The sequence below is a fragment of the Tursiops truncatus genome, chromosome 16 (genome assembly GCF_011762595.2).
Source record: "Tursiops truncatus isolate mTurTru1 chromosome 16, mTurTru1.mat.Y, whole genome shotgun sequence".
NCBI lineage: Eukaryota > Metazoa > Chordata > Mammalia > Artiodactyla > Delphinidae > Tursiops > Tursiops truncatus.
The window spans coordinates 46,966,401-47,038,489 of NC_047049.1; the positions used below are offsets into that span (position 1 = coordinate 46,966,401).

At 44.8% G+C, this 72,089-nt stretch overlaps 1 protein-coding gene across 1 annotated transcript; it reads right to left on the reverse strand.

Moving 5' to 3' along the window:
- Positions 1-27,060: 27,060 nt before the first annotated feature.
- On the reverse strand, positions 27,061-35,531 carry LOC141276652 (endogenous retrovirus group K member 5 Gag polyprotein). The gene has a single exon (XM_073793361.1). The coding sequence runs from the start codon at positions 33,446-33,448 to the stop codon at positions 31,403-31,405; it is 2,046 nt and encodes a 681-aa protein (XP_073649462.1). The 5' UTR covers positions 33,449-35,531; the 3' UTR covers positions 27,061-31,402.
- Between the last annotated feature and the right edge of the window lie 36,558 nt (positions 35,532-72,089).

Below are 72,089 nucleotides of genomic sequence, written 5' to 3' on the forward strand. Positions count from 1 at the left end.
GTCAGCCTGGTGCCCTCACCTGCATCTGTCCCTTTGGTTCCTGAGTCCAGAGCCCCCTGCTTCTCTCTCACCAGAGAGTAGAGCCCTGTCTTCTGCCAGGATGATGGGGAGGTGGTTTCTTACCTGTACAAATTGGGGCAAGGGACCATGGGCCAAAACATTCTCATACTAATTTTTAACTCTCCCTCTGTTTTCAGCTCCACCCACATCGCCACTTGCAGACATACCTGTCACTTGTAATCCCAACTCCTTTCTGGCAGACTCTGCTTTGCTTCCAGACTTCCCCCACCACCTGGGTAGGTTTCAGGCTTCTCAGATCTGCTCCAGCATGACTACTCATGCAGCTGCTTTCCAGGTTCCAAGATTTCATCCCTGTTACTTCCTCTCCATTTTCTTTGTCTGTAGAAGGTTTTGCCTTATTTTCCCTTCTTATTGTCATTTAGTGAACTTTCAGGAGACACTAGATTAACACGCTGGGGAGCCCATGGACCTTTCTTTGCTTGCTCTGTCCTGGAAACTCCTCCCATCCCGTCATGGACTGCCCCTGCCAGTCCAGGACCAGCTGCCCTGTCTCTCTCTGCCTCTCACATGGGTGGGAGGTGAATGATTAGAAAATCCTTTCAGGAGGGCTTGAATCCAGCTTTCAGACCCTGGGGACTCGTTGGCATCTACCATATTGTGCTCGACCTTTGGAGTCTGTGCGCAAACCGAGCCTGAAAGGGCCCCACTGGAGCATCCAACGTTCATTGCCTTCATCTTAACGGTCTCTTCCAAGCCTTTACCCACTTTTCCATTGGACTGTTTTCTTTTTGTGATTTGTAAGCACTATTTTTGGCTGTGAATCCTTTGCTTGTTAGAAAATTCCAAACGCTCCTTGTTTTTTTAACTTTATGATGTGTTTTGAGCTATGGAAGTTTTTAATTTTTGTAAGATTAATCAGTCAGTTGTTTCCTTTATGGCTTCTGGGTGTTGAATCTTCCTTCCTGGGGAAGGAACCCCCATCCTAAAGTTGTAAAAAAAAAACCCTCTTTTTTCCCCCTAAAACTTTTGTTGTTTCTTTCATTTAGCTTTTTTAAAAATATTTACTTTTCATGACAAAAAAAAATGTACCCTAATGGAGCAAAATAGTCAACACAGAGATATGTCACAGGGAGTTAACAATCTCTTCTCTTTTTACTTCCAGGCCAGCTTTCTCAGGTCACCAGCCTTAGCAGTTTGAAGTCTACAACACCCTTCTTTATGGTCATTCAAATGTGTGTTCAGATTTATGGGATTTAGTTTTGCTTTGTTTTATCAAAATGGGAAGATGGTATTTAAACACCTCTGAAACTAATTTTTTTACACTTTATTATAGATTTTGTTGTTCCACTTTAAAAATGGTTTTAATTAAAATTTCTATTGAGGTAACTATAGATTCACGTGTACTTGTAAACAATACCGTGTATCTTTTACCCAATTTCCTCCAATGGTAACATCTTGCAAAACTGTAGTCCAATGTCACAACCAGGAGGGTGAAATTAAGATGATCCAGGGATCTTTTTTGTTTGTTTGTTTTGTTCTACCATCTCTTTTTATTTTTATTTTTTCCACAACTTTATTGGAGTATAAATGCTTTACAATGTTGTGTTAGTTTCTGCTGTACAACAAAGTGAATCAGCTATACGTACACATATATCTCCTATCCCCTTCCTCTTGAACCTCCCTCCCACCCTCCCTATCTCACCCCTCTAGGTGGTCACAAAGCACAGAGCTGATCTCCCTGTGCTATGCAGCTGCTTCCCACTAGCTAGCTATTTTACATTTGGTAGTGTATATATGTCCATGCCACTCTCTCACTTCGTCCCAGCTTACCCTTCCCGCTCCCTGTGTCCTCAAGTCTGTTCTCTACATCTGCATCTTTATTCCTGTCCTTTCCCTAGGTTCATCAGTACTGCTTTTTAAAATTCCATATATATGTGTTAGCATATGGTATTTGTTTTTCTCTTTTTGACTTACTTCACTCTGTATGACAGGTTCTAGGTCCATCCGCCTCACTACAAATAACTCAATTTCATTCCTTTTTATGGGTGAGTAATATTCCCTTGTATACATGTGCCACATCTTCTTTATCCAATCATCTGTGGATGCACACTTAGGTTGCTTCCATGTCCTAGCTATTGTAAATAGGGCTGCAATGAACATTGTGGTACATGTCTCTTTTTGAATTCTGGTTTTCTCATGGTATATGTCCAGTAGTGGGATTGCTGTGTCATATGGTAGTTCTATTTTTAGTTTTTTAAGGAACCTCCACACTGTTTTCCATAGTAGCTGTATCAATGTACATTCCCACCAACAGTGCAGGAGGGTTCCCTTTTCTCCACACCCTCTCCAGCATTTATTGTTTGTAGATTTTTTGATGATGGCCATTCTGACCGGTGTGAGATGATATCTCATTGTAGTTTTGATTTGCATTTCTCTAATGATTAGTGATGTTGAGCATCCTTTCATGTGTTTGTTGGCAGTCTGTATATCTTCTTTGGAGAAATGTCTGTTTAGATCTTCTGCCCATGTTTGGATTAGGTTGTTTGTTTTTCTGATATTGAGCTGCATGAGCTGCTTGTATATTTTGGAGATTAATCCTTTGTCAGTTGCTTCATTTGCAAATATTTTCTCCCATTCTGAGGGTTATCTTTTCCTCTTGTTTATGGTTTCCTTTGCTGTGCAAAAGTTTTTAAGTTTCATTAGGTCCCATTTGTTTATTTTTGTTTTTATTTCCCTTACTCTAGGAGGTGGATCAAAAAGGATCTTGCTGTGATTTATGTCATAGAGTGTTCTGCCTATGTTTTCCTCTAAGAGTTTTATAGTGTCTGCCCTTACATTTAGGTCTTTAATCCATTTTGAGTTTATTTTTGTGTAAGGTGTTAGGGTGTGTTATAATTTCATTCTTTTACATGAAGCTGTCCAGTTTTCCCAGCACCACCTATTGAAGAGGCTGTCATTTCTCCATTGTATATTCATGCCTCCTTTGAAGATGATCCAGGGATCTTATCCCTAGTTTTATTTGTACTCCTTTGTGTGCGTGTGTGTGTGTGTGTGTGTGTGTGTGTGTGTGTACGATTTTATCATGGGGGTAGGTTCATGTATCCACCACCACAATCAAGATACAGAACAGTCCATCACCATCAGGATCTTTCTTGTCTCCCTTTTATAACCACACCCACTTCCCCCCTACACGCTCCCAACATACAACCCCTCACCCCCCTTCCTCCCATCCCTAACCTGTGGCAACACTAATCTGTTCCCTATTCCTATAATTTTGTCATTTCAAAATGTTATATTAGTGGAACCTGCAGTGTCGTATCTTTTGGGATTGGCTTTACTCACTCAGCATAATCCTCTGGATCTTTATCTGGGTTACCGGGTCTCTCAGTAGCTCCTTCCTCTTTGTTGCTGAGTAGGTGCACAGTATGGATGGACCACAGTTTGTTTAACATTCACCTGTAAAAGGATATCTAGTCTGATTTTAGTTTTGGGCTACTATGGATAAAGCTACGATGAACTTTGAGTACAAGCTTCTGTGTGAACACAAGTTTCACTTCTCTGGAAAAATGCCCAGGAATGAAAATTTCTGGGTCGTATGGTAATTGCATGTTTCGTTTTTTTGTTTTTTTTTTTTTTGCGATACACGGACCTCTCTCACTGTTGTGGCCTCTCCCGTGGCGGAGCAGAGGCTCCGGACGCGCAGGCTCAGCGGCCATGGCTCACGGGCCCAGCTGCTCCGCGGCATGTGGGCTCTTCCCAGACCGGGGCATGAACCCCACTGCGCCACCAGGGAAGCCCGCATGTTTAGTTTTATAAAAAATTGCCAAACCATTTTCAAGACTGTGAAACTATTTGTTTAAATATTGTTTGAGACCCCTTGGGGTTCATAAACACAGAGCTAGCCTTTTTGTTTTTCATAGCTCCATACATGCTATAGTGTGGATATCATGCAACTGATTTCACCATTCAGGCTGTCTCAGTGTTTTACCACTGCCAGTGATGCTGAGATAGACATCCTTTTACAGAGAGTCTTACATACTGGTGACTTGACTTCCATAGGCTAGATTTTCAGAATTGAAAACTTTAGTAGATATTGCATATTACTTTCCAAAAAATTATAGGAATTCATACTCTCACAAGCAATATATGAAACTAGTCGTTTCCCTACCTCCTTGCTAGCAATGTAAATTGTCAGTCTTAGTTTTATTCTAATATTCTATTTTTTTAAGGTTATTTAAATTCCTGTGGAACTTACTTTGGAGTACATTGTAGAATGGGGTCTAACTTTATTCCTCCCACGCCAAGTTCTTCTAGTTAGCTATTACTGCATGGCAAGCTATCCCAAAACTTAGTGACCAAAACCAATAATTTATTATTATTACATCTTGTGATTATGGGATTAGGAATTGGGTCAGGGCATAGCAGCAACGACTCCTTCTTGGTCCATGATGTCTGGGAACTCAGCTAGGGTGCCTTACACAGCTGGGGGCAGAAACAGTTGAGGGCTGACCCAGCATCTTCCTCCATCTCTCTTTTCCCCTGGCGTGTCCATGTGGTGAGCATGGATTTCCTCACAGCATGTCTGTCTTAGGGTATCAAACTTCTCACATGGAAGCTCAGGGCTCCAAGAGAGAAGGAGCAGCTTCAGCCGTCCCTTAAACGCTAGGACTGGAGCTGACATAGTGTCACTCCCACCACCCTCTATTGGTTAAAGCAGTTAACCTCCAGCCCAGATTCACGGGAGGGAATTAGACTCCACCTCTCAATGGGAAGAGTATCAAGGACTTTATAACTATCTTTGATCTGTTACACAGGTGTTGATACCTAATTCCGCTAGTGTTATTTATTTAATTATTCTTTATTCGTTGAATTGAAATACTCCTTTTTTCCCCCTGGCCTCTCTATTCTGTTTCGCTGATTCATTTGTTTTTTCATCAACTAAAGCCATTATGTTCTGATTCTTACGGCATTACAGTATATTTTGATAGCTAGTAAGGTTTGTACCCCATTATTGGCTCCCCTGTCCCAGAATTTGCTACCAATTCTGGCTTGTTTACACATTCAGGTGATACTTTTCCTGCCTTGGGATTTGGGGATGCCTGTTTTTCCCTTTGAGGGATGGCTGGTACTGTCCAGTCCGTTTGGGTTACCTGTGTGGGGGTTCCCTGGACCCAGATCTTGGCATCAACTCCAAAGTGTGAACCAAGGCTGGGGAAGAAAAGAAGGTTGCTCATCCCAGTGAGAGGAACTACAGGGTCTCCTGCCTCGGGAGCTTTAAACAAGCAGCACTCACACAAGCGTAGTAAGTGCTCTGAGCTCCCAGGCGGCTGCCCTCCCTTCATTGTGGTCTATGCACACATTGAAGCCTGTTTTGGAAATGCTGAGGGAAGGGATAATTTGGGGCAAATGTTTCAGCCCTGCAAGAAGACTCTGAGCCCTGTCATCTGAGTCAGAACATCCATTGCAAGAAACATGCCAGGCCCAGTTACAGCCACCTCCAGGCACGGTGAAGAGAGACCCAGATCAAAGTAACATTCCATGCCTGGGACATGTGTTGTAGTGTCCATTTCCTAGATGTAGAAATGAAAGGGAAGTTTAAGGGAAGAGGTGTTATACCTTTGCATGGAAAGCTGCAAACTCAAACTGTGAACCAGTGTTTCTTTCTTTCAAAGGACTGAGTAATCAGTGTTGCTTTGGTTTTGATTTTCCATGTGAAAGAAAAGGGCAGAAACATTGTTTCTTCTGAGAGCTACCATCCACAGCTAGGAAGCCTGGGGGAGATTAGAGGGAAGATTAATGTGTGACATTTGTACATGGGGTTTGGGAAGGATTGTTGCTTTTTATAAATTCATTTCTGTTGCCCGTGGTCTCAGTAGATATGAATTGGTCACTGGTGATTGCTTAACCATGAGATAACCTAAGGCAAATTCCCATCTGCCTCTAATGAGCAGCCTCTCAACAGGCCATAATAAAATCTGCATGTGTAAGTTTTCCTAGACGATGGAAGGACTCACTTTACCCATTTCCATGAGATTTGGGGGACATGTTATGACTGCTAAGATGGAAAGTAAGCTTCAGCTGCCATCTATCTGGATCTATAGAGTGATAGTCACAACAGGCCTGTGCCAACTTCTAAGGGGACCAATAGATGTAAAGGTCTGCTATGCGTTAAAGCAGGCTGCCGTTCCAGGGCATGGGATAAGGAGGTCCTGTGTGGTTGTACACTCTGGGCACTGAACAAGGGTAAAGGCGTCCCTGCTTTCAGCTTTTATGCATTGGAGAAAACAATATTTATCAAGGGATAGAGCAGAGAGGTAAGTTAAAGGAAATGGCTCCATTTGATACGATGGAAACATTTCAGACTTGATACAATACAGTATGTCAGAGCAACCACGAAACAGGCTCTAGTAGGGGGACAAGGAACACAAACCTTTATCCCAGGTGGCTGTAGGCTGTAGTGCCTTCATGTAGCGCATTTGCTTGCGTGTGGCCATATTAGCTGGGAAGGGCCAGCTTCTGTGCTGACTGGGCAGAGCCTGCGCTGAGCCCATTACTATAGGATGAAGGGGAAAAGGACATGGGAAGATCCTGTCCTATTAGATCTATCAGACCACCCTCCCCCACTTACTTCTGTAGCCTCCATTGTTTAGTCTCTTATTTGCCATCGGCCTCTAGCCAAACTCTTAAATTCCCAGTTCCTCCCTGTATCCTGCTGCGTCTTTATTTAGAACACACACACACACACACACACACACACACAATTCCCTCTGCCTACAGTGATTTTCCATGATATTTAACCTGGTGAACTCTTCCCTTTGTGTTTTCCAACATCTACGACCTGTGCAACGTTCAAAACTCCAACAGGACACAAACACATGCACTGCTTGGTCTGTCTCCCCTCTGCCCTCGTGCCCGCGCTCCCCCAGATCTCAGCACAACGGCGCTGCCTCAGGAGCTTACCTGCTTCCCGTAACCCAGCTACACTCTCCTGGGAGGTTAATCTTAGTTCTTAGGAAAACTTTTCAGTATCTATTTGTGGTTATTTGTTTAGTGTCTGTCTTCCCCATGGAGTTGTAGGCATCAGGAGAGAAACACTATGTATTTTGTTGTTGTTGTTGTTTTTTGCGGTATGCGGGCCCCACTGCTGTGGCCTCTCCCGTTGCAGAGCACAGGCTCCGGACGCACAGGCTCAGCAGCCATGACTCACGGGCCCAGCCGCTCCACGGCACGTGGGATCCTCCCGGACCGGGGCGCGAACCCGCGTCCCCTGCATTGGCAGGCGGACTCCCAACAACTGCGCCACCAGGGAAGCCCCCAACACTATGTATTTTGTTCACTGCTTTTCTCAGCATGCAACCCAGAGCTTGATGCTTGGATGTTTCATCAAAGCTGGTTGTCTATGCTAATCTTGCTGCTTCAAGAATAAAGACTGATGCATTCGTTTTCTCAGGATGCTGAAACAATCATAACTGGGGGCTTAAAACAACAGAAACTTGTTCTCTCCCAGTTCTGGAGGCCGGAAGTCTGCCGTCAAGGTGTTGGCAGGACCGTGTTCCCTCTCAAGGCTTTAGAGGAGGATCCTGCCCTGCCTTTCTCTTAGTTTCTGAGGTTACTGGCGACCTTTGCTGTTGCCTGGTTTGTAGGTGCATTCCAGTCTTTGCTTCCATTGTCACCTGACGTTCTTCCCATGTGTCTATTTGCATATCTTCCTCTTCTTATAAAGACACAGTCATATTGGATTAAGGGCTCACTCTACACCAGTATGACCTCATCCTAACTTAACTAACTATACCTGCAATGGGCATATTTCCAAATAAGGTCACGTTCAGAAATTCCAGGAGGGACACGAATTTGAGGGCATACGATCCAACCCTGCACAACTAAGGTATCTCCCTTTCTGCCTTCAGCTATTGCTGAGATGATGCTCCTGTGCCCTCTGCACTGATGGATGTGTCCACACTCCCACAGGCTCCATGAGAACAGCGGGTGCTTCTGGTTGGTGCCTCCTGATCTGTGATAGAAAGTTGTGGAGGAACAAGGGAAGGCTGAGGACTCCTGAGAGAGGAGACCCCATCTTGCACTCACAATCCAGAGGGAAGGATTCAAACCCAGGTTTCCGGGAAGTCAGCAAATACTTGTTTCTTCTGCACACCTGCAAGCTGCTGACACAACTGCAGGATGGGAGGGCGTGGCTCCTGAGTATTGAGAATGACCTTGAATTCTTCCCTGGTAATGACAGAGCACCTTTATCACAGGGCCTTGGCACTGCTCCTCTGGGTTCTTCCTAAATCATGAGGTTTGAATTACAACTTGCTAAGGGAGTGGGATGCAAATTAATCCCAGCTTTGTTAGCTAAAGGGCCTGAGTATGTGACTTTGGGCATGGACATCTTTGAAGTCCAGAACACATGGGTTGGAGGAGTGGAAAGTGGGCCTCAGACAGGCTCCCCTCACACCTTGGAGTCAGACGTGTCCGTGGGCAACTGGCAAGCCCTGGCCTCTAAAAAGACTCACACTCCATCACATTCTGCCATTGCCAATGTAGGGGGTGGGTGGGCTTGGTTTGGTTTCCAGGAAGGAAAGAGAATAAATACAAGAGCAATTGTATTAGAGAAGACTGGGTGGGGTGGAGAGACATGGGGAAGTCAGAGCATTTTATCCAGTTGGCTCTCAAGTACATAAAATCTGTGGCAGGACTGCTGGAGGGATAAAAGTAATGACCTTGTCAAGGAAAACCATGGACATCTTTATTGAGCTATAATTTACATTCCACACAATTCACGCATTTCAAGTGTACAATTTGATGATTTTGATATATTCACAAGTTGTGGAATTTCAACAGTCAATTTTAGAACATTTTCATCACCCCAAAAAGAAACCCTGCATCTCCTAGCTCCAATTCCCCCACTCCCCAAGCTATAGCAAGCCACTAAGCTACTTTCTGTCTCTATAGATTTGCCTGTTCTGCACATTTCATATAAATGAAAACATACAACATGTAGACTTTTGTGACTGGGTTCTTTCACTTAGCATCATGTTTTTAAGGTTCATCCATGTTGTAGCACGTATCAGTACTGCATTCCTTTTATGGCTGGATAATAGTCCATTGTATGAATATACTAAATTTTGTTTATCCAATCATCTTTTGTTGGACATTTGGGTTTCACACCTTTTGCCTATCGTGAATAATGCTTTTATACATTCATATGCAAATTTTTGCGCAGACATATGTTTTCATTTCTCTTGAGTATATACTTAGGAGTGAAATTGTTAGGTTGTATGGTAACTCTATTTTTAACATTTTGAGGAACGGCCAGACTGTTTTCATAACAGCTGCACAGTTTGCATTCCTATCAGCAATGTATGAGGGTTCTAATTTTGCCAATATTTGTTATTATCTGACTTTTTGATTGCAGCCATCCTAGTAGGTATGAAGTGGTATCTTATTATGGTTTTGATGTACATTCCTCTGATGGCTAATGTTGAGTATCTTTTCATATGCTTATTGGCCATTTGTATATCTTTTTGGAGAAATGACTAGTCAGAGCCTTTGCCCATTTTTTAACTGGGTTATTTGTCTTTTTATTATGCAGTTGCAATAGTTCTTTATATATTCTAGATACAAGTTCCTTATAAAATATTTGCAGAAAGTTTCTGCCACTCTGTGTGTTGATATTTCAGTTTAATAATGGTGTCCTTTGAAGCACAAAAGTTTTTAATTTTGATGAATTCGAATTTATCTGTTGTTTTTCTTTTGTTGCTCATGCTTTTGGTGTCGTGTCTAAGACTCCTTTGCCAAATGCCAGGTTGTGAAGATTTATGCCTATGTTTTCTTCTAAGACTTTAGTAGTTTTAGCTTACATTAGGTCTTTGATGCATTTTGATTTAAAAACCACAGACTTGTTTTACAATAATGAGATATTTGGAAAGAGTGTGCAGGACAACTTACCAATGACCGAACTGTGGTCTTCAACAAATTTATCTACTTAACATATTCTTTTCTGTGTGCTCATTTATTTACACACACATATAATAATAGCAATACAACAATAATAGCTTTTGTGGCCACATGTTAAGTAGTGACTAATGCGGGGCAGAACAATAACGAAACATTGCATGTACCCAACAGTGGATTTTGCCAGAGATGCTGGTGCTTGGCAACCAGGAAATATAAGGCTCAAGTCACTCCCATGGTCCCTCACCCCCATTTTCCATGGCACCTGAGAGAAGTAGAGAGATTCAAAGTTGACCAGAGGACCAGCTCCATTATCTGGGGGCAAAATGAAAATTCACAGAAACCTCTTGTTCAAAAAGCCGAAGAAGGGTCACTAAAGGTACAAAAATAAAGATTTTTTTCTTTCTTTTGCACTCTCTCTCTCTCTCTCTCGTCCCGTCTTGGTGTTTTTAGTTTGTTACTTATTGTCCTGCTCCATTAGGTGTGGGGAGACTCACGGCCCGAGTGCAGACCTCACAGGTCAGTTCCCCCACCTGCTGGGTGGACACACTATGTCCCATACAGGGTTGGGGACATGAAGCCCAACATTTTTCTTCTCCATGGGCTGGCCGCCTCAACCCAGAGAGCATGGGAGACCCAGAGCATCAGTCCACACCGGTACCTGGACTGGGGTAAGAGAGAGGCTTTCCCTTCCCAGTCGCCTACTGACACACCGTGGTGCTGCCAGCCTGGGGTGTGGGCAGCCAGTGCCACGCCTCACCCCAAGATGCCATGGGCACATGCACCTGACCCCAACCCTCCCCACACCTGTGCCCAGGTCTCCACTGGGGGCAGAGTGCAGCAGCAGCTGTCACCTGGTGGAAGTGGGAAAGATGCTGGGAGCAGGGGGCTGGACGGCCAAAAACCCACCCTTGGAGATGGGACCTTATGTGCGCTGAGGTGTCAAGCCCAGTACATGCTCTGCTGCCCAGAGGGCTTCACTTATAAAACACATTCAGGGATACAATTATGAAGATTCCTGGAGGCCAATCAGCAACGGCAGAGCATTAAACCCCAAGTGCGGGGCCCCTCCGAGGGCAGGGTCCCGTGGACTGCATTGGTTGCCCACCTAAAGGCCAGTCTGGGTGTCCTGTGAGATTAGCTGGGAGACAGGGCTGAGGGACCAGTTCAGAGGCCACCTGATGGGGCACGGGGACACACTCCAGCCCTGTCAGTGGCGAGGAAGGTCACTACTAGATTCTCCTGAGATGGCTCGTTTCAGGGAGCTGCGTGGCCAATAGCCAACCCCACAGATACCAAGAAAGCATCTTAGGATGAGGAAGGAGATGGGATCAAGGCATGTCTCACCCCACCAGAGACGGGCAGCGGGCCTGGAAAGCGATCCCTCGATGCTCCTGCCCTCCACCGGAAGTCAGAGAGGACGGATGAGGACTCAGTGCTATTATATATATTGATTTCAAATGCAATTGAAAAGCTTTGCTCTAAGTAAATTTCATTATAGAGAGTAAAACGGCTCCATTTAATTTTACAGTTGACACCTGTATACTGTTGCAACCGCAGTGCTGTACCCTCCCCACCGGCACTTTCCAGAGCTCACCCCAGGCCAGGAAGGTGCTAAGCCTCTTGCACGGTCACACTGAATTGCCATAACAACCGCACGCGGCAAGTACGGCTTCATCACCACTTTCTGGAAGAGGAAATCAAGACTCAGGGAGGTGGAAGAGCTTGGCTGAGGTCATGAGGTGTGCAATGAAAACCTGGTAGAGCTAGAATCAGACTTTGATTGCTCTCACCCTACTCCCACTCCCACCCTCAACGTGTACCCTAAGCCTCTTTTTAGTCCTAACAGTTTTTGTATGTTGCATCCACTTCTGTAGGTAAACATTTTGAGAATGTACCGAAAGAAGAGGAAATTGGTAGGGTGATAGCTCAGAGATGTGTCTGAGGGGCAGCTGGGGAAAGGGGACCCTGATGAAGGGACCCTGATGAATGGAAGGACAGAGACAAGGAAGGCTGTGATGTCCAAGAAAGGAGTCATGCCCCTCTTGTGTAAGAAGTGAATCATGAAGAACCTCCTGACCTGTGTTCAAGGATTTGTCAGGAGATGGGGGTAAACTCTCGGGGGCACGGGTGGGGTTCCTGGCCATCACGTCAGCAGCCGGCAGAGAACTCTCCTCTAAACATCTATGGGTCACAGGCCTTCAAAAATCTGATAAAAGCAATTAACACACTCTTTCTGAAAAGGAGTACTATTATAATTTTGCACATAATTCAAGAGGTTCACACACACCTTATATAAACCAATCTCAGATTTTTCTGCACATCTGGAGGAACGGAGGGAGCACAGATGCACCTGCACCAGCTAACATGAGAGCAAAGAGACCCACAGGCAGCAAGTCTTCCAGCTGGGACAGTACCATCTGAGAAGCATATTTCTTGCTAGGGTGACAGAGGGGTGGAGGGGACTTTGCAGAGCCAAGAGCCTGCACAGGGGACATGGGGCTTTTGACTTCCCCGTAGAGCTGGGTGAGGCCTCCCCTGTGGCCCCAGACACTGACTTTTCTCGAGACATCAGCACCTACAGAGAAAGAATTGTATATAGTGGCCAAAGTAACACTAGAGGATTTTTCTCTTCTCTTCTAAATAGGTTTGTTTTTAAATGATAAGAGACCTGACTCCCCTCCCTGCGTGACAAAACCTTGCACGCCGCTCTGATCTAGCTTCTTCCCATATGTGTCTGGGACGGCCTGCCATGGGTAAAACTCTCTGGGAAGCAGGCTCTGAGTCTGAGATTTGTCTAGAGGAAATATTTTGGGAGTGCTGTCCAGAATGACACGTGTGAAGAGTTATGGAAGCAGGCTTGGGCAGAGAGAGAAGTTGGGCCACGAGGCAGTTCTAACATGTGCCTCAGTCATGCACGGGAAACATGGCACAGCCAACATGACCCTGTGGAAGAGCCCTGAGGTGGCTGAGGGGACCGGGCCTTCGCACCCCTGCACTGACCAGCCATTGAATACGGGCCGGCCCTAGGAGCAGGGGTGGCCACCGCCTGAGTTTCCGGCTGTCGGTAGGGGGAATAGGGACTTGGTCGTGAAGGGGTGGGGGGCTCTGGGTGCACCACAGCCTTTGCTACAAAACCGCTCCAATGTGGCACTCTGACCTGGAAAAGTAACCATTTAATTCAGCCTGTGAGGACCAATATACAAAGGCTATGCTCATGTTTTCACTCCTCTTAGTGACCAAGAAGCTGCCACTACTGACTGATGCTATTGTAGAACTTTCTAGAACTTCTGTTGTAATTCCACCCGCCCCCGGACAGGGGCAATCCAGAATAAAGGGAAGACAGTGCCAGAGTCATGTCAGCGGGATTGTTCTCACTCTGGATTCACTATGGGAATAAGAGTCCCCCATGCTGTTCCGCTCAGGCCATTGGGAGCTGGAAAAAGCAGACGGAAGCGAGGCCAGGTCCCCTGTAGACGATCAGCAAGCAGCAGCCTTTTGAGGCTTAGCCAGTGAGCGGGAGCCAGACAGGGGGCCGGCTAATGTCTGGGCTTAGTCTGTCTGGAGGAAGGACCAGGAAGGCCAGACACAGCCAGGCTCTTCTTGGCAGCGATGCAGGTACAGAAATCTGACTTCTCAGGGTACCTGGAACTGTCTGAGCACAAGGGATTGAATCAAAATAAACAAGCTCTTAAGATACTGATGATAATAACGATAATGGTGGTGATGACGATGATGATGACATAGCTAACATGTATTTTGGAGCTGCTTTGTGCCAGGGTCTAGGCTAAGTAGTTTGCATGAACTATCTCCACAAATCCTTTTCATGAACCTCTAAGGTAAGTACTATTTTTATCCCTTGTACAGATGAGAAAACTTACCATGAGAAGGTTGGGTAAGTTGCTCAAGTTACATTGCTAGTAGGTGGTGAACCATTATTTAAACCTGGCCAGTCTTACACTAGACCCCACACTCGTCCCCAAGCCTTCTGTTTCTCATTAAATGGTGCCCTCCTTCACCCAGTTGCTCAGGCCACAACCCCTAGGAGTCATCCTTTAGTTCTTTTATTTGTAAATGTCCTGTAACTAAATGAAATTTTAATGGTCTCATAAATATCACCTTGAAAATTTCTCCTCAGCCTGGCCACTTAGGCTTTATTTCCCAACTTACTGCTGTATCAGTGAGAATGAGCTAGGTTATGCCTCCGTGACAAACAGATCCTAACTCTCGGTGTTAAATAACAACAGTTCCCTTGCTCTTGCTCCACATGCATTGCTGGTCAATGGGGCTCTGCTCCATATTAGCCTCACTCAGGGAGTCAGATCGACAGAGTTTCTAGAATTTGGAACGTTATCAAGGTATGGCAAAGAAAGGGCAAGGTGTGTGCAAGCTCTTAGAGGTGTCTACTTCTCCCATTTTATTGGTTGAAGCAAACCACATGTCCGTGCCTAATTTCACAGGGGTGGGGAGTGCCATTCTACCATAGACCCGGGGGGAGCCCTAGAGATACAGGAGAGCAGCAGCATCACTGCCGCAGTCCCTGTAGATCCGATCTCCACGCTCTCTTGCACAGAGAACTTTAACAGCCTCAAACCAGTCCCCTACTTCTGCTCTTGCCCTCCAAACCCTTCTCTGTGTGATGGAGAGAATGATCTAAAATATAAATCAGATCACTTTCCTCTCAAGTTTAAAGTCCTAAATAGCTTCCACCACATTAATAATAAAAGTCAAAGTCCTCAACCTGGCCCACAAGGCTCCAAAACAAGGGTCAGCAAACTACAGTCCTCTGGCCACTGCCTGTCTTTGTCAATAAAGTTTTATTGGCACACAGCCACACCTATTCATTTACATATTGCCTGTGGCTGCTTTCATGATACAACAGCAGAGTTGAGTAGACATGACAGAGATTGTATGGCCACAAAGCTTCAATATCTAACTGGCCCGGTACAGAGACAGCTTGTTGACTCCTGCCCTGAAAGACCTGGATTTTGCCTCTTCCCAAGACCTCATCTCCTGTCACTCCCTGTTACTGGCTTCCTCCAGCCATACTGGACTGCCTATTGTTCCCCAAACTGCCCAGCTCCCTCCCACCTCAGGACCACTGCACATTCCATCCTCCTGCCCAGAAGCCGCTTCCCTCACTTTTTAACACGGCTCATTCTGGGAAAGAATGTCTGGTTTCTTCTCTACAGACTCCCCTACAATAGCAACCCCTCAACCTTGTCACTCTTCAACCCGTTCTTTGTTGCATTCCTCTCCACTTGACATCGCGCTGCAGATTTTATTCATTTATTTATTTCCCATCTTCTTGCATATTCAGGTCTGTGAGGTCCTGAAGTTTTGGGTTGAGAGGGCTGGAGTTGTCTCAGTACCTGGATAATCTTCTCTCACCATCTGTGCCTTCTGAGTCTCTAATTCTAAGTTGACCAGTACCCTCCTGGGGAGGGGATTTTTAATTTTTGGCCTCCACTCTAAAGAGAGTATAGTTCCATGAGATTTTCAAGATCGTTTTATGTCTGAAGATTTTAATTTTTGCATTTGAGAATCAAGGACAATGGTGGTATTATGATGCCTTTTTAAAAACACATCAAGCAAATTCCGGTCATCTCTGGGAGGCAAACTTTGAACATCTCTGCAGTCCCCAGGGAGAACAATCTTCTGTAACTTTGAAGCCAAATATGATTTCTGAAAAGGAAGTTACAGTCAATTGAAAACTCTCAGTGGAGCGTGAAGAGCAGAGGGTTCCCCGTGGTGGAGCCGCAGCTGGTTCTGCCCAGGCTAGACGTGCCCTTCCCGGCTGGAGGGAGACCGCACAGGCGGCACGGTGGACAGGCTGGAGCAGGACGGGCCTCGGACCCAAGCGTGTGCTCAGAGACCAGCTCAGAACACGGAAATATTCCTTCCTCATCCTTGTTGTAGGCTTGGCCATTTTCAAATGAATTTAGGTGATTAAGGCAGAGAAAACAGACAGAATAAAACAAAGTGAGACTGCCTCACCTTCTTCTTTGCAGAGATGATCTGGAATATATGAGAATCAGCTGAGGCTACCGATGGTTGGATGAGTGTCTGTGGGGCAAGGTGGTCCACAAAGAACCCCTGGCCCAGTCTTCCTGGTCGGAGCTCCCTGACTCCACCGTTTCCTGCTTGGCTGCATGCAAGGAGATGCAGGGGTGCCCAGAGGTCCAGTTGCTTCCCTGGGCTTCCTGCTACATTCACACGACCTTCTGCCACCCACACCCGTGGCTGCTTGCTCAGGTGCTCCAGACCATTCCCTGGAGTACCCTGTGCTCTGCCCTGCCTCATCCCAAGTGGGCCCCCTCTCCTCCTATTGGTCAATAAAGTCCAAGCTTAGCTGAGCATTCCAGGCCATTTACAGTCTGTGTCCAAGATCATCTCCCCTTTTTCTCTGATGTCAACGTACCCTGTGTTTATCCAATTTGACATCCAGCTATTTCTCTAAGAGTCTGGTACTGTCCTGCTCCCTGCTTTGGTTCATGCTCTTCCAAATTCCCTGGTGTCTCCTACTTCTGCCTATAGGGGTGTATTTATCCTCCAAGGCCCTTATTCCAAGTCACCTCCCCCATGCATTCTGTCTGCTCCCCTGGAGCCCCACCATGGGTATCTACGCCTCTACCACGACTCATGTCTGGCTGAAGCTACGTGAACCTTCTCCCTTCCATGGGGCTCCACAGGCACAGAGCATGGCTTGTTCATCTTCATTCCGTTTCCCTTTGCCACCCCCTGACCACGGGGCCTGGTGCAGATGGTGGGTTAGAGGGTATTTATCAAATGAATAAATGCTCTAAGAACAGGGACTGGTGATTTAATTTACACTGGTTTTGTGTGTGGCTTTCCCAGAAAGCTTGGCATCTCTAAGGTAGGGGGTGAAGATGGCATAGAACAAGGTGCAGTGGAAGGGTAGGAAACCTAAGCCAGAGAAGGCACATGGGCCATGGCTCCTTTGTAAGCCTGGCTGATGGACTGGGGTGAGTGACTGGGGTAACTGATGATTGGGGTTGTCCCTGAGCCCTGTGCAGGGAGACTGAGAAGTTTTACCTGGCCTGCTCCGGGGCTGATTGAGGCGTGAGGTCTGCTGTAATCCCAGTGGAACACACATGAGTATTCACACCTCTGCCAAAGGTGTGAGTCTCAGAGAAAAGGGAGAAAGGCGAATGTCAGCTTCAGGGATCAGATGAGCTAGGCCTTTGGAGGAGGTAGGAGCACCTGTCCAGGCCTTGACGGTTCTCCTTTGGTGCCCTCTGATGCCCTAAGGTGTCCCTCCAGGTGGGCTGAGCAACTCTCACCATGGCTGTGTATGGGGAGCCCATCCTTGCACCCGTGCGATCGTGAAGCAAAGCCCTCACCCCATACAGCCTCCTTTCTGTGTCCTGTTGACCCTCGGCCATGCCCACTGTGCTTTCAGCCACACACAAACCTCAGACCTAGACACACTCAGGGATCCTCCCCTCTCTACAGCCCTCTCTCTTAAAGGTCTAGAAACCTCCGCAGGCACCATGCTACAGTCAGTCATCTGTGAACCCCTGGAAAGTTCACTTGGACGCGGTTCTGACAAGGGCTGGGGTTGGCAGGTGGCCTGGTCCCTGTCCCAGGTGCCGGCTAACACTTCACCAATCATCTTGCCCACCCATGTTCTACAGAAAGGCCCAGCAGGTCCCTGGATGTACTCAAGGGCTGTTCCCCTCCAGTGGCTGAGCAGAAAAACAGCTCCATCCTAGAGGTCCTTCTGGACTCCAGGAGCTGCTGTGCAGAGGGAAGAAAAGCACTGTCACTGAAATCATGATGGAGACGGGGAGCATAGAAACCAAGGGGTTGAAGAATCAGATGAAGGGGAGAGGCCACAACAACGAGGTGTGGAGGGGAGCAGACCAGGGCAGGTGGGCCCACTGCCCCCACTGGATGGGTTTAAAATCATCTACCTCCCAGCAGTGGAAGGCCCAGAGGCCAGTGCTACCCCCAGGCCACGTCCATAATGCGGAAGGAAGGCAAGGAGAAGAAAGGGGCCTGAGAGAGCCAGGTGTAGGTGAGAGGGGACAGAAAATCTCTGCGTGAAGCGTCACAACATGAAAGTTCAGGCACTCCCCTTTTCTATTAGCAAAGTCACATTTGTTCCTGTGTACTTGGGGGAAGGTCAGGATGGGGGCAGGTATAATGCAGCCATGGTGGGAGAGTCCTCATGGTTCCCATAGATACAGAGTGGAACCCAGCCTTTGTCTCCAAGCCCACCTCATGGCCACATCCTACAATAGCCCAGGGTCCTCCTAGGTCTACCACAGCCCACACGGATGCCATCCTGGTGAGTGCCTCTCTTTGGCTGCCGGTCCCAGCTCTGCTCAGCTCACATCCTTATCACTTTTCTCACCACCTTTCATAAGAACTTCCTCTGCCATCTTTCTCCACCAATGTACCTTCCACATGGCTGCCTGAAAAGTCTCTCAAAGTGGAAATCTGCCCACACATCTCCTCCTGTGCACATGCTGTGCCCTCTTTCTGGGATACCCTTCCCTACCCTTACCTTGGACAAGGGCAGGAGTGATGGGGCCGAGGTTTGGATATCCAGGAAGGACTTGGGGCTGGATCCTGTTGGCTGGCGATTCTCAAACTTGCTCATGTGACAAAGCTCCTGGAAGACATGGGCCCATTTCACAGAATACCACAGACCACTGATAGATATCATTCCATCGTAACCACAGGTAGGCATGTATTAGATTCAAAGATAGTCCTCTTTTATACAGGACTGTCATACTCCTCATGTACATGCAGTTCTTGGCACATGTATAATGTGTTTTTATTAAAACACATTTCCAAGTTTTTCATATCACGTGCATTTTCCATTTGCTCCATACTTTTCTAATCTGGGTTCTAATTGGGTTTTCTAATCTCACTGGGTTAATAAATTGCAGCATGTAGTTGTATAAATCTCATCACTTTGATAAGCTCTGAATTTCTTTTCCTGAAAGGTAAGGTTAACAACAATTTCACAAGGATTCAGTAAATTAAACCACCAGTGCACACTGGAGGTGCCCAGGACATGCCAGCAGCTTTTTCTTTGTCCCCTTTTCCACAGGCCCCTCTGCTTGACATGCACTGTGACCCACAATCCCGGCTGGGACCCTGGTCTGTTTCCATAGTACGTATTTAATGTTTTTTCCTGCCCAGTATCCACTTCCCTTCCTCACCCCCAATATCTTTGTGTGGAATTCTCCTCATCCTGGGTGGAGGATTGAAGAAGTTTAATGCAAACAACTGGCTTCCCATGAGGGCAACAGTGTTGTTTTCTGAATGCTGCCAGGTGGGTCTGTGGAGGGAGCCAGGTTTATTCCCTAATTTGTCACCATTATAAAATTCTCAGATTTTTTTTTTCTCCACATGAGAGAAAGTTGTGGGAGCGGCTGGGACCCAGGAAGCCCCATGGGTGTTTGTCATAGATGTCACCTTGACCCATCAGGGAAGTTCTGGAGGTAAGTGATCAAGAATCCCTGGGGTCTCACAGGTCGCCAGGAGGCAGACACGTTAAGGGTCTAGAAAGTTTTGCATAGAAGGGCTTATTTCGGTTCCTGTGGGGCTGGGCTTTCTGACATCACACAGGGAGGAAGTTCACTTCTGCCACCCAAGGGGCAACATGACCGCTTTTATCAGCACTGAAGAGCCATCAGAAGCCACATGCAGAAATCCTCAGCAGAAGTCCAGGGTGTGCTGGGGCCAGGGGAGCTGCAGCCACGGGAAGGGGAGAGAGAAGTGGAGGTGGCCCGGGAGCCTCAGTGCCCATCCGCCCGCACGCCAGGCACATCTGTCTGGTTCTACTAGGTATGTCTCAGATCCTCTATTTCTTCCTCTAGTAAGTGGCCACAATACTTGCCTCTTAAGAGTGTCATGGAGGTTAAATGAAATCATGTATCCGAAATGCCTGGGACATTGCGGGCACTTGATAAGTGTGGCCCCCCTCCCTCTGTGGCAGATAGCATCACCGGAAGAGAGAGGAGGGTTCCAGCATGGAGCAAGTTCATGACATCCGCTAGGAGCAGGGGACAGAAATTATAGCAAGGAGAAAAAGCATTTGTGAAAAGGTTGGTAATGAGGGTGGGGAAGTCCAGGAGTAGAATAACAGGATTTGAACCACAATGCGAGGACCACAGACACAGGACTCAAGACCAAGCCTGAGTCCCTGGAACCCCCTGGCCCTCGTGCGCCTAGTCCCTGAAGCTGATGGCTGTGCGTGCAGGTGGCTGAGTGTGGAGGTACCATGTGGATGTAAATGGGTGGATGTGTGGAGATCACTGGTCACAACTAACTTGTGCCAGAAAACTCTTTTCCTAATTAGTTGTTTCTGTTGAACTTAACTGCCCAGAAAATCTAATTTTGAAGTTTATCCGAGACATGATTATGTTCTTTTCATATAATCTCTTTTTCCGAGAGTCCCCGTGAAAGAAGACTAATTGGATGCTGTTTGTTTGCAGTAAGAATACTCAAGACCAGGTGGAGCCAGTGGCCTTGTGCTCCCTGGCATGGGACCAAGGCCAGGACAGCGGCCCTGATTGGATCTGCCTAGGCCTGGCCCGCCCAGGGAGAGAGGGCGCTGGTGATGGGCTGCCCCGCCCAGGACCAAACAGGTTAGGAGGACGGAGGAGGCTGGCCTGTCCCCTCCTCTCACTCACACTCTGCCCTCCTCTTGGGAGCCAGGAGCCTGCCCTCAATCAAATTTTGGCCTTGCTCTCAATTTCCGTTTCCCTTTCTGACAACACAGGCCAGCCTCCCAGAAGAAGAAAGATGAGTTTCTAATGTAAAACAGAATCTGTTTGAACCAAGCTCAGAATGGTTTCCTGACTTTCATCAGGAAGGGGAAGGACTCCCACATCAGGGGACCAGAGGTGGTGGCAGGCATGGAGGTGTGCAGGGGGGGTGTCCTCAGGTTGGACAGGAAGGCTTGGGAGGGAGCCCTGGGCATCAGGGCGGGCCTGCCAGGGGGAGGGTCAGGAGGATGGAGGCCTTCCATCGCTGTCCTGGCCCCCATCGTTCAACCCCCTTTCATTCTGCCACGGCCCCCCTGACCTGCTAAAATTGAGTGGTGGTTCTGGTGGGCTCCAGCACCCCATCCTAACAGGCACTGTCATTCAGTCCTCAGGGCAGGCAGTGGGGGCCCAAGGAAGAGGCAGCTGCCCTCCACCTTCTCGAGGGCCAGCCCCAACCCAGGATGTTAGGAGAGAAAAAGGCTGCAAAGGGAAGACACTAAAATAAAGGGGGACAGAAATCTGCCACAAGGAATCCCCAGCTTCTCTCAGCCTCACCCTGGAGAGGAGACCTCTTGCTCGGAGAGAGGCAGGAAAGGAGACCCAGAGGGCACGTTCTCCAACAAGAGATTCATATACACACACACACACACACACACACACACACACAGCTGTGTTTTAAAGTACAGTTGCCCCCCCACTCCTTGTAGAGGCAAGTTCCTTACCTGTGAATTCAACCAACCCTGGATCAAAAATATTCAGAAAAAAAATACCAGGAAGTTCCAAAAAATCATGTTAAACATGTCTACCAGGGTAGGTACTGAACTGTAGTTAGCAGTGTGCACCTGTAGTTTTATCACTCTACTGTTTGTATTTAGTCTCAAAATGCCATCACTAACTTCTGTGGTCGTCGTTTTTGTTTTAAGGAACTGTTCGTGGGTACTGAGTTCCCTGAGTTCTCTTGTATTTAAGAATATCTTCTTATTGCTGTGATAACTTAACAATTTGGAGGCCTATGCTCGTTTTGGGATATGTTTATTTCCCTCAGCACTTTGTAGAAATTGCTCTATTGTCTTTTAACTGTTACTGTGGCTGTAATACATGATATGCATAGCTTGGGTTTTTGTTTGTTTGTTTCTTGGATTGAAGTATTCGACCTTTATCCTTTATATTCTATTTCTTTAACAAAGTCCTGTCTAGCTTGTCATCATTTTGTCTTTTATATAATATGCACTTTTAATGTTCAGATTAACATTTTTCTTCAGGAAATTTTAAAAATTTATATCTTCAAATCCGTTTTTTTTCCTATATTATGATTCTCTGAGATATCAATTTTCCCTCTGTTGTATGGTCCTTATATATTATTTTCCATCTAACAATTTTTATCTGCTTCATGAAGGTTTTTCTTATAGGACAGTAGTTAGACTTTTAGCTGGATACACTGTAAAGTTCTGATTACTATTCTCAGAAACATTCCAAGAATATATTATGATATTGCATCCAAAAACCATGAAGAAAACTTTCTATGGAAAACTTCTCTGTGCCTTAGCAGAGAGCATGAAAGTATACACAGAAGTTAAAATAATATTATTATTATCCCCAGACTTCAAAATTATTATGTAATATACTCGTGGTGACTATATATAATACCATATTACATATTTGAAAGTTGCTGAGAGAGTAGACCTTGAAAGTCCTCATCCCAAGAAAAAAATTTTGTGTGACTATGTATGGTAACCAACGCTAACTAGACTTATTGTGGTGATTATTTCACAATATATACAAATATTGAATCATTATATTGTATACCTGAAACTAATATAATGTTATATGTCAACTATACTTCAATAAAACAAATTTTAGAAGACTTACAAAAAAGAAAGCATATACAGAAATTTAAAAAATGTTATGTATTATGATTCCCAAACTGCAAAATTCCTCATAAAACCTAAAAGAAAATGTAGAGAAAACTGCCTCTACATATACATCTTATATTGGAACAATATAAGAAAGACGCAAATGTGTTAGAGAAGAGGTAAACGAACTGGAAAATGAAATGCAGGATAGTCAACATCCATCAGTTCCAGGAAGTAAGAACAGGGAATATGAAGAGGAGGAAATAATTAAAGACATAATAGAGGAGTGTTTCTATAGTCTAAAGTAAACAAATATCTTCACACTAAAAGGAGCTGCTGATTGCTAGGCAGGAAGGATGGGGAAGAGTGTAGGGAAAATCAGATCGCTTCTAGAAGGAACAAAGGAGATACAATGGAAGAAAAATCGAATCGGACTTCTTGCCAGTATCACTACAAACTGGAATTAAAGGCAGAAAGGCCTTCAATGTCCTAAGGGAAAATCACTGTCTACTTATAACCCTGTCAATTAGATGTGAGAAAAAACAGCAGATATTTTCAGTCCTAGCAAAGATTCAGGAATTTTACCTCCCATGTATCCTCTCTGAAAAAAAAAAAAAGAAGAAAAGAAAGACAATCAGATTCTCCAGACAAAATAAAAAGCTTGAAAGAAAAGTCATGGTACAAACATGAGACAAGCTAAAACTTGGCATAATTTTAAGCAACGAATGGCATTTAAAAAAAGAGAATCTATTTGACCTTAAACCTGGAATATTCTCAGTAGTACAGCAAAGATTCAGTGATCTAGGGAAAACATTCTCGTCCTCATGTAGATGTTTCTCTAATAAAAATATCTGACTGAACCACAGGAAATTGCCACATTTTGGGGAGGTAAAAGGAGATTGAATATAAGGAATTTCATATGGTTCATATGATTCAACTGAATACATAAAAGTTCTATTTGTTGGGTTTTGATTTTCAGGATCAACATAAAAATAAAAGATGGAAGACATGATTGCAGTTTCAGAGCAAGACATAAATGATAAAAACTTTGAAAATATAAAAACCATGTTATGTTTAGGAGGTAGAAGGTTGAAGGAAGTAGAAAGAAGTTCAGGGGCACAAAATTACTTATTACTTATTTAATGAGGAGTCCCAAGATGCTGATTATATTTCATGAATCAAGAAACAGAATGGATATTATAAGATAAAACATATGTACATATATTAATGTTGAGAACTAAGATTTTCACTATAAGACAAAGGAGATATGGGTAGAAACTAAAATAAAAAATCCTATTCCCTTAAATTTCAATTGGAAATATCACTACAAATTCATAATTTTATGTGTAGGCACCTGTCCATCCATCCATCCATCCATCCATCCATCCACCATCCTAGTTCTGTCTGATGAAATGGCAAAATGCCAGTACCAAGGAATCTATCTGGTGACCCAGATCTTGATTTCTCAATACTATTCTGCCGGGGACTAGCCCCAGCCGGACAGGTTTCACCCAAAGGGGAGACGGAGTCGGCGTGGACAGAGCACAAGACACCTCAGAGGATGCAAGGATCTGCCAAATTTATTCTCCTGATTCTCAAATACTTATACTATAAGGCAATCTCATTTTCAATCTTAAAAACTTCATTCTCATGCCAAAAAAGAATCATAAAACAAAGTAATTAACATCAGCAGGTTAAACAAGTTAAGTAATCTTCTTATTGTTTCCAGTCTTCTTCGTCCCCTGTGGTTAGGTACATCTTGGTCACATCTAGGTCAGAAACTCTGTTTGTTCTTCTCAGGAGATTAAAGTGTTCTTGTACCTGCACATTCTGCTTGATCAAGCCATAAACTTAAACATATAATTCTATTAGTGATTAACAATATTCAAACAACATTTCATCTACAAATTTCCCAACCCTACCATAATAATCAAAACAATACACATTATTTTTATGCTTCTAAAAAACTATGGGAGCGGGCATTGTACCATAAACTCATTGATTAAACTCACTGTTGCATAAAAACTCGCCACCATACCCAGGTATTTTCTAACATGTTTATAACTTCACTGGGAGGCCATGACTCTTACAATTTTTCTTTTAAAATCAAAAAGCTACTGCAGAAATATTCCCACCATTGTATTTCCCCAACAAATATAATCATTAAAGGAGCCGAAGTAGTTACAATTCTCCTCTTGATTTTTACCCTAACTTGGGGTTTTTCTTAAACCCCTGCATTAAAACTATACATTTTTCCCAACACCAATAGCAATCCTATAAAAATCACCTTAGGCAAAGGCAGGGGAAGACAAGGGGAACCACACAGAGGAAAGCTTTGCTTCCACACAGAGAAAAGCTGTGGTTCACGGAGGAAATGGGAAACAAAGCCCTGCTGCGGCGGAAGAGCAGTTGCCATTGGCCAGGTCTCTGGTCTGCTACCTGGGTTCCCATCTGAGCTGGGCGTGGGAAGCGAAGCAGCCATGGGGACAAGAGACCTCTCTCAAAAGGGGTGAGGGTTCAGGCTCCTGCAAAGTTGGGGGGGTGAGGGTCTATGCCCCACCTCTGTTGGCCCCCAAGTTCTCTCCTGATGGCCCCTCTGCGACTGTGCCTGTCTTAGGTTGTTCCTTCCCTGAGGAATCTTACCCGTCTCTGGCTAACCAGCCATCCTCCGGGGCCAAGCAGGGAGATGTGAGGTGTGCGAGTGAGCGAGGTGCAGCGCCCCCAGAGAAGGTCAGTTCTCTGTCACCTTGGTAGCCTATGCCCCCGTGGCCTCCACGCCCAGCACCTGCCCTGGGATTCCCTCGCCAACTGGCGGGGCCCCGGCTCTGATCACATGTCTTCGGGAACCCAGGTTTCTCCTCCAGAGAGGGCCCAGCTTACAGCACTGGGCAAGAGAGACCAATTACACGGCACCAGCCACCAGGAGGCCTCAACCTCAGTGTGGGCAGGAAAGCCCAGGCACCAGCCCTGGGCAAGGAGATTGTGAGAAGAGAGCGCCTCTTGGCAAAAGGGCAAGAGGGGCCGTTGCAGGACAGAGGAAGGAAGAACTTTCATCAGCAGGAAGTCCCAGGGAGGAAGGGCTTTCTCTGCCCAGGGATACCAGGCTCTTGGCTCAAAGCAACTCCATGTATGGGGCATGATATAAAGATATGCCCCCTAGCCACGGTAAAAAAGGGAGCTGCTCTTCATGGAACAACAGGGTAGGGGGAATGTAGAAAACCCTGTGTTCAGGAAGCTTTGCAAACGAGCACTTTGCTTTTCCATATTTCTATCTGACAGCATCAGCTTTGCAGAGAAGAACTTTGCCTCTCCATATTTATACCTGACAGCACCAGCTTTGCTGACACTAAGGGTCTCGTCCGTGCTGAGACTCAAAGGCACTTCCTATGTGGCTCCCGACATCTCCCCCTTTTTTATTTTTTAAAAAGGCAGTATGCAATTTCACTTTGGTTTTATATACACTTTGAAGGGCAGCTTGAATTAATCGGATAATAACTGGAAAAGAAATAAGAAGTAAAATTATAACCACTCCGGCAGCCCCATAATTTATTAAAATATGCATAAAGGAATTATCTTTAAAATAACTTTGTAAATTTTGTAAAAATTCTGCAGCAGCTTTTGAGGGATTCATATCATATTGAGAGGCCGCAATATCATGAATTTGTTTATGTAAATGTTCCAAATCAATTCCCAAATCATTAGAATTCCATACATTTAAAATATGCATTTGAATTTTTTCCCAGGAATATTCAGAATAATTTACTTTTAAGGGAGTAATACATATCCAAGAATATTTTTTATGGCATGTTAAAAATAGGCGAACTTTTAAAGCAGTAAGTTCTTGACCAATATGTAAAACTGCTTCTTCAAGGGCATCAACTTTAGTTTCTAACTTTCTATCTATTGCTTCCTGGGTTGCTAAAGCCAAGGATATATTTTTTGATAAATCATTAGCATATTGTGCTGTCTGCACTTCCTTCACTAAAGCATATGTTGCAACAGTAAAAGAACTCAGTATTCCTATTAAGGCGGAAATTCCCAAAATCAAAGTAGCCACAAATCTTTTTGGCCGTATGAGCTCTCCAACCTGTCTTACAATTTCCGCCCCTATATCTGTATACCAAGATTCATTAAGCGCTACTGGCAGCACAATATAAGCTGGTCTTTTTAACACCATTATGGTTGACACATTCATTTCAGGAATAATACAAGTGGTCAGTATGCATTGCTGACAGGTAATATAAAACCTCATATTATACTGCATAATTTGCAACTTTTCACTATCATTAGAAAGCAATAAGGAATATGGAGATGACACACAGGCTTGAACATAATACTCTTCCACATGGGTAGTAGCTCTAATTAGCGTTATTTTACGAGTGGTTAAAGGCAATCTCCATAACTGAGATTGATAATAGGTTTTATTTTCATAAACAAAAGTATAAATAGGAGCCACCCATCCATGACTATTCCATCTATTTACCTTCAGTGGACGGGGAATATAGGAATCATTCCATGGGTATAGCAAGCCGGACTTTAAATATGTTCTATAATCTCCCTCAGGAAAATTAATACTCCAATCTGAAATATAATATTTAGTTCCAGGAATGGATATTTTATTCTCTTTATTATACATACAATATATCCATGAAGGATATCCAGTTTTAATATTTATCCAAATCCATTCATTTGTAGCTTCCCCTGCAGCCTCATCACAATCGTCATATCTAGAAGGATGAACAACTTTAGCTAAATATTTATTAACATAAACTTGATTTTGTCCTACAACTTTCCCTAACAATGACCATAAATATCTTGTGGTTTTATCTCTTCCTGCTGGCTCTTTAGGGGGCCTTTTAGGGGAATCTGTCAAAAATCCTGCATCAACTACTGACAAACACCCATTTTTTGTTTGACTATTTCCTATTAACCCTGAATCAAGAAAAAAGCATATTGGAGGAAAATCAGTCTGACCTGTAAATGAATAGTTAAAATTAATTACAAATTGTTTATAGCCCTGTACTCCTCGAATGCCATCGGTCAATTTAGGAAATGAGGAAGTTACTGGAATATTGGAATCTTTCCAAGTACATGTATGTAAAATAGGAGGATCTGGAAAATAAGCCCAATACGTACCGTTGGCACTTACCTGAGCCGAAAGCAAGCTAAGCATAGCCACAAAAAAATTAGCAGTCGTCAAAGGCAATTCTTGAGCAATCACAGCATTCTCAGCACTCAGGCAAAGCTTTTTAATTGCTCCCCATGTTATTGGAGCCGCTTCAACGGTAGATGCAGCGTACCTTCTCTTTCGTAAACGAGAAGGCAATAAAGGCTTCTTCTCCAAAATTTTTGGAGAAGTTTGTACTTCCTTATCACAAGATGATTCAAGCGACAGCTGTGTCATCGGAGGACCTGACGTCGCAGCCACAAGACTGTCTGGTTTCACTTTCTGTGACTGCGGTTCCGCCATCTCGGCAGTGAAATTTCTTTTCTGAAAGACGCTTCGATAAGTTCCCCACCTCAGGGTGTCTAATTAATCGATCAGGAATCCAAATTGGTGAATCAAAATTCTGGGGAAAAATACAAGCGTATCCTCTACCACTAGTTAATAATATATCTGGTCCATTCCATTTTCCTGTTAAAACATCCTTCCATAATACCTTTGGTTTTACATTTTCTTCATTTATCTCCCAATGTCTCATCATAGGAGTTTTCTCTTTATTATTCATATTTAAATAATTTAATACAAACATAGAATGATTAAGTAAATGATGAGGAGAAAAATATTTTAAATCTCCATTTTGCAATTTATAAATCATATTTTTTAATATCTGATTGGTTCTTTCAATTATAGCTTGTCCTTGCGGGTTATAAGGAATTCCTGTACTATGGGCTATGCCAAACTGTTGGCATAATTGCTGAAAAGACTTAGAAACATAAGCAGGGCCATTATCAGTTTTTAACTTTCGGGGAATTCCCAAATAACTAAAGCAAAACATCAAGTGCTGGCACACATCCTTAAAGGCCTCTCCAGTCCTAGCTGAGGCTACAATTACATGTGAAAAGGTATCCACACAAACATGTACATAGGACAGCTTTCCAAAGCTAGGTACATGAGTCACATCCATTTGCCACAAATCATTAGGTCGTAAACCTCGAGGATTTACTCCTTGCTGAGGTACATTAGTTTGTGTAGGGCACACAGAGCAATTTTTTACTATTTCCCTTGCCGCTTCTCTGGATAGGCTAAACCGATATCTTAAAGCATTAGCATTTTGATGATGCAGCTGATGAGATTTTATTGCTTCTTGTATTTTATTATCATTTACTATAAAAATTTTAGTCAGGGCATCAGCAGAGGCATTGCCTTCTGCTAAAGGCCCTGGCAATCCAGAGTGAGCTCTAATATGGCCCACATAATAAGGCTGTGTTCTTTCCCATATACTTCTTTGTAATCTCTTAAGCAACTTAATTATTGTACTCTTATTCTCAGGAAAGGCTGCTGTTTCTATTGCTGGAAATAATTTAACTATATATAAGGAATCAGTATATAAATTAATCTTTTTATCCCTGGTTAATTTCATCACTTCTATAATTGCCATAATTTCTGATTGCTGTGCTGAGCAATTTTCTGTATTTAATACCTTCTTTTCATTATTAATAATATAGGCTGCCCTCCCTGAGGAGGATCCATCAGTAAATGCTAATATGGCCTCTTCCAAAGGTTTTATCTTATAATATATAGGAAAAACCACCATATGTTCTTTAAAAAACTGTAGCAATACACTTTTAGGCAAATGAAATAAAATCTGGCCTCTAAATGAGGCTAGGGCTATTCCTAATGAATCTTCTAACAACAGCAAGGCCTCTAATTGATCTTTATTATAAGGTATAATTATGTTATCCATATCTTTTCCAAATAACTCTCTACTTCTCTTTCTACCTTTAATAATTAACAAACTCACCATAAAAGGGTATGAGGCAACAATCTTTTTTGGACTAGCAGCCAAATGTATCCATTCTAATGGTCCATTTTGCCATAATAATCCTGTAGGAATAACTGGAGTCCTTAAAATAATTAAATCCCAAGGTTTGGTATAATCTAATCTTTTAATAAAAACATTTTTTAAAGCTTTTTCTATTTTTTCTATGGCTTGTTTTCCTTCTGCAGTTAACTCTCTAGGGGATAAGGGGTTAGAATCTCCTTGTAATATCAAAAACAAAGGTTTTAATTCCACTGTAGTAATTTTTAACAAAGGCCTTATCCAATTTATATCTCCTAAAAACTTTTGAAAATCATTTAAAGTAACCAAATGATCAATTCTTAACTGAAAAGGTATATGCTGAATGGAAAATTTCTGTATTAATCTGCCCAAGTAATTATAAGGAGGTTCAGTTTGAATTTTCTCTGGAGCAACTTTTAATCCATACTCCTGTAAAGCTTCCATCATATCCTGCAATGCCTGATGTAAGTAGGCCTTATCTTTATGGGCCAATAATATATCATCCATATAATGTATTAAATATATTTCTTTATATTTCTGTCTTATATTACATATGGCTTGGTCTACATATTTCTGACATAAGGTAGGGCTATTTTTCATGCCCTGTGGTAAAACTTTCCACTGATATCTCTGATATGGTCTAATAAAATTAGGAGAGGGCACACTAAACGCAAACCTTTTTTTGTCCTCCTTATGTAAGGGGATCGTAAAAAAACAATCTTGTAAATCTATAACTATAATAGCATAATTTTCAGGGATGGCTACTGGAGAGGGAAGTCCAGGCTGTAAAGCCCCCATTGTTTTCATGGTTTTATTTATTGCTCTAAGATCTTGTAATAATCTCCATTTTCCTGATTTTTTCTTTATAACAAATATAGGAGTATTCCAAGGACTATTAGAGGGTTCAATATGTCCTGCCAATAATTGCTGTTCCATTAATTCTTCTGCAGCTGCTAATTTCTCAGAAGTTAGGGGCCATTGTTCCACCCACATAGGTTCCTCTGAAAGCCACACTATAGGGTCAGCTGCTTTTAAAACAATGGCCCCCGTTATAAATTTGGATAGCCCACTCCATGTTTATCATTTTTGGGCTCAGCAACCACAGGATATAATCTTCCCTCCTGATTTTTTCCTAAACCTTTATCTGGGTCATATCCCATTTTTAACATCTGTGAGGAGACCCAGTCATCTGGACTATACAAGAGCATTCCCATCTGTATAAGTATGTCTCTTCCCCAAATGGACATTGGCAGGCCAGGTATCACATAAGGACAAAAAGAGCCTGCTTGTTTATTGGCAATATTCTCCCAAGTTAAAATCTGGGTACTCTTAGCTACTGTTGGAGCAGTTCCTAAACCTATTAACATATTGTCAGCATGTTGGGTAGGCCAGCTGCTAGGCCAATCTTTTCCTGCTATGCAGGAAGAATCTGCACCTGTATCTAACAATCCCTGAATATTCTTTCCATTAATTTTTAAAGTTTTTAAAGGCCTATTTCTGGTAATTTCTTGAATCCAAAATACCATATCACTGGAGCCAAATCCTTTTTCATTTCTTGCTTCCTGAATAACATTCTTTCCTGTTTTATAATATGGTAATAATAACAACTGTGCTATTCTTTGTCCTACAAAAATTTGTTGTGTTTTATTAGAGGGAGCCACCATTATGTGAATTTCTCCTGTATAATCAGAATCAATAACTCCAGGCAAAACTATTAAACCAGATAAGGAAGTTGAACTCCTACCAATAATTAAACCCATTACTCCTGGGGGCAATGGACCTTTAATCCCAGTTGGTATTTTTACAACTGGAGAGTCAGGAGTTAGTATTGTTGCGGAGGTGGCACAGAGGTCCAATCCTGCGCTGCCTGGGGTGGCCCTAAACAATTCGTCGATTCCCCTGAGGGAAGAGAGGGATTGAGCGTCTGGTGAATTGCCCCTATTGTTTGTTGGGCCCGGGGTCGGGCCCGAAGTAAGTTTCCCGAATTAGTTCCAGCAGGTGCATTTGGAAAAACAGGTGCAGGAAATATTGGCATCTGAGTTCCAGCCTGAGGCACAACAGAAACCCCATTAGGGGGAAGAATATGTCCGTCTTTATGATATTTACTTCTACACAATTTAGTCCAATGATTTCCTTTCCCACATCTTTGGCAAGGAGTCTTTGGGACCCCATCATTACCAGGAGATATCATTCTAACAGGACTTGCTGGAGGTATATTTTTATTAGGACATTCCCTACTAAAATGACCTGTGCCTCCGCAAGCAAAGCAATTATTTTCTTTTGGTCCCTTAAGGTTTTTTGTTTTTTGAACCATATTCATCATGCATTGAGGAAGTGTTTCTCCCTTTAGGGCAGCTGCCAAGGCAATCCCTTGCATATAGGAGGGACCAACGTCAGAACATTGTTTAATGAAATCTGAAATACTTCCAGTTTTTCTGATAGGGCGAATCAAGTTCTGACAAACAGGATTAGCATTTTCAAAAGCTAGTTGTTTAGCCAACATGGTAGCTGCGTCCTCATCAATTATCACTCTTTTTATCTCTGCTGGCAAGCGAGAAACAAAATCCTCATATGGCTCCTCAGGCTTTTGTCTTAAATCTGTCAGAGCGGAGGCTTTTCCTGGAGTCAAAGGCAAGGACTTCCAGGCATTTATTGCACACATAGTTACTTGCCATAAGGCCTCCTTTCCCATATGTATCTGCTGTTGGGCTGTATCATATTCTCCCTGGCCCAACAACATATCTTTAGTAATATCAGATCTATCCCATTTCTTATTTAAAGCATGTTGCTTAGCCACCCATTCTTCATATTCTGTTTTCCAAAGCAAATATTGTCCTCCAGATAAACAGGCTTTTGCAACCTGAATCCAATCATATGGAGTCATCCATCTATTTGCCAAGGCATCTATCAGAGTCATAGTATAAGGTGCTAGCGGTCCATAATCTACACAGGCCTTTTTAAGTTTTTTTAAAAGTTTTAAAGGCAAAGGCTCCCAATATACATTATCTTCATCATCAAAGTCATTATCAAAAATAACTGGAAAACAGGCTGCAAAAGCATAATCATCATCCTCACCGTTTATTCTCCTATGCTTTTTATATTTACCTTGGCTTTTATTAAAAGGTGGCAAAGGTGGTGGGCCCCTAGCCTTAAAAGGTGGTGGAGGTGGTAGGCCCTTAACATTTAAAGTTGAATGTCTTAATCTTTTTAAAGGTGCCGGTGGGGCGGTCGGTAGACGACCCAATAGGCGCATATCCTGTAAATTAGGCCTATTTTTCTTAGTTTCTTGCATTAAAAATGCACCATGGGGTTCATATTTCCTTCTTTCATAATCATATGCAGCAGCATCTAAATCATCCTGATCTGCAGGAGGTAATTCATCATCAAAAGGAAGATTCTTTAACAAATTAGACTTATTATCAGTAGGTGACTCAGTTTCCTCCTCTGAGTCATTATCATTAAGGTTACAATCTTTTAAAGCTGCAGCCAAAACCTCAGTTTCTTTTAATGTTTTTGGGGAAATTAACGGAGTACATTCATCTATTACTTCTGCAGAATATTTATATGGGTTCTTTTGACCTTCAGGCAAGGGAGCAATGCTCTCTCTAATAAGGTTCCATAAAGTAAAAGTATCTACTGGGACCTTCTCAGGTCCATAATGACTATAATATACTTGCAAAGTTTGCCCCACCTTTTGCCAGGTTTCTATATTAACTGTTCCCTGTTCTGGAAACCATGGGCATTGTTCCTGTACAAACTGAAAAAACTGAGTTAGTTGCTTACTAGTTACCTTAATTCCTCTTCCATTTATCATATGTTTAACTATATCAATAAATAAGAGCCTCTCTTTGGACTCAGCGTGTCCCATCTTGACACCGCCTTACTCACCTTCCTAACCAGTATTCTTAACTGGGGGTCTGCAGCACCCTACGGTGAGACTCCTATCCGTCCGAGAAAGAAATAATACTTACCCCTTCAGGTCCCTGTTCGGGCGCCACTTGCCGGGGACTAGCCCCAGCCGGACAGGTTTCACCCAAAGGGGAGACGGAGTCGGCGTGGACAGAGCACAAGACACCTCAGAGGATGCAAGGATCTGCCAAATTTATTCTCCTGATTCTCAAATACTTATACTATAAGGCAATCTCATTTTCAATCTTAAAAACTTCATTCTCATGCCAAAAAAGAATCATAAAACAAAGTAATTAACATCAGCAGGTTAAACAAGTTAAGTAATCTTCTTATTGTTTCCAGTCTTCTTCGTCCCCTGTGGTTAGGTACATCTTGGTCACATCTAGGTCAGAAACTCTGTTTGTTCTTCTCAGGAGATTAAAGTGTTCTTGTACCTGCACATTCTGCTTGATCAAGCCATAAACTTAAACATATAATTCTATTAGTGATTAACAATATTCAAACAACATTTCATCTACAAATTTCCCAACCCTACCATAATAATCAAAACAATACACATTATTTTTATGCTTCTAAAAAACTATGGGAGCGGGCATTGTACCATAAACTCATTGATTAAACTCACTGTTGCATAAAAACTCGCCACCATACCCAGGTATTTTCTAACATGTTTATAACTTCACTGGGAGGCCATGACTCTTACAATTTTTCTTTTAAAATCAAAAAGCTACTGCAGAAATATTCCCACCATTGTATTTCCCCAACAAATATAATCATTAAAGGAGCCGAAGTAGTTACAATTCTCCTCTTGATTTTTACCCTAACTTGGGGTTTTTCTTAAACCCCTGCATTAAAACTATACATTTTTCCCAACACCAATAGCAATCCTATAAAAATCACCTTAGGCAGAGGCAGGGGAAGACAAGGGGAACCACACAGAGGAAAGCTTTGCTTCCACACAGAGAAAAGCTGTGGTTCACGGAGGAAATGGGAAACAAAGCCCTGCTGCGGCGGAAGAGCAGTTGCCATTGGCCAGGTCTCTGGTCTGCTACCTGGGTTCCCATCTGAGCTGGGCGTGGGAAGCGAAGCAGCCATGGGGACAAGAGACCTCTCTCAAAAGGGGTGAGGGTTCAGGCTCCTGCAAAGTTGGGGGGGTGAGGGTCTATGCCCCACCTCTGTTGGCCCCCAAGTTCTCTCCTGATGGCCCCTCTGCGACTGTGCCTGTCTTAGGTTGTTCCTTCCCTGAGGAATCTTACCCGTCTCTGGCTAACCAGCCATCCTCCGGGGCCAAGCAGGGAGATGTGAGGTGTGCGAGTGAGCGAGGTGCAGCGCCCCCAGAGAAGGTCAGTTCTCTGTCACCTTGGTAGCCTATGCCCCCGTGGCCTCCACGCCCAGCACCTGCCCTGGGATTCCCTCGCCAACTGGCGGGGCCCCGGCTCTGATCACATGTCTTCGGGAACCCAGGTTTCTCCTCCAGAGAGGGCCCAGCTTACAGCACTGGGCAAGAGAGACCAATTACACGGCACCAGCCACCAGGAGGCCTCAACCTCAGTGTGGGCAGGAAAGCCCAGGCACCAGCCCTGGGCAAGGAGATTGTGAGAAGAGAGCGCCTCTTGGCAAAAGGGCAAGAGGGGCCGTTGCAGGACAGAGGAAGGAAGAACTTTCATCAGCAGGAAGTCCCAGGGAGGAAGGGCTTTCTCTGCCCAGGGATACCAGGCTCTTGGCTCAAAGCAACTCCATGTATGGGGCATGATATAAAGATATGCCCCCTAGCCACGGTAAAAAAGGGAGCTGCTCTTCATGGAACAACAGGGTAGGGGGAATGTAGAAAACCCTGTGTTCAGGAAGCTTTGCAAACGAGAACTTTGCTTTTCCATATTTCTATCTGACAGCATCAGCTTTGCAGAGAAGAACTTTGCTTCTCCATATTTATACCTGACAGCACCAGCTTTGCTGACACTAAGGGTCTCGTCCGTGCTGAGACTCAAAGGCACTTCCTATGTGGCTCCCGACACTATTCCCCATGAAAATGAACCATCTTTGGATAAATGGCTGATTCCAGGTCTGAGGCAGGGAAAGTAGAAGATAAGCCTGGGACGTCTTGTTATATCAGTATGTAAAGAAGTGCTTGAAGCGTAATGAAAATCAGTCAAAAGGATGCAGGAGTCAACTTTAAGGGGATCTCACTGACTATTTTGGGAACAATTTAAAATCAAGAAGTACAACACGTTGAGAAAATAAATCCATGAATCTATAGTAATATGAGGGAAATTGCTTATGTCTACATAATGTATAAATAAATTTACAAGAATGGCAGCTTTATGCATGATTTCCAAAACAAGAAATAATTGGTGGTGTGCTGGCTATATGTCAGCCCTGTCTTCATTTATGGCTCCCAGGAATCTGGTGGATAGGCACCATCGCTGCCCCTGGTACGCTGCGAGGTTGAGTAGCTTACCTGCCATCTCACTGGGCCTCCTGGAACGTGAATCCACTCAGTCAGCGGCGAAGGGAGACTCTCAGTCAGGGATGCACAGATAGGACATGTCCCAGGGGACAAAGTTGGTATCGTGCATCCCTGGGTCACCTAAGTGGTACCTCTCAATCTCCTGGGGGTCCGATTCAGCAGCTCTGGGTGGGCCTACGAGTCTATATGTCCAGTAGGCTATGCCCTTGAGAAGAAAGTGCTGGGAAGGGGTGGTGCTGGCTCAGGTCAGAGCCTGTTATGTCCCTGGGTAGAAGTAAATTTGGACGGCGAATATGGGAGCAATAAGCTATTTTGGCAACCTTCGGATTTGACTATGGCCCCTGCGTATTTTCCACAGGCTGAGCATGAGTTTGCCAGAGAGAGGGTGGATCCTATGCCTGGCAGCACCCTGAAGTCCTTTCCACACTACAGTTTACCAGGTGGAGGTCGAATCCATCTGTCTACCTGAGCTGAGGCAGCCTGACTCTGGCTCTGGACTCATATCCCCTCAGGATGTCTGGTCCTACAGCCTGGAGGAACCCTGGAGGCCTCTTGGGAGATAAACCTGACCCGCCCCACAGCGATGGGCACGTCTGAGTCAACAGCCCAACTCGGAACCCCTTACTAGCCAAGTGCCCACGGCTAAGGCCCTCCCTCTCGTGAACTTGATTTCTTCATTTGAACAATGGGCTGCGATACCCCCTCAAAGATCCTTGAAGTGATGGACGTACAGCAACTTTGCTTAACAGAGTGATATGCACGTGAAAGTGGACACATGCCTAAGGAGGGAACTAGAAGACACAGCTTGAGAATCTGGTGACACGTCTCATTTAAACAAGCTTTCAGGATGAGAACGCAAGGTCTCCATTGACCTGTGATCCTGCAGAGATGACTTGTGAGCTGTGGACTGAACATGCCGTTCTCTCTGCCTTGCACAAAACACTGCTCTGTTTCACACTTGAACACACAGCGGAGTCAGAAACCAGAGACCCCCGCATGTTTTATGGACTCGCCTTGCTCTTGAAATTGGCATTATAAAGAGAATTTTCCGGGCCCCTCATGTCTTCTTCCCCCACAGTCACAATTCCCCAGCTCCTCAGCAGGCCATCTGCAAAGCCGGCTATCATATGTCATGTTCCGTGAGGCTTCCTGTGACCAGGATCTTTGGGCTCCCCGGTGACTGTCCCAGGCCAAGCCTGTCAGCCCGCACCTCTGTGACAACCCCTCCCCCTGCCGCTGCCTCTAATGGGCTCTTTGTCCTGACCTGGGCTCCCTTGAAGAAGGAGGGGTTTGTTCATTCGATGGCCCCTGATTTCCACCCCCTCCCCTGTCCCCACCCTCTGAGCTGGGTTGAGTCATGAATTCTGTGTTTTATGAAGTGCGGTTCTTCTCAGCAAGCTTTCCAATAATGCCTCTGTCGTTTGAAAGTACTTTTGTTCAGGATATGTGGACTGGTTTATCTAGCTTTGTTTGTGGTCAAAACTGTATTCTTTATTTATTTATTTATGCTGTGTATGAGTGTATCTTTCCCTACCACATAAGTGTTTTTTAAAATTTGCACACAGTAACATTAACTCTTTGGGGTGTATAATTCTCACAGTTCTACCTACTTAAACCCATGTCTAGATTCCTAAAACCACGGCCACACGCAGGAAACAGAACAATCACAGCATCCCAAAGAATCCCCGACCCGTCCCCTACCCCAGCCCTGGCAACTACTGATCTGTTTTTTGGTCCCTGTCATTTTGCCTTTTCCAGATTGTCACATAAATGGAATCACACACCTTTAGTTACTGGCTTCTTTCAATTTTTTAAATATATGCTTAATTATAAGACAAATGCCACAAGGATGCTAAAAGCTAGGCAGAGATTTCATTTTTCTTGCTGAGTTAAAAATGAAATCAAAGTGATCAAGCTGCTGTTTAGACCAGGTGGGAAAGCCAGAGTGTGGCGGTCCCATGGTGGGACTGAGGCCGAGGGGAACCTGCTGTGTGTGCCAGGCAGGCGCCCAGAGGGGGACGATGGCACTCACAGTGACTGATGGTCCACTGTGCGCTGGCACTGCCTGGGGCCACACCGCCTTTAATCTGCACACAAACGCTGCATGTCCTGTCTTCTTGAATCTGCCAAAGAGGAAAAATGGTCAAAGAGGCTAATATGCTGTCCCAGGTCATGTGTGAGAAGCGGGTTGGGCTGGAAATCAAACCCAGTCCCTCTGATTCTCCTCACTGCATTCCCAGGACCAGCTCTGGCTCAGCAAATGCCTCCTACTAACGCTCTGGGGTCAGATGGTTCCTGAGAACCTGTCTTGAAATTGGCATTATAAAGAGAATTTTCTTGGACATCAGCAGATGTAAGTCCAGCTCCAGGACTAACAGACCTCTGACAGTGGAGAAGCACTGACCTCCTCCCAGGGCCTCGGTTTCCTCACTGTGTCATGGGATGGTGCCAAAGAGATCCTGCATACGCTGCGCGGGGAGTCTTTCTCGCTCTGTTCTGCAGGTCCAGTCAAAGTGGAATCAGAGCTGGCTGACCATGCATCCTTCCCCGCGCCAGGGCCCAGGGGAGCCCGCCATCCTCCAGGCCCTTTCTGGCCCAGCTCTCTAGGGCTGGCACTGGAAGTCAGGTACCTTTGCAGTCATCCTATGGAGCAGTTCTCCTTTCCTTTCCAAGGGCAGGCCTTCAGATGGCTCCTTTTCTTCTCTTCCTACAGATCCTAGGACATTCTTGTCTAGATGGAAAACATGGCAAATAGTATAAATTACAAGCTTAATCTGATTAGTATGAAATCGAAGAGCTTGAGCTCCGCTGGCTCTGGGCCTACAGTTCATTTTAGACTGTTTTGGAAAAAAAAAAAATGTGTCAGCAAATCCTTTCCCTCCAGACTTCCTCTTAATTTTTAAACCCCTTTGTATGTCAAGGGAAATGCAAGTCTTATGTCTTCAACCCATTTACTCTTCAGTCACTCAAGTTGTTCTGAAAGAGTGATTGAAGGTTCGAACAGTTCTTTTCTCGGGACAGGAAGTTGCGTTGACTTCCTGTGAGCAAAGCTCCGATTTCCAAAGATCTGAGAAAGGGTCAGAGCTCCCAATCCAGCAGGATTGCAACAGACATAAGGAGTGCCTTCTTTGGCCAGTACTCACAGTTTGGTTCTTTTAGATTCTGTGTCCCTTTGGAGAAACAACTCAGCAAGAGTCATTGATTTGTTTTTCCAAAAAAAACGTCTTCAAATCCAAATTGCCAACACAATTCAACAGAGGTACATAGACGTTTTTGCAGTGAATTACTCAACTGGGCAAATTCCCCGGGGTTCCTGCTTCTTTGTGGGTTTAGAATTGGATTAAAAGTCAAGGCAGGCTCCGACTTTGTCTGTAACCTCCAATGATCTGCAGATGTCTTGGTGTTGCTGAGATGATTTTCAGATTAGTCTGAAACAATCAGATTAAGATAGGGGCTTACCCAGGAAAGGGACTGGGGTCACAGGGGTGGAGGCAAATGTTATAAACACAATGGAGGTCTTAGTGACAGTGGTTCAAAGTTATTGATTTGACCCTTGGGTTTTCTGAGTAATGGGCTTCAGGCTTGGTTCTGGTTTTATTCCCACACGTGAGTTGCCTCTTCCTTCTGGTCTTCCCATGAGGATGAAACCACTGGCCTGAGAGCTGCAGAAGGCCCTGGAGGGGCCCTGTCTATATTGTTTCCTGTTGTATCCAGCTTAGAACGTGGAATACGCTTGTTGCTCAATTGTATATTTGTCAAAAGGAGGAATGAATTAATGCCCAATGCCCTTTCACTTTTATTTCCTGTAGAAAAGTTCTCAGGTAACTAAGCCTCCTCACTCTTCAGCTCCCCCTTTCTGGTGTTGGTCACAGAATTTCCCTGTCCAGACTTCAGACTGCTGTAAAGCATGTCTCCTTTTGTAAATCAGCTATGGAACGTGCATAGAGCTTTTGAGTTTGAAATTCTCAAGGACCTGTCTATTGGCTACTTCCAGGTTCCCCCTGATACTTAGATGGAGACAATTTCTTTATCAGTTGGACGTGGAGGGATCTCCATGCCCTAGAGCTATAATTTCACCTGCCAAACTGAGATGGGGAGACAATGATGAGACCAGGGGAGGGGAGTGAATCTGGCCTAACAAGAAAAACAACAGGCCCAGGCACAGTGGGCATAGGCAGCAGTGGGAAAGACAATAAGGGGGCAGTCCTGGCACGCAGAGATATGAGTCTTAGAAATTAGTGTATGATGGTTGCCCACAGAGTGGCAGGTGTGGATGACATTTAGACTTTTGGTAAGTCAGGCTGGCAAGTGGTAGACTGGCCCTAGACCCCTAGCAAGATTCAGAGCGAGGTCTCTAGCCTCGGGGCGCTACTCTCTCAGGCAAAAATTAGCTCTAACTCAAGAGGTGCTGGGGTTCTGTTGAGACTCATCTCTTAGGAACAAGGCAAGTTACCAGAAGGAATAAGAAATCCAGTTACCGGAAGTAGAACACGAGGCCAGAGTTGGACGAGCAGCAGGTGTGACCCTCAACTCAGCCCTAAGTGAAGAGTTAGGACTGGCTAAAAGCCCCTATTGGAAATCAGGACTGGAGTGTGAAGAGGAGAGATGCAGAGGCAGCCTGCAACAGGACAGGCACATCCTTCCCGCACCCAGCTTCTCTTCTCACTTGGGTGGTTATTACTTAACATGCTTGACTATTTGGAAATGAAATCGGAGCACAAGAGAAGGACCTTACCTCTTCCTCACACTCCAAATCCTTCTTGGAGAGAGAGGACTTTCAAGCAGCACGTGGATTGCCTTTTGCTCCATGTGCAGACTCGGGGTTACCTGTCATGGCATGGTTGGGTCTGATCATGGGCTGCTACTGTGATGAAAACAACCAGTCAGTCTGCGCTTGTGGATACCTCACTCTGCTGTCTTTGATCTTCTCCAGTTTAATGCTCCTGAGAGCCCTGAGAGGGGGGACCCTCATTCATTGTTTGTAGGTGGGAATACAGATATACATAAGTAAGTAAATGAGAAGATGAGCAACTGGTCAGAGGCTCAGTGTGCTCGGTGTTCGGCTCCATGGATTCACAGCACGTCCACCTGCTCCGTGTGCAGCCCACGTCGTCTTTGCCACTTGAACTCCCCCAGTGTCCCAACACTCAGTTCCTACATCACAGTCACAGCTGTCCCAGGTGCATCTGCCCACAGTCTCCAGAGGGATCCAGGCTCCTGTGGCCGCAGCTGCCACAGGTTGGCCTGGTTATTCCCATTTTTGCGTAACCTGATTGCTGCTGCCCTGTGTCCAGCCCTGGCTCACCAATTCCTATGGCCCCATCATTGTCTGGGGGTTGTCTTCCTCAGGAGGCTTAATGCAACTGGGACAAACCCACAGGGAAATGACCCCTTGCCGTCCAACATGAAGTTGTGAAGGCCAGAGGCGGACTCTGCAAGGGATTAAGTGTGCTTAGGTGAACTTTCCAGGCAGCCAAGAAGTTCTCAGAACATGCAGAAACCCTAAGGTATACATCCCACATTCTAAACCTCAAACAATAAGATTGGAAATAAACAGAAAAGCCAGGACCTAAAAGTACTTAACTACAAGGAATCTAAAAAGAGTTTTCTAAATATCAACCAGGCAGGGAGGAAATTCAAAGAAAGTAAGAGCATTTAAGAATATAATTACAACGTAGATACTCTAACAAAGTGTGAGGACTCAGGCCAACACTTTCTCAGAGGGAAAGTCATTTCTTTAGATGGCAATTTTAATAAAAATGCTAAAGGAGATTTAACGACCTAAAAAGTTAACAAAGAAACAAAGATGCTGGTTCACAGAACAAAAGGGGAAAAAGAAAGACAAATGACACAGAAAAAAGTGAACTAGAAAGAGAGACAGCAAATTAATATGGGTTAATTCCTTGAAAAAATATGTTTACCAAATTCATAAGGAACTATTTTTAATAGAAAAAGAGAGAGAGAGAGAGACAGAAAATAGAAGCTGACAAACTTAGAAACGAAAAAAGGCTGATGAAAATTCGGAGCAACATAAGGGTCTGAGGCCACGGCCCACACTTTGAGAAAGCTAATGGGGGGCTTTGGAGCCAGACTGCCAGGTCCGAATCTTGCCGCTCCAAGTTGCTTAACTTCTCATTCTGCCTGTTTCCTCCTGTAAAATGGGGAAGGATAATGATAACCTGCCTCTTACGGGTTTTGTAATGTTTGAGTGAGCTACTCCAGGTCATTTATGGGAACATTACAGTGGCAGAGCCAGGGAGAGAAGCCTGTGATGATACTAGTCACAAGAGCCCATGGCAGCCCATGAGTCCTGGACTATTCTTATCCCCATCGTACAGAGAAAGAAACCAGGACCAAGAATGGTTAAGAAAACTGCCCAGGGTCATCCAACATTTTTGGAAAGATTTTTTCAAACTGGGGGAGGACAGTAGAACTGTCACAGGGTTGAAGGAGCTGAGGATGTTTTCCCTGAAGAAGAGAAGACTCAGGGTGGCATGTCCCACGTGCCCTGGGGAATAGCTGATACCCATGAGTATAAGCTAAAGGAGGTACATTGTGATGGTTAATTTTACCTGTCAACTTGACTGGGCTTAGGCATGCCCAGATAGCTGGTGAAGCATTACTTCTGGGTGTGTCTGTGAGGAAGAGATTAGCATTTGAATTGGTGACCCAAATAAAGAAGATCCTCTCTCACCAATGCAGGGGCATCATCCAATCTGCTAAGGGCCCGAATAGAACCAGAAGCTGGAGGAAGGATGAATTTGCTTTCTCTGCTTGAGGTGAGACATCCATCTTCTCCTGCCCTTGGACATAGGTGCTCCCGATTCTCAAGCCCTTAGGTTTAGGTAGTTTGGACACCATTTTCCTTGGGCCTTCAGCTTGTGGCTGGCAGATAGTGGGACTTCTCAGCCTCCATAATCACGTGGGCCAATTCCTCATAATAATTTCTTTCTATGCATCTACATATATCCTATTGGTTCTGTTTCTCTGGAGAACCGTGATTAATACACACATTCAATACAATATGAGCGTGGTGATTTAAATGTTTGCACATTTAACCACCAATGTCTGGTTCCTTGAGTATTTTCCCCTTTCTCCCTCAGCTTCCGAGTTTGGGGGTGACAAAGAAATGGTCTTTCCTGACTTTTGTGTTTCTCAAAACCATAGTCTGTTATGGAGACAACATCTTGTACTTCTGAGAGAAAAATTGTCATCACTGAGGAAAAGAAGGACTTCTTTTTTTTTTTTTTTTTTTTTGGCGGTACGCGCGGGCCCCTCACTGTTATGGCCTCTCCCGTTGCGGAGCACAGGCTTCGGACGCGCAGGCTCAGCGGCCATGGCTCATGGGTCCAGCCGCTCCATGGCATGTGGGATCTTCCCAGACTGGGGCACGAACCCGTGTCCCCTGCATCGGCAGGTGGACCCTCAACCACTGCGCCACCAGGGAAGCCCAGAAGGACTTCTTGATGAATGGATTAAGAAGATGTGTTACACATACACAATGGAATATTACTCAGCCATGGATAGACCTGGAGCTTATCATACTAAATGAAGTAAGTCAGACAGATATCACATGATATCACTTACATGAGGAATCTAAAAAACGATGATACAAATGAACTTATTTACAAAACAGAAACAGACTCACAGACTTAGAGAACGAACTTATGGTTACTAGAGGGGGAATGGTCAGACGAGATGTAGGCATCTACATGGAAGAAATAGATTGGGAGTTTGGGATTGACATGTACACACTGCTATATTTAAAACAGATAACCAACAAGGACCTACTTTTTAGCACAGGGAACTCTGCTCAATATTCTGTAATAAGCTAAATGGGAAATGAATTTGAAAAAGAATATATATAAATATATATATCACTGAATCACTTTGCTGTACACATCATTGTTAATTAAAAAATAAATTTAAATAAACTTAAAAATAAAATGAAGTCTACTTCTAGAGGCTAGAAAAGATCTTTGTTGGATGAGGTAGGCATGGAGGGGATGGGCATGTGGAGAGACCGGGGTATGTGGTGAGAATGGAGATGCCCACTTCTTGGGCAGAGTCTGCTGGAGATTCAAGGAGGCAGTGAAACCCCACAGAGTAACTGAGTGCTTAGAGGCACCCCTGACAGCCTCACAAGCTTCTTGTGCCCAGCATGCCCCTCAGAGACACAGACAGATTCCTGGAATGCCCAGTGATGGCACAGGTGAGCTGATGTCAGCTTGGGATCTGCAGGACCCACAGCAACAGGCAGGAAGGAGCCTTAGTGGATACTTGTGTGGACCCAAGATTAGCAACAGATGAGACTGTGTCCATCTTGGCAGAGATCCAAGTAGACTGAGCTCAAGATTTGGGTGCTGCTTCGCTTTAAGCCCCTTCCTAAACATAATCACAACCCTGGGGGGAAAAGAGAGGACCTCAACTGAAAGAATTTAATTTTTCCATAACCTTAATAGCACAAGGCTTTCAAATAGAAATTAAGTAGAATTGGGTATATAGACTGAGAGTCTGCCTTCCGTGTTAAGAAACAGTTTTTTGCCCACTAGTTAGAGGTATTAAATGTAGATGGTCCTCTGTCACTGAAATGTTCCAGAAGGGACTGGATAAGGCTTTGCTGAGGATGCCTAGAAGGTGGCCTGTCTAGAGACTGGCCAACCTAGAGACTCTGTGATTGTATGAACTCAAACAGGTAGAGAGATGACAGCTGGCAAGAGGGACTCAGGAAGAAGCTTGGAGTTTTCTGACTCCAAAGTATTTCCCCCTAACCACCTAAAACTCATGGTCATTGATTCATTTCTGAGGGAAATAGCCATAAAATATATGAGGTTGATGAAGGGAGATACAGAATTTGGGAATAGAAGAGAAGGTGATGATGGCAAACAGAGGTTCTGTGTGGGTCATTGAGAGGGGGTGGCTGGCATGGGGACAATCCTATAGCATGTGTGACTAAATGAGGCCTGCACAGTTGAGAGGGGCTAGTAGGTGTGTGAAAGCAGGTGTGCTGTAGGAGAATGATGGCATAGGGTGTAGACTATGAGGATGATTAAGGGCAGACGTGTGAGGGGGTACATGATGTGGCTGTCTGCAGAGGATGAATGGGGTGTGCAGTTGGGAGTGACTGTGTGTAGAGCATAAGGAACACTGTCCTGGGGTGTGTTGGTGGGTTCAGTGGTCTTTCCTCTGTGAAAGAGTAGCCCCCTTAGTGGGTATTTGGAATTGTACCGATTAATTTTTTTTAATGATCTAACTTGGTCTTCTATAAGCTTTATCTTTTCTTTTTTAATTTTATTTTATTTATTTATTTATTTATACAGCAGGTTCTTATTAGGTGTCTATTTTCTACATATTAGTGTATATATGTCAATCCCAATCTCTCAATTCATCCCCCCAACCCGCTCTCCCCACTTGGTGTCCATACGTTTGTTCTCTACATCTGTGTCTCTATTTCTGCCTTGCAAACCGGTTCTTCTGTACCGTTTTTCTAGATCCCACATATATGTGTTAATATACAGTATTTGGTTTTCTCTTTCTGACTTACTTCACTCTGTATGACAGTCTCTAGATCCATCCACATCTCTGCAAATGACTCAATTTCGTTCCTTTTTATGGCTGAGTAATATTCCATTGTATATATGTACCACATCTTCGCCATTCATCTGTTGACGGGCACTTAGGTTGCTTCCATGACCTGGCTATTGTAATTAGTGCTGCACTGAACACTGGGGTGCATGAGTCTTTTTGAATTATGGTTTTCTCTGGGTATATGCCCTATATGTAAGCTTTTTCGATCTGAGGATATCTGTCTTTCTTCAATTCTGGAATATTATCAGCTACTAACTCTTTAAATATTGTCTCTTTTTTTTTCTTATTATGGAACTCCTGTTAGCTGTGTGTTGAAGATTCTTAATCTATCCCCCATGTCTATTAACTTCTTTGTCGTATTTTCCAGCTCTCTCTTTTTTTGTTGTTCTCTTTACTAACTAGGTTATTAGAAATTTTACATAGTTTGGTTTTCTCAATCATCACTACTCTTTGATTCTGTTCAATTCTCTGTTTATCACGTCTATCCTCATTTGTTTTTGTTTCAATGACTATAATTCCCACTTCCAGATTTCTAATTTTCTTGTATGTTCCTATTCTATTTTATAGCCTCTGATATTCGATTCATAACCTCCTATTCTTATTGTATGAATATATTCCTTCCTTTAAGCAGAATTTTAAGCTTACCAATTTCAAAGTCCTTTTCAAATGACTATTTATTGTCATTTTCTCTACAGATTAGCTCTCCCATTTATTGGATTTGTAAACTGTCATTCACAGTGTTATACTTTCTTGTTTGTTTCATACTTTGGGCTTTGAGGCTCATCTTTCTGTGGGTTTTATTTTTCTGGTTATTATTTTTAAAGTTTTCTTTCCAAATTCTCTTCTTACTGCAGAGTGGTTTTCCAAATTCAGCCAGGCTTCCTGTGGTCTGCATCTCAGAACAAAGTCTTATGAAAGGGCTCAGGATTTTTACCCTTTGGGAAGTTTAAGTCCCAGCCCTGGGCCTGTGAATGCATCAAGTTGCACAATTCCAGGGGCACCATTTACATGGAATAAAATGTCAACAGGGCCCCCTTGAATTGTGCAATAAGATGGGCCTCATGGCAGCCCATTTCCAATCTTGAGATATTTCTCCTTTTATCTTTCACTTCTTGCAAGTACCACTTTTCTAAGGCTCAGAGAAGATAAATCATTTACTTAAGGAAATTCACCAGGAAGTGGTCAAAGGTCGTGCATTTGTCTACTACAGTGTGCTGCAACCCAGAGCTGTTAAAGAACATTATAGAAAATAACTGGGTCCTTGAAATTTAGCATTGAAGGTATTTCTAGGATCCAATGAAAATATATTCCTCACATTTTCCCGTGTGTGTGCATGTTTGTGGAGGAGGATGATGAGAACACACTAGGTGGGACTTTACTGCCTCCAGACTGCCCCATGTCTGCTACAATTGCTGGAGGGACTGAGTCTTGAGAGGACATCAGAGCCGCGGCTACGTGTGTCCAGGGAGACTTGTCTGTGATTCCTGCCCCTGCTTCCACCACTACTGAGATTGAGAAGGGCTACTCTTTTCCAGTCAGAACTCTCTCTGGATTTCAAACAGCCCTAGGGTTGTGTTATACAGTTATTGGATGTGATTTTCCAAAACCACGCTTCACTTTGAGTTTCCATCACTGTCAGGCAGCCCTCCCCACTGCTTCAGAGGGAGAGGATTGAGCCCATCTGAAGACTTAGCAAATATATGCATAAGTCTTTGCACATTTCCCTTCTGATATATGACCTAGTGGGTTCAGTAACCCTGGAAATATTTGATCTTGGTGCCATGAGTCCCTAGGGTCACTGGTTTACTGGAGACCAGTGCTTGAAGTCCTGCTAAAACCTAATCACCAAAGAAAAGATCTCAAACTTAACATGGGAACTGACTGCATGTTCAGCCAATCAAATTTTGGGAGGCAGGTTCAAGCCCCCTCCTTTGGGTAAGTCTGTCATATGGAGTGAGAGAGCTGCCTGGTGGGTTTTTGCCATGCTTAGCATGGTGCCTGACACACGGATGACTCTCAGTGACTACAGGGGAACCCATGATAATAGACCTATCCATTGTTACCACTCAAGAATGGCAAAGGGATAAGGAGCAAAATTGTTCATTTTCAGTGGATCTAATCCAAAAGATGACAATCTGCATGTACTCTGGGTTTTCAAAGTATATAGAACTGCTTTTCTAAATGTTTTAGGTCTGGAAAACTTCAAAGGTACTTGGCCAAGGAAATCTGTCTTAATTTTTAAATCCTGGTCTATTTGAAGAGAAATGCAAGCTCCCTGTTTCTAATTCATTTATACTTGATTTGTCAAAACCCTCTTTTGTAAGAGGTATTTGTTGTCCAAAAATCCTTGACCCCTACTGGAAGGACTGCATCCTAAGGGAGGGAACTGGTTCTGGGCAATTGTCCTCAGCCCCAGCCCTCATTTCACATCCATGTCTCATCCCCCTGGAGGGCTCCAAGGTCCTAAACAGGATTGCCTGTCCTTCTCCCTCTTTGAGAAGTAGACAGGGACTTTAAAAGAAGAGCCTGTGGCTGGTCGTCCCCAGATCCCCAACCAAGTCTTAGAGGTTTGGCTAAAAACCTTCAACACCCTTCCCAGAGGAGAGTAAATAGAGCCTTGTAAAAATACAGCGTTTGTGTTCCTTTGACTTTATGAAGTTTATATACTTGAAGTGTAGCATGATAAATGAATGTGTTTTTCTGTGGTTACCTCTATTTGGTCTGCTGTATGAGTCTGCATTCATTCGGATGATATCTAAAATGACAAATCATCCTTTTAAAAGATATTTTTAAGTTGAAGAATTTACATGTAGTGAAATGTACAGGTCTTAAGCACATATATTGAGGAGATTTGACAAATGTATACACCCATGTAACCAACAACCTAATCAAATTATACAGTCTTTCCATCACCCCAGAAATTTTACTTGTGCCTCCTTCCAGTAAATTCCATTATCTGTAAGCAACTGCTGTTCTGATTCCTGTAACTGTGGTGGGAAGCTTCTAAGATGGCCCCCAAGGATGCCCACTATGGTATTTACGCCCTTGTGTATCCCCTCCGCTGGTGTATGGGCTGCACCAAGTGACGTGCTAACCCTTCTGAGGGTAGAGTAAATTATAGAGGCTGCTAGACCTGTGTTTCTTGCCATCTCTTGCACTCTCTCCTGTACACCCATCTCTGGGGGAAGCCAACTGCCGTGCGACAGGCCCATTAGGAGAGGCCCATATGGCAAGGAACTGATGTCTCCAGCCCACAACCATCAAGCACCTGAGATCTGCCAACAGCCACACCAGTGAACTTGGGAACAAACAGTCCTCCAGCCAAGCTTTGAGATGACTGCAGCCCTGGCCGACACCTCGAAGCAGCCTGTGAGAGAGTCTAAACCAGAGACATCCCGACCCTCAGGAACTGTGTGATCATACATGCTTGATGGTTTAAGCTAATGAGTTTTGGCATAATTTGCTATGCAACGATAAATAACTAATACAACACTGTGGATTTTTTTGCTCTTGAACTTCAGGAAAATGAAATCATATAGTACATATTCTTTTTATGCTTGGCTTCATTTGTTTAACAGAATGTTTGCAAGTTTCATTCATGCTGTTGTATGGATCAAGAGTTCATTCTTTTTCAGTGATGAGTAAATTTCATTGCATGAATATGTGACAATTTATTTATTCATGTCCTGTTGGTAAACATTTGGGTTGTTTCCAGTTTTATGCTTTTTTGAATAAAGGTGAATAAAGCTGCTATGAACATTCTTGTACAAGTCTTTCTTTGAACATGTGTTTTCATTTTTCCTGGGTAAATACCTAGGAGTCCAATTGCTGAGCCACTGTTGATTAATCTAAGAAGAAACTTCAAAATAGGTTCCAAAGTGGCTGTACCATTTTGCACAACTTCTTTGTGCAAAAGTATCTATTCAAGGCTTCCTCCTACTTATTTTTTCTTCTTTCTCAAGCTTCTTTAGGTGGAAGCTTAGATTGCTGATTTTTAAATCTTCCTTCTTTCTAATATAAATATTTAATGGTATAAATTTCTCCCAGAGTACTGCTGAATTGCATCCTACAAATATGTGTATGTTGCATTGTCAAGTATCATTCAGTTTAAAATATTTCCTAAATTCTAAATTTTCTTTCTTCTCTGGTGATAGGTTATTTTCTAAGTATACTACTTAATTTTCAAATATTTGGGATTTTCCTATTTACTGTTACTGATTTCTAATTTCACTACAGTCAGAGAACATACTTTGTTATGTTTCAATCTTTTTAAATTTATTGAGGCATTTTATGGCCCAGCATATGATCTGTCTTATGACTATCCCAAGTCTACTTGAAGGTAATGTATATTCTATAGTTGTTTGGTGTAGTGTTCTATCAGTATCAATTAAGTCAAGTTGGTTGTTAATTTTGTTCTAACCTTCTATACCTTAGTGGAGTTTTAGGATCTAGGTCTATTAATTACTAAAAACGGGGTGTTAAAATTTCCAACTATAATTATACATTTTTCTTTTTCTCTATTTGTCAAATTTGCTTTATGTATTTGAACTCTGAAATACTTCTTGTCTTGAAGTCTACTTTCCCTGATTTTAACATGGACATAGCTGCTTTCTTATGATTCCTGTTTGCATAATGCATGTTTTTCATCTTTTTACTTTCAACTTCTCTGGTGTATTTGTAAGTCAAATGCATCTCTTGTAGTCAGCACACAGTCAGATTTGTTTTATTTTCTGTTCTGCTAAGGTCTGCCTTTTGATTGGAGTGTTTATTCCAATTTTATCTCATATAATTATGGATATATTGGGTTTAAGTCTACCATCTTGTTTCTAGTTATCCCATCTATTTGTTTTCCTCTTATGTTCCTGCTTTTTGTCTTCATTAAGTTAATTAAATTATATTAGATATTACATTTAAATTTCTTTGTTTGCTCTTTAGTTATACAACTTTGTATTAGTCTTTACTGATTTCTCTAGGGATAATGATATGTAGTCTCAACTTACAGTCTACATAGAATTAACATAGTAACTTCATGTAAACTGCAAGAATTTTAAACACTCAAATTCCATTCCTTGGGCTATTATCCTCATAAGTTTTTCATCCTATATGTAGTAAATATAGTATAATTTAACATATAGTAAATATAACATATAGATAGAGAATACAATGTTATCATTTTTGCTTTAACTAGTCATTTATTGTTTAATAAAAATAAAAATATATATACTTTATGTATACAAAGTATATATAAAATACATGTATTTGATATATACATACATACATATTTGGTATATATAAATACCAAATATAATACTCAAAAAGAGTTTCCACATATATTTCGTCCAGTTTTATAGTTATTTTCAGCAGGAGGACAATTTCAGAACCAGTTACTTCGTGATGACTAGAAGCAGAAATCCTGACTGATCATTTTTACATTTGGGTTCAAGGGCTCAATAATTTTTTTCTAGCCATTTCCACTTACCTTTCAGTTTTTGCTCCTTGATATTTGTTTTTGGAGAGCAGTCACTCTCTAGCTCAGACATGAGCTACTAGAAAGGTAGTTGGTGCTGTGGAAAGAACATGGGCTTTGGGAAAACCTGACTTCAAATCCTAGTTTAGTAATTTTAGTAACTTATGACTTAGGCCAATTAATTAATCACTGTGAGTTTCAGTTTTCTCATGTAAAAATGGGGGCAGAAATAATAATATGAATACTGGTACAGCTGAAAGCTAACATTTATAGAATGATCACTCTGTGCCAGGAATTTTTCTAAGTGTTTTAAACTTGAAGTTTCTCTGTGAGGATAGACATAATGATATGTATAATGGTCAAGTGGCCCTGGGGATTGGGAAGAGAAAAATGAAAGATTCTGGGACTCAAGTGGGTCCAACAGCCCTAATGACCAATCTTTGCCTGCATGGTATCACCTGATGCTCAGTCCTCATCATTATGGTACCATTTTGTCCTCATCATGAACCAGGGAGATGATAAGCCTCGTGGAAGCATGAGTGACTGAATGACTCCCAAATGTGGGCACACTAATGAGCTATGGGCATTGCTGGCTCGCTTTCTACCAGAATATACTGGTCATGGGATTAGACCCATTACAACATCTCAGTAATATTTGTAGTGCCATTAAATGTTGGAATGGTTAAAATTTTGAGACATAAATAAATCATGGAATGAAGGACAGTTAATTAATACTTGCCTGTATCATTGAATTTTGTTTTCTTATTACTTAGCAAAGTAGAGAGTAGCAGCTTTCTTGACCAAGACTGTTGAATAAACCTCAAAGGCTGTATCAGTAAGTATAGTCTAAGTTACATTTCAGTAACAAACAATTTCTGAATCTCAACAGTTTGTTTCTCACTCATGTTACATGTCAAGTTCAGGGCAGGGAATTCTGCTCATTGTAGTTTCTCAGGGATGTGAGGTTATCAACATTACTTTTCACATGTGTTTTCATAAGCAATGAGACAGGGGAAAAGGAATAGAACCCACTTTGCTGTCTCTTAAGGGCTTCTGCACATTTCATTGGCTAAGCAAGTCATTTATCCATACATAATAACTTTATGAGGGTAGAAAAATTTTAGTATATACCCAGGGAGATGGACCCTGTTGACTACACTATATTTTTATGAGTTTCACCAAACCAGCCTGAGGCATTTCAGCCACACTTTCATTTGGCAGCCCCTGATATTCACAAGTGTTTTTGCCAAAGAACCATCATGCTTTTAAAATTATTATTTGTCTCTTAGACATACGGTCCACATTTTCTCCTTAAGACTCTCATAGCTAAAAAGAATGCCATTTCAGCCAGAGCCTATGTCCAACTCCATCTTTTCTAACAAAGATTTTCGAAACCATGAAGTTGCATTTTAGCCAATGAAAAAAGACATCAAGCTTAAAAAGTTAAAACTTTTCTCACAAAATCAGAACTGTGTGCTTTCTTTGGTTTCTAATTATTTTGAAAGTTTCTTAAGTTAACTAATGATTACAATGCTATATACACCTTAATTTATTTGTATATTAGATCAACAATCTTACATTGCATATGTAATAGAGGGATCACAGAAAGGTCAAGCTTATTATTATGTAAGATGTAGGGATCATACATATATGTGTATATATATAATATACTATATTATATATATGTACACACACACACACACACATACACACATCAATACAATACATACATTTTCTTCTTTTTTGAGTGCACAGCACATTTTTACAAACTTTACAAGCACTCTTGTGGACAATGGGACTGTGTTAGCTGCATCAGCCTTATGGGTATAGAACCTGTGCAGCCCCACCGGGCCCTGTGTTCAGAAGGGCCCCATGTTTGGTTTAAAGCTCTGCTGTTGCTGTCTTGAGATTCTTAATAACTTTTTTACAAGAGGCCTCAAGTTTTCTTTTCACACTGGGTCCCCCTTTACAAGGGGCCACAAATCTTCTTTTCTTTTCACAGATTATGTAGCCAGTCCTGTGGATGGGGCACTGACTACTCATCTGTTTTCTTCATTGGCAGATGTGAAAACTGAGGTTTCATGAGGTGGCCATCACCTGCAATTGGGAAGTGGAAGATGGATGGGGCCAGTCTAGCTGGTGCTTTTTTTTGTTGTTGTGCATGGAGTTAGCCAAGTGCTGTATTTGAGTTTGGGAGAGAGACATAATTAATTTCAACAGCTTTCCTTGAACCAATAAACAAGTGTTCCCCTCACCAGGAGACTCCCTTCCTGGGTTCCTGCTTTGGGCCTTTTTGAGGCCTATTTCCAGCAGCAGCAGACTTCTCACTACCTCCCATCCTGGGACTGGCCAGGGCCCAACATGTTGAAGTTAGAGTCAGCTGGTATTAAGGAGGGGAGGGGACAGAGCCAGCTTATGAACTGACTGGTATAACAGCCTCCAGATTCAGGTGGGAAAGCCTGGATGACAGGGATTCCCATCTAGGCATTCTGGGCACCCAGAGCTGCTGTACTCGCATCTAGAGGCTAGGACACGGGGCTGCATTATCCATAACACCAGGCTGGTGCTAGTGGTGAGGGCTAGAGGGGACCCCTGCTCTCCACCTGACTCTCACTCCAGGAGCCCCCTTCTCACTTCTGCCACTAGAGACTCCTTCAGGGGATTATTTATGAGAGCAGTTTTATGTCATGTAGGCCAATCCTAAGAAGTGAAATTTACAGTGAGTTCCTGGCAGGTGAAAGGAAGGTTCTCCTCTCACCAAGGCCCCTGGTACCTGAATATCTTACTTGTAGACCTGGAGTTTGCCCCAGGATGGGTGTGGAGGGCAGGGGCTGGGGGTTCCAGTGGCTGAGCCTATGCTGTGCACCTGGCTGTCATTCTCCCTGCTTCCTGCTTACCCAGCCACAGGCTGTCAAGGACCCTCACAACCCCATAATCAACCCAATGGTCCCCATCAAGCAGGTGCTCAGCCTGGATGGGACTGGGAGGGGAGGCACTTACTCCAGAAGCAGCACAGTCCACCTCAGGACAGCTCTTCCTTCCTGTGACGACTTTGGAAGGGGTCAGCTTGGAGGAGCCGAACTCCTCTTCCCAGAATTCACTTTCAGTTATGTTTCTGGTTAGAGCGGGTCGTTGGCAGATTCTTGGGAGACTAGGAGGGCTGGTGGGGAAGTAGTAGCAGACACTTCTTGCTGCTGACTATTGATCTACCAGGATGCTATGAAGCCGCAGCCTGACCTGCTCCTCCGACTTCCGGGCCAAATACATATGTTTAAGCTCATGACGGAGGGCCCAGCTTCTGCAGGCCCGTGTCATTATGTCAGAAGCAACGAGAGCGGACACGGTTTCAGCCCAGCCTCCCACTTGTAGGTTCTGGCCTCCTTGTGACCTTCCCTCCTGACAGCCTGCCCCGTGGACCGCAAGCTCCAGCATCAGCCTTGAGGACAGCAGCCTTGCAGAAACTGCTTAGCCAAACCACCTCCCACAACTGCGTTAGGTCAGTTCCCTACAACAGAGCATATATCTCCTATTGGTTCTGCTTCTCTGGGTGAATCCCAATATTACGCTTAGGTCACACTGGAATTGGGATCCCTTTAACTTGCACCTGTGGGCCCTAACTTGACTTCCGGATATCATAAGGAACAAGTTATCCTCCCTCTGCCTCAGTCCTCTGCCTGCATTTGCTCTTCTTCACCCTAGACAACTTTGGTACCTTCAGATGACTTACTCAGAAGCATTTGAGCCCTTTCCATAGCTGGTGCTCTCTTGTCCAGTCCTGTTGTCATAGTAGGACACCTAGGGACTGAGCCTGACTGTTCAGGTGAGACCTTTGCTTCCTTAAATCCTTATCACAGACACTTCACACAGAGATCACACAAAACAAGTATTAATGACCCCTAGTTCCTGCCTGAGTTCACAAGAACATTTTCTTTCTCCTGACTGCTGGAGAGATTGGCCGTGGGGGAAACATAACCCACTCTGGATTTCTGTGGTTTTCCACCTGGAGACTAAATGCCAGGACAAGCTGGGCCTCCTATCTCTCCTCATCTCTCATCAGATGTATCAGGCTTGGTGGGCCTCTGTTAGGCTCAGCACTGGCCTTCCGAGGGTCTCAGCTGCAAGGGGGCTGCAAGGGCCTGGAAGCAGCCCTGCCTCATTTGAGAAGTGCCTGTTTACCCACCCCCTCGCCCCCAGGGTGGACACAGAGTGAAGCCACATTACCTGGCTGAGGTTTTCCACTTGATTCTCTGTAGTTATTGGCTTCCTAAGTCATTGAACATTCCAGACCCCTCACACCCTTCACCCCACCCTTGCCCCATGGCTCAGGGCTCTGACAGATGTAAAAAGAGAACTAGAAATGGACCCCATCTTTTGATATGTTTCTTCACTACTGTCATCCAGGGCCTGGTTCTGTCCTGTGGCCTCACTTATCTACCCAAGGAAACTGTTCAGCCCTCAGTGCAGGCTTTTTCCTTATAACAATGAGGCAGTGAGCTTAAGTACTTGACAACCTTACCTCTGAGTTCCCCAAAAGAGCCAGCTAACTCCCCAAATCTAGGCAGAGGCCAGACCCCACCTTAGCCTTGGTCCACCCAGACTAGTTTATTTCTGGCCACATATGCACACTGTCTACACTTGTTAAGCTCTCCACCACTTACTCCTATGATTTTAATGACTCTCATAGCCTTGAAACAAAAATGTCATTCAACAGAGGCAATACCAAGAAAACTCAAGGCATTTCTGAGATCCCAGAGGAGAAAGACTCAGGGCAGGGTTGAGGCCTTAGAGGTTGACTCATGTATGTTTAGTATTGCTACAGGCACTGACTCTGGGTCAGGCACTACCAGGATCATCATTAGGAATGACCATGGCATCTATGACAGTATATGTCTGTCCCTAGACAACTACTGTGGGGGGATAGTTACAGGCAGATCTATAGGACTTACTTATAAATTTCTGTGAGCTTCTAAGACCTGGGTGAGTTTGAGCGACTGGACTTCAGAATGGACCTAGCCCTTCTCTGATCTCCCTGAATCAGTCTGGGGGCAAGCACAGGAGCTCACTGAGTTATGGAACATTGTAGGAACTGCCCCCCTCCATTCCCTGTGGTTTCAGATTGGCCCAGAGACTCTTCAAGATGTGAGGTGAAAGGCCAAGACATCAGTTCCTCCTACTTTTTCAGCTGAAATTACACATTATCCTGGGTTAGCAGTTCTCACTGAGGGCTGGGGAACTGAGTATGATAAACTACTAAGTTATCAACCCCCCACCTCCCCAGCCCCCCATTCATCCCAGCTTCTCCTAGACTCTGCCCTCTGGTAGGAGAAGCAGGAAGAATGGGCAGGACGCCACTTGTCAACTGGGCCATGTCAGGCCATCCATGGGGTCTGCTGGGGCCAGCAGGACAGTAGCTCTGATGCCTCTTCCCTCCCCGTCATTCTCCTGTCCCTTTTTCCTGCCTCCCAAGCCTGAGCCCTTCTGGAAGGCGAGAGAAGTTTAGCCTCAGCTTGTAGTGCTCCTACCTGACCTCACTACACTCAGTTTGCTGCCTCATATGTCCTGAAAAAGATGGTTTTCTCAACTAATTTTTCTTTGTCCCACACCAACCAGTAGACCTCTTTTCATGAGGGCACGGCTTTGGAGGCAAATGTAGGTTTGAATCCAGGTTCTGTCATCTGCTAACTGGGTGCCTTTGGCAAGTGAATGACACCTTTGTGTCCCAGTTACATGGAGACAATCATGGCCATGAGGATTATTTGTGAAGGTACCTGGTGGAGGTACCTTATAGGCATTATAGGTACCATTATAGGTACCTATATACCCTATAGGTATCTGGTACATATAGGACCCCTCTCTTCCTTTTCTTACCCTTCTAGTCCAACCACAGTCACTCAGAAATTTCCTCCTCACACCCCTGACCAAGGACACTGCTGTCTTCCAGGCAAGGGGAGCCTGGGGCTCAGGGGCCTCAAGCTGCATACCCATGGATTCCTGAGTGTGTGTAGGACTTTTGGACCAACTGAAGTTCCTTCCCCAGGAGGCCAGCAAAACAGAGTCCATGACTCCTAAAGCAATTCTTCCAGGAGGTGCTGCAGTTCCAGAAACAACTTACCCCATTTCACAGAAAAGTTTATCCTGCGATCAAACTGTAAGTAACACAACAGCCTCTTCTACCCCAAGCTGCTGAAGTTTATGATAATAACTCTGTGATTTAAAAAAAAAAAAAATCGTGTTGACATATTTCTATGCCTGGCCAAGAAAAGAAAGGAGAGAAAATACAAATGCAACTTTTTTACCCAAGCTCAGGAGAAAGCTTGCGACTGTTTCTCCCCCGGTCAGCAGGATTGCTGGGCTGTGATGTTGTGGTCCCAGGGAAGGCAGGGCCTCCGCAGGGCTGGCTGAGCACTTTCCAGTACCCTTGACTTTGGTGAAAACAGTGCAGCGAGGACCAAGAACAGGCACGGATGAATGCAGACACAGGATGCTGGGAGTGTCTCCAGCTGGAAGGGCCCAACACTAGGAAATGAGGCCTAGGGTCTGTTGAGTCCTGCAGCTGATACACGTGTGGCCTGGGGCAACAGGCAGCCCCTCCCTGACTCTGTTTTCTCTACTGTGAAAAGCTTCACTACAATCTCAGTGAAATCTGAGAGGCAGGTGTCTGGTTTCTCCCTCCTTTGTCCCACTGGGGAGGATGGGGACCAGATATTGTCTCTGCCACGGAGGAGTCTTTTTCTTGCCTCCTGTACTTGTGAGACCTGTGGGTATCCTGGGGACCTGCCAGCCTTCCCCTGGCAACAAGAGCAGAGTACCAGCAGGAGTCAGCCCATAAACCTTGCAGGATCTGCGAGGGCAGTGAGCTAGGAGGGAGAGGCCTCCCTCAAGAAGAATAGCACAAAGGACCATTGTTTATCAAGCTCATGCCATGTGCCAGGCACACACTTCATCCTCACGATAGCCCTGGGAGGCTGGTGTGGAAAATAAGATCCAGAGAGGTTTGATCACATGCCCCAGGCATCCAGCCAGTGGACCCAGAGAGCCCTAACCATCTCCTGAGCTGCCTACTCTGGAGACAGCAGAAAGCCCATCCCAAAAGGGATTCTGTGGATGGTGTGTCGGTGTGCTCCTTGCTGCAGACAACTTTCTCTGTCTCCACTCTGCTTTGCTTCACCCTCCCTGGGGTCAGAGGCTATGGATAAGAAGCACTGGAGAGTCCTGAGGGTCCTGTTGTCCAGGACTCTGCAATCACTGGGGCCCTGCCTTCTCTAAGCCTTGGGCAGGAACCTACATGGAGATCTCCAAAGGACCAGGCGTGGCACCAACTCCTTATTCCACCACTTACCCATTATATTGATGGGCAAACTGAGCCCCAGAGAAGTTCAATGACAGTTTAAGCTCACCCAACATGTGACTGTGCTTCTCTGCAAAGCTGATAGACGGGCCAACCCAGCCTTACAAGGGGGCAATGCTGACTTCATCCAGCTACTGAGAAACTGGGGGACCCCAATCAGAAGAATCACAGCAGCAGCGCTCATCTGACTGTAGAGAGGACTTGTTAGGATAAGTGCAGAATGTAAATTACACTTAAGAATCTTGATCTTCTCTGTTTGACAGAAGACTGCTTTCTTTTTCATCTCGGATCCTAATCTTTTGTTGTGTATCCAAATAAATCTGTTCTGCATTATCAAAACAAAACAAAACACCAACACCTAGAAGGCACTTGAGAGATCAGGTAGAAGCAATTGGGTGCATTTGGTTTTATCGTGTGCCAGGCTCTGTTCTTTGCGCTCCATATGCTGACTTATTTATCCTCACTACATTTCTGTGAGGTAGGTACCACTGTCAGCTCCATTTCAGAGATGAGGTAACTGAGACTCAGAGCAGTGGGCTGGTCCATGGTTCTGTGGCACTGGTACTTGAACCCAGGGTTCGAGTTCTGATCGGTGGGTTCTGCAGCTTTATTTTCCTCTCTTGGAGCCTGGAAGCAGAGTGGAGGGAGGCCTAGACTGGCAGATGTGTGGAAAGATCTTTCAGGGCAGAATGCCACGAAACGTGGGAGGGTCTGGAGGTGAGAGGATGTAGCGAATTTTAAACCTTACATATTTCACTTTTAAAATCCTCCCCTGATGCTCTCCAGATGCAGGAAGTGGTGAAAGTGCACATTCTTCAAAAGCCATCCCAGGCGAATAATCTGACACTGAAACAGAAGGGAAAGCGGGTTAAGCGTGGGGGAACATTTACCTGCAGTGCAAGGGCCATGCTGCATGCGATGTCCCTTACCCGAAATCTCGGGAGGTCCTCCTGAGGTTGCTGCTGGCCATATGCACAGGTCAGACAATGTCACACTCACAGTTCTGAGATGTAAACTCAGGGCAAGACAAGGGGACGCCCCCCCACACTGACACACACAGAACAAGAGAGCCACGTGCCACAGACCTCTGATAATGCCTTCTAAGAGAGTGTATTTTCTAAGCAATGTCCAACAAATAATAATTCTAATTTCAATTCTCAATCAAAAAGTATCCCAAGCTGGCCTGGTCCTCTGGGCCCGGGATCCCGGCCATTCAGCCCACTTCACTGAGGCTGGAGCATGTCAGGGGCCAGCGTGTCACCCCAGCTGCCAGAGTCGGGTCGGTAAATGCCCAGGCTTCTGCTCAGCAGGCACAAGGGTCTGCACTGAGTCCTCAGGGTCGGGAGCAAGAAAAACCTGTTCTCTCTGGGGTCCTGAACGCCTCCTTGGAGGAGCGTGCTGTGGGAGCAGGGGCCCTGGAGTCCCTGCAGACTTGGCTGCGGTCACAACCTCACTGGGCCTCAGTTTCCTCCTTTGTCAAGCAAGGATCGTGATGCCTCCCTGGAGGATTCCTGAAACGCTGCTCTGGGGGCAGAAGGGGAATTGGGAGCCCAGATGGTCGGTGTCCTGGAGAGGAAGGAGGCAGAGAACAAGGAGGGAAGCAAAGGGATAGGAGAAAGATCCTCCGCAAGGGTTAAGGAGTCTTCACTGCGGAGGGGAAACCGGCTGCTTGGGGAAGTGGATTTTCCAAGATCAGTAGAGGGCGCCACCATTCACGAGCACGTGCGCCAGAGACCAGTGATCCCTGGCACCTAGCTCTCCTGCATCCCATGCCCAATCCATTTCAGGGCCAGTGTGTCACCCAAACCCTCAAAACCCACTCACCTCCCTCCGTGCCCACAACCTGTCTTGGGCCCACACCTCCTTCCCATGCATCAGACATATTAGGCTCTAAAGCAGACTGTTCCCCGCCCAACCCCTTCTGGGTTTATTGTTGCTTGTGGGATGGAGGATGGACTCCTTCCTTCTGGCCAGAGTCCATTTGTGGACTGCCCTGCCTTCCTTCCTAGTCCCCTCCCTGGCCCTGCCCCTGCCCCCTTAGCCACCCAAGTCTTCTCCCTCCTGAATCATTCCCACACTCCCACCTGCCCCAGGGCCTTTACACATGCCATTGTCATCCCTCAGTTCATCTTCCTTCTCCTTTCGCATGATTTTCGCTCTCATCCTTCAGATGCTTGGTGTTCATGACTAGAAAACCACCTTAAAGTGTGTTAGTGCACACATGGCATTTGCCACCACCGTCCTTTTTTATTTTCAGAGGGGGAGTCTTTTTTAAATTTAATATCTGCCTCTCACCCCTACTAGAGGGGAATGTTCATGAGGGCAGGAGCCCCTGTTCCCCAGGACCTCCTGCTGGACGCAGGAGTGGGTGCTGAATGCTAGAACGCCGGGCCCATGGGGGTTTACTTAAGTGCTCAGACTCTGGAGTTTTCTGTCATCTTAGAAGAGTGACTTTCAAGAGTGCAGGGAGTCGGCACTTCTTTGTTCTGGATGCATCTCTCGGTGTCCAGAGAAGATGTGCGGATTCCTGGTTTGTGTTGGAACAGAAACAGGAGAAAGCGGCTGCTGAACGAAGCCTTCCCCCGCGTCACACACACCTGTCAGAACCATGTGTCCACACCTCTGTGACAGTGTGAGTGACAACCCCTGATTTACACCTCATCTCCTCCCTGAGGCAAGGCCCGAATCCCAGCCTGGTGCTCAGGCTCCAAAACCAAGATGCCACCATGGGCCAGGCCTGCCTTCGGGGCCTCTGATCTCCTTTGGCCTAGTGAGTGGGGAGCCAACCAGTATTTCCCGCCACTAGCTCCGTCTGGAGAGCAGGGACAGCTCAGGCAAGTCCCGACTAACAGCAACGTGTGAGCTTTGTCTTAAAGCAGGAAGGACAGTCTCCGGGAATGTTCCAAGGGTGCATTTGGGAGGAGGTGCATGGCCTGGAGGGTGGAGGACAGATGTGGCATATTCAGGACCTTATCATTAGTGGTCTTCAAGGAAAGGCTCAGACTATGGTAGCAACAGAGGATGAGCGTCTAAGGGATTTAAAACAGAATCTGCTGCAGGAAAGATGACCTTGGCAGCCATAGGGAGCTCTCCCTGAGGGTGAAGGAGAGGCCTGGAGCGGGGAAAGGAGAGGAGGCTGTGGCGCCACTCCAGCAGGAAGAAGGGAGGCCTGGGTCAAGGCCAGCCCACAGGAGGGCAGCAGGGACAGAGAGGTGAGACGCAACCCAGCACCCTGCTGCCACCTGCCACAGACTGACTGAGCCCATGGCCTGAGGACTGAGCAAACCTAGCAGCAGGGACTGTAACTGTCCAGACAGCATGAACCCTCCTGCTCTGGTTCCGTCCGCTGGCCGCACCCTCTGAAGGTGGCAGCAGGCGGGGAGAGGGGCCGGGGTGGGGGGCAGGTGTTGAAGATAAAGCCACACAGAAAAATGAACTTAAACTGATAAGTGTAGGGAAGGAAGAAAAGAGAGAAAAAGATGGAGGTGTGTGGAAAGAGGGCGTTCATAAGATTGAGAATCAGAGAACGGATCTCCAAGCAGGTAGATTTTAAGCTGAATCTTGAGAAACCAGTAGGAGTTGGTCAGGTAAAGTGTCTGGAAATGTCTTCAAGGCAAAAAGAACAGCACAGACCAAGCCCCTGAGGAGGTAAAGCACACGGGCCTCGAGGAGCAGACAGTGCAGAGTGGCTGCAGCACAGCCCCTGAGGGGCGGCAGGAGTGGGGGCCGAAGAGGCAGTGAGGCCTGGACAGCCCTCGTGAGACCCTCTCTAGATCTGGTGAGGCTTTGAGGAGGTCTGGGGAGGCCTTATTGAGTTGGGTCCTTAAGCGCGGGAGCCAGGCCTGCGGCCTCCCTGTCTCCGGGTCTAGCGCAGGTCCCGCACAGCACAGCTGCTTGGTAATAATCAGCTTCACACCACAATGGATGATCTTCTGGCCCCAGCACTGCGGGTCCTGACGACTCCTCCTTGGGGGCTGGGGTGGTATTCTATGGAAGGTCCGGGCCTTGCCTGGGTACCTGTTGGCCAAGTACTCACTTTAGCCTGCCTGAAGGAGGAGGACCCCCGGCGGGCAGCACAAGCTCTTTTTCTTTGCTAATTACTACCTGACATTTTAATGTTCACATTTAATGGCATTCTCCACCCTTTAGTGCAAAAAACCAAAAACGCATGAAGCCTTAGAGGCCTATAAACCAAATAACAGAACTTTTGGAAAACGCTTTGAAGTCCCCGCTGGAGCCTCAAACTTTCTTTCCCTTTGAATGTGCCGATTGTGTGATGGGGCTTTTGAAATGAGGAAAAGAATCAGAGATCTGGCAACATATTCACACCAAAATGTGCTCACAGGGACACACACACACACACACACACACACACACACACACACACACACGCGGGCTGGAGACACCCGTAAACCTGTCACTGCCTCTCAGGGACCTCCTGAGCCCATGGATTTCTTGATTCTTTTCTGGGAAGCAGCACAAATTACCCAGAAGATGGTCACTTATGAGCTGAGGGCTCCGAGTTCACAGTCTAGGCTGCCATCCCTCATGTGTGACCTGGGCAAATGACCACGTCTCCGTTTCCTCATCAAATGGGCAGCGGTGACATCCAGGAATGAGTCCTTCACACGGTGCCTGGTATGTGATCCCATCCCGTCCACACTGGGTTTAGAAAGGTGACTTATTACGTGTACACCCAATTGTGAGGTCACTTTATAACCATACAGTCTTTTAAAAGATTTTCCATGGGAATGAATTCACCTTCCAGACAAGGGTCCTCCTTCAGACACAGCGTTCAAGAGCGGCTTTGGAGCGGTCAGGTGGGGAGGGCTGCTCTGAGTTGCCTTCACGTAAATGCTTACGAGGTGCCCAATGACAGTTGTGCCATCAGGTTGCTCTAAGGCAAGGTCTTTTTGAGGTTGGCCCGCAGCTCACATGAGGCAGGCTCATCACTCCCACTTCATCTTCTTTCCCAGCGGCTCTGAAAGCAGAAAGGAGTGGTGACAGGGTGCAGTGGTGACAGTGCATCAGCTTCTCCCATCCCACTTAGAATTCTGCAGTGAGACTTTGCCGGCCTCCCATACGGAGGTGGAGGCCAGTCCCCCTCTACTTTGAATCCAGGCTGGACAGAGTGGCTTGCTTGTAACCAATAGAATGCAAGGGAAGTAATGCTCCGTGGCTCTGTGTTGGGTCAGCAGAGGCCTTGCAGTTCCTGTCTCGGTCTCAAACACTCCCTCTTGGAACATTTCTTCTTGGAATCTAGATGCCATGCTGTGAGGAGTCCAAGCCCAAACAAGAGGCAGTTGACAGCTACAGCAACTGAGATTTGCTTACTTGGCAGCCCAGCCTTCCAGTCATCTCAGCTCAGGCACCAGACACAAGAGTGAAGAAGTCTCCTGATGGTTCTAGCCTGAGCTGAGTCCCCGATAGCGGAGAGCATAAACTACTCAGCCCCTCTCTGCCTTGTCCAAATTCCTCACCCACAAATCTGTGACCTGAAATAGCCCTTGTTTTATACCACTGAATTTGGGCTAGTTTATTAAACAGCAAATGAAAATGACAGCAGCACCCATGATGTTCAGATAATGCATTGCTGGAGGTCAAATTGGGAAACAGGAGATGGGTGGTATGACCATATAATTTATTGTTTAACCTGGAATACTTCTGAAAGTTTAAGGGGCACTATTAATATACATGTCACAATAATGAGCATAAACTGGAATTCTTCTGGAATCCTGGCCACCCTAGTAATGGGTCTACCTCATCACTGATGCTCCTTTCCTTCTCTTCCTGTTCTGTGGGGGGAAAAGCCTGGGCTTGGCTTTAGAAGATCTGAATTTATCTTCCTGTTGTCATTTTACCAGCTGAATGGCATTGGATACCACTGATACTAGATAATCTCAGATGACCTTCTAAAACCTCAGTTTTCTAGTCTGCAAAATGGAAATCATAGTTCTTTTCTCTCTTCAGTCTTCAAGCCATAGCAATTAACTTCTTTATCCTATGGCGTTGCAGAAATTGTCCTGGAAGAAGTCCTCAGTGACTGGCTCAGGGTCAATCCAGAAAGTTCTGTTCAGTTCTCGCCTTACATGACCCTTCAGTGGCATCCAACTGTGATGGTTCATTTTGTGTGTCAATTTAACTTGGCCATGGGGTACCCAGATATTTGGCTAAATATTATTCTAGGTGTGTCTGGGAGGGCATTTCTGGATGAGATTAACACGTGAATCAGCAGACTGAGTAAAGCAGATGCTCCTCTAGGCAACTTTAAAGTAAAAGGATGGAAAAAAGATATAGCATGCGAACATTAACCAAAATAAAGTAGAAGTGGCTACGTTAAGATCAGATAAAGTAGACTTCATAGCTAAGAAAATTTCTAGAGGTATGAAGGGACACTATATAATGATAAAAGGGGTCAATCCTCCAAGAAGGTAGAAATCTTAAGTGTGCAAGGAAATGTGAATTACATAGATGGCGGTCATATTGTTGTGTGTCTTGAAGGATGCCTCATCTAAGAAGACAAGGAGAATGAAATGAACAAAGACACTGTGTACAATTGGAGGACTGGAAGATGATACAGGTGAGAGTGAAGATGAAGTAAGATGAAGAGCCAGAGGTGGACCACCTCTCATATCACCCTAAATGCCACTCTAAAGGTATCAGCACATATCTGTAGCTGCCAGAGAGTGTGGATGGCCACAGGCTGAACAGTGACATTGAACCAATTCCCTCCCCCCTCTACTTTTTCAATCTACTCTTAAAATGTCAGTTGATAAATTAATCAACATTGACAGTAAAAGAGTTTGTGCTGGACTTTTCTGTCCTGATCCCCTGTAATTCTGTCTGAGGAGGAAAACTGGGCAACTTGGCTTCTCTGGCATATATTAGATGTTGATGAATATTTGTTAAGATGAACAAAGTGTACTTTAACACAAGTTGAACTAAAGTCGAGGCCTTTGGGAAAACTTTGGAACACTAATGAAAATATCGTTTTAGATGCTTAATGAAAAATATTTACCCTTAATGAACCTTAAGTGAGCGGCAAATTATTCATATTCAGTTCAGTACCTGGTTGTTATTTAGCTAAGTCTTGATTACATGTAATGTAATTGTCAATGGATAACGCTGCAGTGCTGAGTTTCCCCTCCTCCCCCTGCCTGGACACACTTTTCAGAAAAGGACACTTTCCTGTTTGTACAGCAGATGGGAGGCTCACATGGGAATTCTCTGTATGCCCTGCAAGCAGTCCAAGCATCTGACTTCCATTCTCCACTCACAGCTGGGGCAAGTGCGAGAAGTCAGCAGAAAGTTGGAGGTTGGCTAACAGGGGGTTATCTTGGCACTCAGTTGCAATTAAATCCAGTGGGTTAAAAGCTTCTGAAGGCATTACCCTCCTTTAAACAGGGCACTTCTAAAGAGTGTTTCCACAATGAACAATATTCATCACCAATGTTATATACGGCTACCTTTTACCCTCAAATAATGTTTTCTTTCCTCAGAAGGGAAAGCAACTTTCCCATCATCATAATTGAATCCAAACATCTGTCACCCACAAAGGCATGGCTTTAGAGGTCAGCTAATGGGTGGGTGTCTGGCTTACAGAGCACCCTGAACCACAGGGTGCCACACATCTACACCCACACCTACATGCACATGCACGTACCCCAAATGCATTACTCCAGAAAACTATACTTTTCGCGATCATTTCTTTGAATAAAGGTAAGACAGCCATGAATGTAGCTGGAATAGTCAAAAGAGCAAGGGACCTGGGGACAGCAGACCTTGGTTCTGCCTTCACATCACCATAACCTCTCTAGCTCTCAATTTCCACACCTGTGAAAAATGTGACTGATGAAGCCACCCCCACCATTTAACTCTTGTAACCCACCAATGACCTTATGTGTTCGTGCATTTGTGCATTGGCATGAAGGTCCCTCCACCAGCTGCGTTCTACGAGAGGCTTGTCATCCTTCAAGGCTCAGCGTTTTTGATGTTGCTTCCCCAAGGAAGCCCTCCATGGTTCCCTCAGGTAGAGTGACCAGCTCACTTTTTAGCATCCCAGAAACCTTGCAACTAGTTGCATTATTGTATCATTGCATTCTACGGCAACCACTTACTCATGTGCCAGTTTTCCAATCTAAACGATTAATCCACAGAGAACAGACCAGGGCTTATTTTTCTCCATTTCCCTGGTGGCAAGCAAAGGATTAGCACAATGTAGGTGCTAAGAAAAGGTTGAAGGAAAGAATAAACAATTGGATGAGTAATTACTTGAATGACACAACACCCTAAAGACAACATCACATAAGAAAATCTGTCAGCTGACCCCCAGGCTCTCCCCCTCCACAATGATAAGAAAGTGGTCTTGCTGAAATCCATTGCTTGTCACATCTCATGCTTTTTGTTCATCACCTTCAGGGTACAGCCCAGACTCCCCATCAAGGTAACCCATGTCATTAGGACTGAATTGTTATCTCTTTCACCGCTCTCCTCCCCTCTCCTGCCATCTGCTACGTTCCAGGGAATACAGTCAAATTTCCTGACATACTATGCTCTCTCATACCTTCAGGTCTATCCCTCTGCCCTACCTCCATCTTCCCTCTTCACCTAGCTAATCCCTACCTGTCTCCAAGGCTCAGCTAAACTGACTCTGCCTCCAGAAAGCTTTCCTAGATTCCATAAACTTTCTATTCTCTGCCTGCCAGAATGCCATCCTTGACCTTAACAGGTTTGTCTGTTTGAGGGTCTGTAAGCAACTTGAAGACAGAGGCTGGGCCCTCCCTGCCTCCTGCCCTAATCTAGCGCTCTGTGCACCCAGATCACCAGACATAAGTTTCTGCATCTGACAAGGATTTCTGAAATGGAGTAAAACAGCAAGAGCAATGCTCAGAAGACAGTATTAAAGCAGACTAGGGGAAGGTATACTTCAGAAGAGAGTATTACAGCAGATTGGAGGCTGGGCCAGCCTCCCTGGGTTCTTAGGATGAACGATCTGATCCCAGGAGGAAGAAAGTTTCTTGGGAAGGGGGAGAGGAGGACAAACACAAGCAATTTTAAAATGTAAATATTGGAAGCAGTAAGACTTTGTTTTGTACACCAAGCTTATGAATTGCCTCTATTATTTTGAAATCAAGGAAACCATGGCCGATTACTGACAGGAGAAGATGGCAGAAGAGTAAGACGCAGAGATCACCTTCCTCCCCACAGATACACCAGAAATACATCTACACGTGGAACAACTCCTACAGAACACCTACTGAACACTGGCAGAAGACCTCAGACCTCCCAAAAGGCAAGAAACCCCCCTCGTACCTGGGTAGGGCAAAAGAAAAAAGAATAAACAGAGACAAAAGAATAGGAACGGGACCTGCACCAGTGGGAGGGAGCAGTGAAGGAGAAAGGTTTCCACACACTAGGAGCCCCTTCGTGGGCAGAGACTGCGGGTGGCAGAGGGGAGGAAGCTTCGGGGCCGCAGAGGAGAGCACAGCCACAGGGGTGCAGAGGGCAAAGCGGAGAGATTCCTGCACAGAGGATCGGTGCCGACCTGCACTCACCAGCGCAAGAGGCTTGTCTGCTCACCCGCCGGGATGGGCGTGGCTGGGAGCTGAGGCTCGGGCTTCGGAGGTCAGATCCCAGGGAGAGGACTGGGGTTGGCGGTGTGAACACAGCCTGAAGGGGTTAGTGCACCACGGCTAGATGGGAGGCCCTAGGTGGCCATGAGAGGACATGGCTGAGGCTGGACATCCCTCCTGTAAGGTCCACTTGGGCACTTTTAGTTTTTTAAGGAACCTCCATACTGTTCTCCATAGTGGCAGCCATAAAAAGAAATGAAATTGAGTTATTTGTAGTGAGGTGGATGGACCTAGATTCTGTCATACAGAGTGAAGTAAGTCAGAGAGAGAAAAACAAATACCGTATGCTAACACATATGGAATCTAAGAAAAAAAAAAAGTCATGAAGAACCTAGGGGCAAGACGGGAATAAAGACACAGACCTACTAGAGAATGGACTTGAGGACACAGGAAGGGGGAAGGGTAAGCTGGGACGAAGTGAGAGAGTGGCATGGACATATATACACTACCAAACGTAAAATAGATAGCTAGTGGGAAGCAGCCGCATAGCACAGGGAGATCAGCTCGGTGCTTTGTGACCACCTAGAGAGGTGGGATAGGGAGGGTGGGAGGGAGGGAAACACAAGAGGGAAGAGATATGGAAACATATGTATATGTATAACCAATTCACTTTGTTATAAAGCAGAAACTAACACACCATTGTAAAGCAATTATACCCCAATAAAGATGTTAAAAAAAAAAAAAGGAAACCATGGCAAAAATATTTATTTATGGATCGAATGCGTGCTTATTTAGCACCTACTTTGTGCCAAAACCAGAATTAGGCTTTGGGGACACAGGGAATCAACACTGACTCACCTGCAAGGAGCCCCTGGTCAGAGAGGAAACACCTCAATCACCCTTGCTGATGCTATGTAATGTGTGTAGAGCGATAATGCCTGGATTGATCGGAAGGAAGGCTTCCCGGGGGAGGTGTCCTATGGGCAGTTCACTGAGGAGTGAATGAGAGCTCGTTAGGAGAAGAATGAGGTGTCAGGCGGCGGCCAGCTGTCTTTATTCCACATCTGTGAATGTAAGAGTCTTCCATCCAATGGGTGGGGCTGAGCCCATCTGTGACCACAGATGGTTCCAGGGAGGAGCTGGCGGTCACCCACACTGACTGATGTGAAATCTGCGGTTGGGGACGTCTGGGGGTGTGTGCAGCATGCTCCAGCATCGGAACTCTCCGTCCTGCACTTGGCATGTTCCCCTGACATGGGAACATTCCCCTTGCATCTGGCCGAACTGGAGCTGGTGCTGGAGACACAGAGACCTCCCCAGCCTGGCGGGCCCCTCTGCCCAAGTGGAATGCTCCCCAGGAGGAGACCCATCAGCAACTCCTGCCTTCATCTGCTTTTCATCATCCTCCCTTCTCGTGTTAACAAAACATTTTCGTATTCGCCAACTGCTTGATGCTGGGTCAGGAAGCTCACCCTCACGTGGGAAGCCCAAAGGGTGAAGCTCCTCGACCAGGCACTTCTGTAAATCGCAGTTTATTTAGGTCTAGGGGTGTGGTCCCAGCGCTGGCAAGCCCTGCACCATGCTTCAGATTCCCAGGGCAATCTGGTTCGTATCAGCTGAGCAGTCCCCAGGCCCCAGCTGGCTGCAGAGCGCTCTCTGGCAGAGGTCTGAGCTCTAACAAGGCTCTGTTTGTCTGCAGACCACATTTTGGTACCTGCTAACAGAATCAGGGTGCATCCGGGATCATTCATCCCACAGTTTCTTAAGTTGCTGTCAATAGGACTTTGGCTAAACCTCTTCCTCATCTCTCCAAATAAGTTACGGAAAGAGCAGCTTTCTGGGCCATCACGCGTGTCAGCAGTCAAGCGACAGCCCCTGGGAGGTCCCACAACCCTACTGAGGGTATTGCTGGTGAGTCGGTGTTGTTTGAAGCCAGGATCTCAAAAGCACTAGGACGCCTTGGAAAGGGAGGAATCCCACCATCACCTCTCCACTGTGGAGTTAGTACACCCTAAGGGGTTTTCCAAGAAACAGAGGCACATGTACAGAAATGCACAGGAAAACAGGTGACTGTCCTCTCCGTTGGTGGTGACAATGGCAGGGATGCTCAGGCACCTGGGAGAGCATATGGAGATATGATGGCAGTGTTCTGGGCCTTCCATGCTGTTTGTATGTTTTGGGAATTTACGGTGCTGATTCCCAGCACCCAGATTCTCACCATGGACGGGAGTGGGCTTTCAATGATCGCATATGCTTCCCTGGCACAGAGATCCAGCAGAAAACGGGTCCAGCCAGGTGGAATGCAGGGAGTGGGATGCCCTGGCTGTCAACCTTCCTTCTGAGCTCTGACGCAAAGTGAGGACAGCAGGAGAAGCAGCCTGGAGAAAGGTCCCCTGTGCAGGTGAGGGCTTGCAGCCTGGCCAGTGCCTAGGGAGGGCGGGAAACCTAGCAAAGGGAGAAGCCCGCTAATACATAAAGGAGCATGAGAAGCTGGAGGGAGCTGAGACCTTGGGTCAAGTTAAAATTAATAACTATTGAGAGGCAAGAAGAGATGCCAGTAGCAAGTGAGGGGCAGAGGAGTCCAGAAACCCAGGAGAGATGCAGTCAAGTGAGCTGTTGGGTTGCAGCAATTTTTATTCAGCTCAGTTCCTATGGTAGATTACCAAATGGCCCCAGAGATTCCAGCTCCTCCCATCCAGTGCCGAGTCTTTCTTCACCCCCTTGAGCTGGACTTGTGACTTGCTTTGGCCAATGGGATAAGTAGCCCATGTGACACAAGCAGAAACTTGCTTGCCCACTAGGGTTCCCCCTCTCACTGCTCTTGGAACTCCACTGTCATGTGATTACATCTGGGAACCTTTTGGATAATGAGAGACATGGAGTCCAATTCTCCCTTTCCCCCTCCTCCGCCTCTCTTCTTCTTCCTTGACTTTTTACTGTTAAGTTTTGAGAGTACTTTATATATTCTAGATACTAGTCCTTTGTTGGATATGTGGATTGCAAATATTTTGTCCCAGGCTGTAGCTTATCTTTTCATCCTCTTAAAAGGGTCTTTTGTGGAATAAAAGTTTTTGTATTTATAAAGCCTAATTTATCAATTTTTCGATTTATAAATTGTGCTTTTGGTGCTAAGTCTAAGAACTCTTTGTCTAACCCTAGGTCCTGGAGGTTTTCTTGGGTGATTTTTTGTTCTGTTTCTAACATTTAAGTCCATCATGTATTTTGAGTTTGAGTTAATTTTTATAAAGTTGTAACACTTAGGTTGAAATTCTTCTTTCATTCCTTTCCTTTTCTTTTTCTTTCTTTCTTTCTTTCTTTTTTTTTTTTTTTTGCAGTTGGGTTGGGGGTGAGTGGGCCATATGAATGTCCAATTGCTCCAGCACTTTTGTTGAAAAGGCTATCTTTCTTCCATTGAATGTTTTTTGCACTTTTGTCAAAACTCAGGTAGGCATATTTTTGTGGCTCTGTTTCTTAGTTTTTTATCCCATTCCACTGATCTATGTGTCTCTCCCTCCGCTGATACCACACAATCTTGATTATCATAAGTATAGAGTAAGTGTTAAAATCAGGTAGACTAATTCTTCCCATTTTATTATTCCTTTAAAAATTTGTTTTAGCTATTCAAGATCCTTTACCTTTTCATATAAATTATGGAATAATTTTGGCTATATCTGCAAAACAATCTTGCCGGGAATTCGATAAAATGGCATTAAACCTGTATGTCAACTTGGGGAGAATTGACATTTTTACTATATAGTTCTTAGCATACAAGTCCTGTACATATTTTGTTAGATTCATACCTAAGTATTTCATTTTTCTGAGCAATTATAAATGGTACTGTATTTGGTATATTTATTTAAAAATAGAAGTTTATGTTTGCTATTCCATAAATGAAAAACAGGTATCACTTGTCATAAATAGAGAATAATCACAAAAATACAGTCAAACGTCATTTAATTGTGCCTTACTTTATGGCTCTTCGCAGATACTGTTTTTTACATATTGAAGGTTTGCAGCAACTCTGCGTCAAGCAAGTCTTTCGGCGCCCTTTTTTCCCATAGCGTTTGCTCGCACTGTGTCTCTGTGTCACATTATGGTTATTCTATCACCATCTCAACCTTTTTCATTATTGTTGTATTAGTTACGGTGATCTCTGAT

Excerpts from the sequence above, each read along its gene's own strand:
- LOC141276652 (XM_073793361.1), bottom strand. The coding sequence starts at position 33,448 with ATGGGACACGCTGAGTCCAAAGAGAGGCTCTTATTTATTGATATAGTT.